The sequence below is a fragment of the Corythoichthys intestinalis genome, chromosome 7 (genome assembly GCF_030265065.1).
Source record: "Corythoichthys intestinalis isolate RoL2023-P3 chromosome 7, ASM3026506v1, whole genome shotgun sequence".
NCBI lineage: Eukaryota > Metazoa > Chordata > Actinopteri > Syngnathiformes > Syngnathidae > Corythoichthys > Corythoichthys intestinalis.
In genome coordinates, this window is record NC_080401.1 from 55702346 (window position 1) to 55774434 (window position 72089).

General features: G+C 38.3%; 1 protein-coding gene across 1 annotated transcript; it reads left to right on the plus strand.

Moving 5' to 3' along the window:
- The first annotated feature begins 14154 nt into the window (after positions 1-14154).
- On the plus strand, positions 14155-26007 carry LOC130919445 (heparan sulfate 2-O-sulfotransferase 1-like). Its single transcript, XM_057842175.1, has 7 exons — positions 14155-14741; positions 17095-17324; positions 17393-17478; positions 20323-20461; positions 20540-20637; positions 22416-22573; positions 22640-26007. Exons 1-7 carry the CDS (start codon positions 14618-14620, stop codon positions 22864-22866), a joined length of 1062 nt encoding a protein of 353 aa, XP_057698158.1. The 5' UTR covers positions 14155-14617; the 3' UTR covers positions 22867-26007.
- Positions 26008-72089: the final 46082 nt, after the last annotated feature.

The window sequence follows — 72089 nt, forward strand, 5'->3', positions numbered from 1 at the left end:
GCCAGCCTTGCCTGTCACAATGGATGGGACGTCTATCGCTGTCAATGGCAGCCTATAAAGATAAGGTGCGCAACTCTAACTAGCCCTGAATCACAAATGCCTAAACTTTAAGAAAACTTGTGAAAACAAACATATTGACTAATCCGAGGAGAGTTTTGTGTACATCGCCCTCTAGTGCTAGCACACCTATAGACCCTACCCACGTGACGTCACAACTCCGCTCTCCTGACTGGTGCCGCCCACTTGTCCGTCAACACATCGTGTTGACCTGTTACGGCTACGTACATTCCTCCTATTTACGGCGTGTTTTTCTGCTCGTTAACATTAATAATCAAAATGGTGAAGGCGTGTGTGGCGGTCGGTTGCAATAACAGAGAAGATAGACGGAGAGACTTGAAGTTCTACCGGATTCCGAGAGACACGGAGAGGAGAGAGCGAGATGGGCTGCTGCAATTCGACGAGAAAACTGGGCTCCAAACGATTACCACAGATTATGTAGTAGTCATTTTATATCTGGTAAGATGCATTTAATATATATTTAGAGGGTTTTGGGCTGACAACCACAATTAAGATCATTGCTAGGCTAATCGCCGACAACATACACGTATGTATGTAGTGAGAGTGCTATCGCTAATCCATATAAACATTAAAAGCCCTAGCTCCATTGACAAATGACATGAAATACATTAGACTTGACAGTGGATGTTAGCAAGAACAAAAGATTTTGAATTGAAAATTTCGTAACTCACCTTCCGAGCACAAGATTCCTGCCGAATTTTCGTGGACGAGGACCTGTTTCACCCAACCAGCAACGTAGCATTTATAAGCCTCCAAGCTCTTAAAGTTTTTCAAACTTTCGTGAGAATAGTCTGATTTTGGTGGACAAGATAGTTGTAAATATCAGGGTCAGGCAGAGACGGCGAAGGCAGCCGGTCAAAAATCATCGATTTAGGCATCAAATATGGATCTGGCGACTGTATAGAACGAAGCTTTTCCACATAACGCCTTTTATGCAACACATCCAGTGAGTTTACGGCATCAGAAAGCACCGGGTCTTCCATGAAATGCATTTTAAATTCCTCGATCAATTGAAACCAATGCTAATACAGAGACAAAATGACGGACAAGTGGGCGGAACCATACAGCGAGCACGTGGTTTTGTGACGTCGGTGGGTAGGGTATATAGCAGCCCAGCGTCAGTCAGTGTAAACAGCAACATTAGCTGCTGTTGGCTGTGTGCTGCTGTCGTCAAACTTCAGCAATGGCGGACGGATTACTTCCGGTTGTTTTGCTCGGATTAGTCAATACCTAAAAAAAAAAAAATGACGTGCAGATTTAATTTAAGTGACATTTTATTAAATCAACGTTATTTTATTTTTGACAAATCTAATCATAAAATAGTTTTTTTTTTCCATTAGAGAAGCACTCTGACGGAGCAGACATCCACCTAAGCGGGCAAATTCAAAGCATTACCAAATTGCTGACCGTTGTGACCTTTGACCAGACGCTTTGAAGGTGACGTGAATTGTCGGGAAACCAGCCTACCTGAATGCAGCCCCTCGAGAGATGCGGTGGAAGTGATTGTGATTGGCTGGGGGTTAGAGTCATGTGTCGTGGTAAGCCAATCAGAGCCGGTGATTTCACAAGCAAACCGGAACAGCCCGTGCGGCAAACACACAAGCAAAACAGATGCACAGGGTCGGGATGGCAGAGCATTCAGAAGAAAAATTGTCCTTTAAGAGGTGGAGATATAGACACTATTTCAAGTTTGTCGAAATTGAAGGAAAGAACCTGCATGTAATGTGTAATTTAAGTCCCGGGGCAAAGCTTTTGTCGACATGTGGTAAGCAATTCAAATCTGTTGCTAACTACCTGTCTGTTCTTCTCTATTCCACTGCGTCGAATACTGCTCAGAAAATTTCAAATTCGGTGACATACAACAAGTTCTTTTTAAAGTAACGGAAATAGTTACTTTCCCTGGTAACTAGTTACTTTTACTATAGAGTAATTCAGTTACTAACTCAGTTACTTTTTGGAAGAAGTAGTGAGTAATGTAACTAATTACTTTTTTAAGGTAACGTGCCCAACACTGTACGTACCGCTGGTTTGTCTCGTTTGAAAGTACGGAGGTTGAAGTCCACACCCGTTTTTACTTGAAGTCAATCGACCAAGTAAAACGGGAGAAAATGTCAAATGAGTTTTATAGTTTTATTGCCCTCATGAATTAACATTAAAACGCTGCATGGACCAATTGTTTGTGTATATACAGTATTTCATAGTTTGGTTATCAACAGGACATCAATATTACAAATTTTGACCCCAAAAAAAGTGATTTTCCTGTTTTTTTGGGTCCAAAATGTGTATTATAGTAATTATTCAATGAAGAAAACAACAGTTTGAACATGAAGGTTATGGTGTCTTAAAAAAAAGGACCCAACCAGGTCATTATGAACATTTTTTCATCGCAGTTTGGTCATGTCACTCATGTGTACACACATGAGTGACATGACCAAACTGCTATGATGCGTGCTAACTACACATACAATAAGAAAATGTCACACATTGTGAACTTGTGAGACAAACTATGGGGAATTTCGAACTCGTTCTCGTCAAATCAAAACTGGCATCCATCTCGTTATGTTTTAGTCTCCCAAGACAAGATTTTAGCCCGTCACTGTCACGTCGTCGTAGGGCTCGGCGATATGGCCTTAAGCACGTATCACGATAAATTGAGCAGATTTACCTCGATAACGATAAATGACGATAAATTCGTCCAATCAGACTGTAATATAATTTGAAAATCTGAATCAATGCATGAAATACAGATTAACCGTCTCTTGATGATTTATTTACCAGCTTTCAATTGAATATATTTAACAATTGTACATGCAGTCTAAATATCAAGTATACAATAATTTATTGTAAACAATAAGAATTCAAGTATAAACATTTAAAACAGCTTGTATGGCTTGAACAATGTACGTTGTCAAAATCAATATGCTTGTGCAAACATGTCATTGTAACACAAATTACTTACAGCTTGAACAGTACACTTCAAAATGACAACTTATTGTTAATGGCTGCTGTGACATAAATACTCAACACAAGTTTTTACTGCAAGGTTTCAGGTTTTTTTTTTTTTTTTCCCCAGTGCATTTTTTAATACATACACACACACACATTAAAGCTGCATTGATCTACTGACACAGAATTAAGCACATACAGAAAAATAGCTGGGGCCATTAAAAAGTTATATGATAATTTTCACTGTTAGATTGTACTTCATGCTGAATGCTTTACCATCACAAAAGCTATCAGAGAAATCACACACAGACAGAGATACACAATAACGTGATATACTAATTGCTAGATGCAGTCCGAGACCATTCCACTCATTAAGTTCAGCTGTTTCGACAAGTTTAGAGCCGCTATCTGACTCCATCACGTTCATTTGTAGCGTTAACCGCTAGCGTTAGCCACTAGCGTTAGCCTGTGGCTTGGCTACCAGTAGAAAGCATTAAAAGCATCCTCTTTGGAAATCGGGAGGACAAGGGAGGACAGCGGGTGAAAGCCCGTCTGGGTGCCGCCAAGAGTCTATTTAATGTCGGGTGAAAGTTTGGTGAACCTCCCTTAAGCAACACTCCATCACGTTTGCTTGTAGCGTTAGCTGCTAGCGTTAGCCTACCAGGCTCGTTTGTTTGGCTTCCTGATAACCACGTGACTCCATACGTAAGCACACTGTCTGCTTTCTTAAAGGGGAATGAACATAGCCGAACAACACAAGAGTCAAAGCGGGATGAAAAGACTATATTTTCTTGTTTTAGTAAATTACCGAATTTACCGTCATGGTCAAAATGACGTCGGTCATCGAAAAGAATTTCGGTACCGGTAAATTTTCGGTTTACCGCCCTGCTCTACGTCATCGTCATGAAAAAAATGGTTCGTTGACAAAATATTTTCGTTATCGTCATCTTTGACTAAAACAACATTGGCTCCCTACCTTCCCAGTTCAAATGGATCGGACGTCTTCTAGTGAAAATCATTCCAATTCACAGCAGAAGGATGAAAATAGCTTGTTTTTCTGTTTATTATTTGTTTTGTAGCATACCCTAAAACGATTTCATGATCCATGTATCGATAATTGTTGTATCGCCATATTGTGAGATCATAGTTATTGTGAGATAACCAGAGGTTCCCACCCCTATTATATTTACAAAAAAAATGTATGTCGAAAAACTTTGGCACTGAATTAGTTAATACAGTGGTGCAAATAAGTATTTAGTCAATCACTAATTGTGCAATTTTTCCCACTTGAAAATATTAGAGAGGCCTGTAATTGTCAGATTGTGGGAAAAAAAAAACATAAAAACACATTGTTTGATTTTTAAAGAATTTATTTGCAAATCACGGTGCAAAATAAGTATTTGGTCAATACCAAAAGTTCATCTCAATACTTTGTTATGTACCCTTTGTTGGCAATAACGGAGGCCAAACGTTTTCTGTAACTGTTCACAAGCTTTTCACACATTGTTGCTGGTATTTTGGCCCATTCCTCCATGCAGATCTCCTCTAGAGCAGTGATGTTTTGGGGCTTTCGTTGGGCAACACGGACTTTCAACTCCCACACAGATTTTCTATGGGGTTGAGATCTGGAGACTGGCTAGGCCACTCCAAGACCTTGAAATGCTTCCTACGAAGCCACTCCTTTGTTGCCCTGGCTGTGTGTTTGGGATCATTGTCATGCTGAAAGACCCACCCACGTCTCATCTTCAATGCCCTAGCTGATGGAACGAGATTTTCACTCAAAATCTCTCGATACATGGCCCCATTCATTCTTACCTTTACACAGAGCAGTCGTCCTGGTCCCTTTGCAGAAAAACCGCCCCAAAGCATGATGTTTCCACCCCCATGCTTCACAGTGGGTATGGTGTTCTTCGGATGCAATTCAGGATTCTTTCTCCTCCGTACACGAGAACCTGTGTTTCTACCAAAAAGTTCTATTTTGGTTTCATCTGACCATAACACATTCTCCCAGTCCTCTTCTGGATCATCCAGCTCTGGTGTCCTTCGACAGCTCTTTGGTCTTGGCCATAGTGGAGTTTGGAGTGTAACTGACTGACTGACATTGTGGACAGGTGTATTTTATACCGATAATGTGTTAAAACAGGTGCCATTGATACAGGTAACGAGTGGAGCCTCGTTAGACCTCGTTAGAAGTTGGACCTCTTTGACAGCCAGAAATCTTGCTTGTTTGTAAGTGACCAAATACTTATTTTCCATTCTAATTTGGAAATAAATTATTTAAAAATGGAACAATGTGATTTTCTGTTTTTTTTTCCACATTCTGTCTCTCATGGTTGAGGTTTACCCATGTTGACAATTACAGGCCTCTCTAATCTTTTCAAGTAGGAGAGCTTGCACAATTGGTGGTTGACTAAATACTTATTTGCCCCACTGTATGTGTAATTGCCTTTAAATATTAAATTATGAGAACAATGCAAGTGTTATGAAATTCAACCTCGCAGGCATTTCATTTCCTCCATTAAAAAAAAAAACTTTAAAAGAATTATCCCATCCATTCTAGCCACGCACTTATTACTTCCATTAATTGCGCCCATCAAGAAATGCGATTTCACGCGCCGCATTTTAAAGTCTTTAAAGTGTGTTCCCTGGGAAATAAAGACACCTCCCGGAGGGTCAGAAGGAAGCAACACTCTCGTCACACCGCGACAAAGCCTTTATTTAAAAAATAATGAAGTAAAAACGCGTGCTGGTTCAAATCGACGGCGCGATTACCTCACCGATGGTGTAACGCTGCGGGCCGGCAGATAACGTGGCGTGATGACCGCTGCGTTTATTAGCGATAACGCTAATAGGATCAACAACGCGTTACTTGTTTTGCTCCCTGATGTTTTGTTTTGATCATCTTTGCTGAGATAGCCTCCGACACGGTTGAAATTCATTTGCCGCTACAATTGTTTACCATGTAAACCTAAAAAAATGTGATAGTGTTAAAGGGTGATAGGGTTCGTTCATAACCCGCTTTCAGTCAAAATGGATTGGACATCTAATCACCGTCAGTGGCACTGAAGGATGCACATTCACAGCAAGTCCTTACAGTTTCAATGAATTCTAAATATTCTATATTCTATAGTTAAAATTGGGTATTCTAAAGGTTGACCGATATATTGTGGAGATAAATGCTGATTTTTCAAGATCGGCTATAGGCCTACTTAAAAGGAGAACTGGTATGTTCCCTGTTTGGGTGACGATTGTTCTCATGAATGTCTAACGATATATTGGCCGGCCGATAAATCGGATTTTTTTTTTTTCAAGATCGGCCGCTGATATCGCTGATATAATAGAATAAATTTGATGCTCACGAAACTTTAGGTGATGTTTGTTATTTGTGATTTTGCACCACCTAGTGGAAAAAAGAAACATAACTTTGACTACAGTATATCGGTAGTCCCTGGGGTGCGACGTACTAGACTCACGCAATATCGACTTTCGACACCGGAGTCTCGTCCGCCATTTGGTCTCCAGTTTTTGTTTTGTTTTGTTTTTTTAATCGCACAAACGATATCTTATTTTTTACTTTACTTTATAAACATGACTTGTTCTGTGCTCACTCAACGTAGTGTTGTTTAGCTTGACAGACAGCAAACAAAGCAATTGTGCTTTTTGAAGCTTTTTACTTCCTTCACTTTTGACCATTTTTTAAAGCTACAACACACATATGTACACATTGTAACGCGTGGCAGGGGAGGATGCATACATAAAAAGTAAAAAAGGAAGCAGACTTCCACTTATGCAGTTTTATTACACAAAAAAATAAATAAATCCACTCGTCATTTGGGAGTGCAACAGACCAGGCACATGCGGTCATACGCGAATATTAACAGGGGGGCCCAGGGGGCATGCCCCCCCCTCCCGGTGGCCGAAAATGTCATCGCATGTAATTGTAATTGAATTTCTATATATGAATTTAAAATTAAGACTTTGCCGGTAAAATGTTGTCTACGAAAGTTGAAAAGCAATAAAACAAATGACAAAAATGGGGAGAGAGCGAGAACCAAAAGTCGTACTTGCCATGTGGCAAAAGGGATTTTGCCATGTGGCTTTTTTTTTTTTTTTTTTTGCCATGTGGCAAATTGGACTTTGCCATGTGGCGTTTTTTTCCATGTGGCAGTTTTTATTGATATGTGGCAAAATGGATTTTGGCTTGTGGCATATTTTTTGTGGTATGTGGCATTTTTTGGGGGGGTGTATGGTAGGCCCTGAACGATATTGGAAAAAACTATCGTTGCGATTTGTTCGGGATTTGCGATATATTGTGATATTATATTGCGATATTAAAGATATGTACTCTCTCTCGCCATGTATATATATATATATATATATATATATATTTTTTTTTTTTTTAAATTTTTTTAAGAAATTTTCAATAGATGACTTGAATAGCCGTTTGGAAAGACTTTGGATGATTCACAGTGACCACAGTGTACAGTGATCCCTCATTTTTCTCGGTTCATGGACCAGAACCTGCCGCGATAAGTGAAAAACCGCAAAGTAGCACTACCACCCCCCGCCACTCCCCCAATTTTATTTTATTTATTTTTTGGTGTATGTTCAATATATTTATTCAAATTTAGCATTTGAAAGAGATATACTGTATATAAGACATTTTTTCACTTTTTCCCCCAAATTATGATTTAAAAATATTTATATATATATATATATATATATTTTTTTTTTTTAATTAATTAATTTATTTATTTATTTTGATAAATGGTTTTTAAGCACTTCAAATGTAAAAATTATGATTAGTTTTAAACATACCTGTTCCACCAAATCATTTTTAAACAAGACTAAAGTACTGTAGTAGAATAATGCTTGGCTTTATTAAATGCTTCTTTTTACCTACCTTGGCTGTAATTCTTGGAGTGACATGTAGAAATTACTCCTCAAGATAACTTCTGGTGTTTATTGTCACGACACAACATGTCCGGCTGCATCGAATGTCTCGACACACACACATTCATTCCAGCACGTGCTTTCTCGTGCAGTAACTATTTAACAAGTTAAACGATTGACGTATGCGGCGCATGTGAAGTCCGCTTGTCTGGCAAGATCAAAGACAACCATCTGTCAATATTGTTAACTTCAATACGGAATTGCCACAGTGACTAAGGAACAAAGAGCTGGGAGAGGTAGGGATGGAGGCTGTGTGGAGCGAATGTTGCAGATCAAAAGTTTGTGGATTAAAAAAACAACAACTATCGAATGTCCTTGCGATGAGACTAATGTGCATGCGCACATCGCGATGGCGATGTTTAAACGATATATCGTTCAGGCTTATTTTTGCAGGCCATGCACCTCCATGCCATTGACGGCTATGCTTGTCCAAATTTTCCATTCATTATAAATGGCAGAAAAACATGACTATACACGTACCATTAGAGCACATTGACATTAAACTTGCACCCAAGTAAGGCTATGCCTTTGACAGCTATGCACGTCCAAATTTTCCATTCATTTTGAATGGCCGAAAAACGTGTTGTTGTGATTTTTGACCATACACTTTACATTACAGTGCATCCATTTTGCCACATACTAAAAAAATGCCACATGTCCAAATCAATTTTGCCACATGGCAAAATCCATTTTGCCACACAGCAAAAAAAAAAAAAAATGCCACATGGCAAAATCCATTTTGCCACATGGCAAATACCACTTTTCGTTCTCGGCCCTGCTGCAAAAATGAATGAAATGAACAAAAAAATATAAATTGTATCATGGGTCAAAATTATTTTTCGAACAGATAATGTGACTAGCATCTTAGAGACGGTAATTTGCTTTGCTTAGCCAAAACCACCTGAGGGCAGAAGATGCAAGATGGATATTCGTTTTGTTTTTGTTTTTTTTTTCAAACCACAGCTTTCAAAAGTGATCACAACTACCGGGCAAGAACCAAAGATTGAAGATGTGGACCATGAAATGCCGGCGAGCACCGCCAAAATGGCGAGCAGAGTTTCAGTTTGCCCCACTGAAGATGTTAATTGTACAACAGAGCCACCACCGGGCGTATCATATTCAATGGACGATGATATTGTCCAAGGATAGCTGTCCTAAGCAGCCTGATTTAGAATTCTTCTCTAAAATGTTGGGAAACAAAAAAAAACACACACAGTTGGGATGTCTGTATGTACATGCATGGGCTAAGCTACTATCCGAGCATATATCTTGTAAGTTAATTTTATTGCTGACACTGCGTTTCGGGGTCATGAACATGTTTTGCACCCCTGCCACAAAAGTCAAACTGCTCCGATGAATGCGGTCACAATTGACTCCATCAAAAAGCAAGTTGCAACTGAAGAAGAAAACGAACTGAAAGAGGTGACACCGTGAGGTCGATGTCGTAAGGAACAGAAAAACCGAGGTTACCGTTACAACATCTGTTCAAAACGACACACATTTTAACAATAAAACATTCGACACAAAACGATTGGTGTTCAAACGTCCATCTAGTCTGATCAGTATGTAAATTTAAAAGATTAAATTAGCCTAATTTTCCTCACAAAAGTCCACTAGTTTAAATGCTACGAATGCTAACCAAGGGTGAAAATGGTTAGAATTTCTTGCCGGAACTCTCTGTCAAGAAGGCCGCCACGGAGCCAGAATTTTTTTTTGGGGGGGGGGGGGTTAAACCTCCTAAAACTACTGAAATGCAGATAAAACTGCTTTTGGCACAGTTATTCCTATAACACATACAAACGAAACATAATTTTCATTCAAAATAGTATTTTTTCAATTATTTGCAAAATAAGTCAACAAAAACAGAAGTAACCCCAACCTCCATCTAATTTTCCCCCCACATTTCCTAAATGCAAATCCTCAATTTTAACTAGTTAATAACATTGGATGTACATTAAAATTGAAGCTAATGTAAACGTTTACTTTTCATACTTTGTTTTTTAATAAAGATATAACTAACATACAGTACAGGCCAAAAGTTTGGACACACCTAATTCAATGCAACACAAATGAAGGTCCCTAAACCACTGATAAAGCAATAAATTCCACTAATCAACCCTGAAAAGGCATACCTGTGAAGTCAAATACCATTCTAGGTGACTCCCTCTTGAAGCTCATCTAGAGAATAGCAAGAGTGTACAAAAAGTAATTGGAGCAAAAGGAGGCTACTTTAAAGATGCAACAATATGATACATGTTTTTAGTTATTTCACCTGTTTTTACTAAGTAGGCTACATAGTTCCACACATGTTCATTCATACTTCTTTTACGTTCAGTGAGAATTTACAATGACACTTGACGAGTCTAAATAAATGATGGACAGTAGATCAAATAAACAAGCCTCCTCAACTCTTTCCTTTCTCGTAAAGAGCTGCTCAATTTTCTTTTGCATTGCTTTTTTATTGCATCAATTCACCAAGCGTTTTTTTTTTTTTTTTTTTTTTTTTTTTTTTTTTTTTTACATAGTGTCCTGTCTTCACTAAACGTGAATTTGTTTAGGTTGACAAACAGCAAAACGAGGCAATAGTGGATTTTTTAATTTGAAGCTTTTACTTCTTCACTTTTGACGAATCATAAAGCTGCAACACACGCATGCACTCATGTTCAAAATGACACACATAAAACAATAAACATTTTACACAAAACAATTGTGATCATACGTCCTCCAGTACAATCAATATGTAAATTTAGTAAATGAAATCAGCCCAGTCTGCATTATAAAGTACGCTAGCTTAGATGCTACGAATGCTAACGTATTCACATTTCTCACATAGCAAATCGCTAAACATAACCAAGCAAACAGTATCTCCAAACTTAAACACAAATGCCAACAACAACATACATCAACTGAAACAACTTACAGCTTCAAGTGGGCCGAACAAGAGTAAGTAGCTGTCCCTTAGCCGTGTCAGAAACATATGCTTCTCAGTCATAAAAGGAAAGGGTTCAGACACACCCAACTCCGCCACCAGAGGGCATCATTTGACAAAATACAATACTTTAAACAAACATTCACACATAGGATTTTGACAGTTGCCGTAATATTTTCGGGATCAAAGTACCGTCGGAACGTCGTTCCGGGTCGAAAACTCATGCCGGTACGGAGATTCGGCTCGTTCCGGTCAGTGTTGTTAATCTTACTGAAAAAAAGTAATTAATTATAGTTACAAATTACTTCTCCCAAAAAGTAATTGCGTTAGTAACTCAATTACCTGAATGTAAGAGTAATTAGTTACTTGGCAAAGTAATTGGTGATAATTACTTTTTTTTTTTTTTCCTCAAAAAAAAAAAAAAAAAAAAAAAACATTGGCCACATTATGTGACGTTTTTTGTGAAGGTATTTGGTAAAATTGGCATGAGCCCAATTCTTTACCCTAATTTACCCTTTACCCTGAATCAACTGTTAAAAGTTGTTAAAATTGCTCCCATTATTGCATTAGTTCCCCTCTCTCTACTTTCGACATATGAAAGTTTTAAAACTGTTTCATCATTTAAAGATAGATTCAAGTCAAGATTTTGCCGATTTAGAAGTATTTTAGATAAAAAGTTACTTGGGTTCGCTGGGAAGGTTCTCTACAACAGAGCCGTCCTAAAAAGTACTGCTTTAAGATGGCGCTGTCTACTAACGCATTTAGTGCCATGTCTGTCATTTTGCATCTAGTTATATCTATATACAGTACATGTGATATCTACCATGTCTACCATAGCTACCATAACATGCGGGCGTAGTTTGTAGGCTATCGGCTACAACATGTATTATTGGAGCTACCTAGCATCGCGTTTGCTCGGCGTCTCTACTTTCTAGCCTCCTCCCCACTCCTGCTCTGCTCTTGTCGTCTCGGTGAGTCCATCTCCCTCAGACTTTTCGACCAATATAGTAACGCATGCCTTTCCGTCCTCAGTAACGGTAACGGCGTTGCCAAGATGAGAAAAGTAATTAATTAGATTACCCACTACTGAAAAAAATAACGCCGTTAGTAACGCCGTTATATTGTAACGCCGTTATTAACAACACTGGTTCCGGTCCACTTTCACCCCTGTGCTAACGTATTTACAATTCTCATAGCAAATCGCTCACACGTAACTCCACAAACTGTAGGTCTAAACTTAAATACAAATGCATACACATTAGCTGAAGCAACTTACAGCTTTATGTGGGCCAAACCAGAGCACAGCTATCCTTTATCCATGTCAGACGTCTGAGTGCTCCCCTATTATCCTGTATCCCCATTATTGAACGACAGTCCATCCAGACCCAACGCTGCCACCAGAGGGCATTGTACACTCCACCATTAAACAAAATATAATACTTTTGGACTTTTTGCATAGTTATTTGAATTTTTAAAAGGTTCATTCCGCCGTAGGAACGGAACTCGTTCGTAACCCGGGGGCTACTTGTATACATTTAAAATTTTAAGTGTTACACTTGCCTTTCATAATCAGTGTGGTTTATAAAGAAAAAGTATATCGTCTTTAAAAAATCGGCTTTAGACATCTACAAACAGCTGAATTTTATTTATTTATTTTTTTTAAATCGGTATCAGCCTTACAATATATACTATTGGAGTTAAAGTATGTAAAATATGAAAATAAACTTAGTTTTGTATCATAAAATAGACTATATAGTCGAAGGAGATATTTTTTCTGAAAAAAATGTATCAAATGAAAAACATTTTGTGACCTTATGAGAATAAACATTTTTAAAAGGGAAATTTATCATAAAAATAAGGTCTAATCTTTTTTATTTATTCATTTCATATGTTTTGAGACTTTAACCCATTCAGTTGGATTAGAAAGAGTCTCAAAATTTTTGACCAAAGGTGTAGTAATGTAACTAAGTGCATTAGTGGTGTAATCGGCAGTCTGTTGTGTAACATGTGACAATGTAGCAATGCTCTTATTGGATAACGTGACCGAATAATAATAATAATAATCACAAGTCTCAGTGGATGACACAAAAACCACGTTCAATAGTCAAATGAATATTAAGTGTTGTATTTTTTGATAACGGAACTCTGACTCTCTCTAGTGGCAGACAATGTAATCGCAAGTAATTTCCAACATTACAACTCATACCCGGTGTAATGTTCATAATAAAAAAATGTGAAGTACTTATTCACTGATAATTACGTTTTTAAAAAAAAAAAATGTCATAATGGATTGGACGTGCGGCTAAAACCATAAAAACGAATCTTCAGTACAGGTAGTTCCCGGTTTACAACAGACACGATTTATGTGATTTCGACTGATTTTTTTCCCCTTTTTTTTCAGTCGAGTAACAGTGTCGCGTCCGCCGTTTTATCGCTAATCGCGCACTTTTAATTTATTTATATATTTTTTTACTTTATTTTATTAATAGGACGTAAAATACATGTTTTTGGATACTTTTTTTTTTTTTTACGAGGGTGTTTAGATGTACTTAAAAGGTCATTTTGAATTACACGGAAATCCGGGTTCCATCGCCAGCGCAGGAACGGAGATCGTTCGTAAACCGGGGACTAAGATTTTATTGTAAAAGCGTTGTAGTACTCTGCAGTACAGTACTTTGTTAGTTCCTACCACCGAATTTAAAAGTAGTCTATAATTCAATTTGAGAAACAAACTTTATTCTAAAGTAAAACCTACTTTTTCTTCAAACTTACATGTTTACAAACATCTGCTTCTAAAAACAATTGACAAAAATTCACAGACGTATGCAATGCTGGTTACATCATCATGACAAAATAAGTAATGAAAACAACACAGGTTAAAATGTAAAAATGGTATAGCTTTTTTTAACCAGAGGCTTTAAGGGGGAAAAAATTCATATATTTTTATCAGTTTACTACTTTTTTTTTTTTTTATATATTATTGCAAATTATTTATTTTAGTGTATAATTTTTTTCTGATTGGGGGAAAAAAAATGTCAATATATTATGTTTCTTAGCGAACTTTTGTTAAAAAAAAAAAACACAAAAAAACTAATATTAAAAAAATTATAAAATTTATTAAATATTCAAAACTCTTACCTATAAGTGTAGCAACAAATAATAACAAATAATGTCTTTTAAATACAAGTTATAACGGGACGTAGCTACACGCTCGTTTTGGCTCCAATGTGTGACGTACTGAGGCTAATTCGCCGGATTGTCTACCCCTATTTACCCACGAAGAAGAATCGCACTGCTGTGACGTCACGACAGCGACTTTCTGCAACAAGCTAACATCTGAGAATACAAATCAATAACAGTTATTTGCATTCACTTTTGGCCACATTTTCTTCACGTCCTCTTCAACTTCACGTTTAATGGACACGCCTTGGTGGACTTTAAACTTCCGGTTGTGTCCAAAATTTGCCGTTTGTGAACAGAAATGCGAGCGGACTCGTAAAATTGACGCTAGCATGAATAGCATAGACGCTAAATAAAGCCATAATCGAATTTGTATCAAGTCATGGTGCCAAGCGGAAGATTTTAACCTCTAATTCTGGGGGCGGAATCCTTTAATTTGTCTTACGTGGGTTGACGTCGCCTGGTCGGTGAGTAGTCAGCGGCAGCGGACCGGACAAGGGGCTCGGTGGCGATGTTCGTCTCGGTTGCTTGATGGGGCTTTCGAGGGTCATGATGCCGCAGAAGTTGCAGCTATTAGCCGTTCTGACGTTCGCCGTCACCATGCTTTTCATCGAGAACCAGATCCAAAGACTGGAAGAGTCCAGATCCAAGCTGGGTAAGATAGCAGTTTTTGGAAAATACCGCATAAATGGTACTCAATCTGTAAAACCTTCCTTTAAATGTTTCTAAGACCACAGTGTGTCCTAATGTTTTAAAAAATATAGTTATTACATTTACATTAAAGCTATGAGATACATCTTTAAATGATATTTTGTTGAGTATATCGTTGTAGTCTGTTTAATTAGTTTGTACCTTGGAACTGCATTCTCTATAAAGACTTTTTATACATTGTTGGTACATTACAACAACAACTCAACCCTTTTTCAGGTAAGTGACAGTTTTTGGTATTTGATTTAGTGCTGTAACGATTAATCGATTAACTCGAGTAATTCGATTAGAAAAAGCCTTCAAATTAAATTTTCCTGCAATGCGTATTTATTTAAAGTGGTGTTGTAATGGTTTGTTTTTGAAAGTGTTTGCGTTTAGTTTTTTTTTTTTTTTTTTTGAGTGGATTAACTGCCCTCTAGTGGCGACAATGAATATGACGTAACTCATTTCACATGGCCGAATCCAGCTGCTCCCTGTTAAGATCAACATAAGCTAAGTTTTTGTTTGCGCTGTTTTTTTTTAATGCATTCGTAATTTAGTTTATAGGTTTATTTAGACGTTTTTTTTGTTGTTGTTGGAATGTGTTTGAACCGTTTGTTTAGAGCATTGTTAAAAAAAAATAAAATAAAAAAAAGGCATTTTATAGCATTTAAGCTAGTGGACTTTAACCATTTGTTCTTTGTTTGCATTTAAAGCTTCATTTATTCATTTTTTTATACAGTTTGAGGCTCAGCTAAGGTATTTTATGTTTTTTATGTTCCGTTTCAGATGACTCGTTTATTCAAACTAACTAGTTCATCGATCAATCGACTACTAAAATAATCGATAGCTGCAGCCCTAATTTTATTGATTTTTTTTTTTTTTTTTTTAAATGAATAAAATTAGAAATGATTTGAACCTCAATGACAGGCAATTAAATTCAATACAAACAGAATTATGGACCCTAAATAGTCATATTGATCACTAGTAAACAAAATAACAAAACAAAAACATCTTTAAGCACTAAAATTTTTTGGGAAAAAACATATTTTAAATGGAGTTTAAATATAATAGCAGTTTTATCTTTTTGTTTTAAGCTATTTATAATAACAGAATTCACAGGTCCCCCCACCCCCTTTTTTTAATTAAAAAGATGCAAAAACAAAATATAAAAATGAAAAATTATGAAAGTAATTTGTCGCCCTTCCCCGTCAAGTTAAATTGAACGTCTAGCGCCGTTAATGGCAACCACTGAGTTGAGTAACAATTGTATATAACTTTTTTTTTTTTTTTTTTAAGTTTGTATGGTTTACATTTGTTTTTTCTTGATGTTTAGGAGTTAACAACATTTATGTTTTGCTGTTAGGTAGTGCTGCAACGATTACTCGATTTAAATCGAATCATTCGATTAGAAAAAAGCTTCGAAGTCAATCTTGCTGTGGTATTTAGTTTTATGGATTTGGGACGATACACTGCACTCCGGTGGAAACGGTGAGTATTACATAATTCCTGTCTAGCTGAAGAGCAGCTGCTCCCTGTTAAGGTTAACGTAAGGCTGTAAGTTTTTGTTTGAGCTAACATGTTTGTTTATGCATTCGTAATTTAGTTAAGGGGTCTATTTTGCAGTTTTTGGTGGAAATATGTCTTTGAACTATTTGTTGAGGTAATTGTTAAAAAGAAAAACCTCAACATTTTATAGCATTTAAGCTAGCGGGCATTTGCTATTCAAGTTAGGTTAATTTGATGTACTAAATTCACATATTAATTTGGCTAATTAGACATTTAAACTCCAAATGTTTTGTGTTAAATCTTACGTTGTCAAAATGTGTCTTTTTGCTCATAGTTTTCCATGTATTTGTGTTACAGCTTTATAAAAAATAAATAACGTCACATTTAGTGAGGACATAACAGGTGAATTTTAAATGACTGATAAGCATAAAAAGTAGCAAATCAATACATTGTTAATTTTTCGTTCATTGCCAGAGTTTTCATTTAAATACTTTTTTTGTACTCAGATCCTCATTTATTTTTTTAATGCCGTTTTACTGTTTCAGTGCCATTGAAGGCGCTAGACGTCCAATTCATTTCGACTGGGAGAGGCTGGCAATCGTTATAAATGGATTGGACGTTTTGCGCCGTCAATGGCAGCCAAAGTGTTTACTAATGGTTAATTAGACTTTGTCCAGGAACATGATCAAGTGCCCACTTATCAGGAAGTAAACACCCACGGATCAGGATTAAATTGTTGACAAGTAATCATTTAACGTGCTTATAGTGGCTGACATGTCACCCAATGACGTAAACGTACGTTGATCTCCCAGAGCGCGCCATGGCCAGACGCGAGCTGTCTGAAGTGGAGGCAGCGGAGCTTCCGCAGCGACACCGTGGCGAAGAAGACGACGACGACACGGTGATCATCTATAACCGGGTTCCCAAGACAGCCAGCACGTCCTTCACCAACATCGCGTACGATTTGTGCGCTAAGAATCGCTTCCACGTGCTGCACATCAACACCACCAAGAACAATCCCGTCATGTCCATACAGGACCAGGTGCGATGAGATGACGCTCGGGCAACAGTTCTCAAAAACTGAAGCGATTTTTGTCTTTTTGTACGCAGATGCGTTTCGTTCACAACGTCACCTCCTGGAGAGCGAGGAAGCCCGGTTTCTACCACGGCCACGTGGCCTACCTGGACTTTTCGAAGTGAGAATGGCCGCCTTCTGTCGCGAACGATAGTCGACTATTTTGATCGTCATCTAATTAATTACATTATTGTTGACCTAAAAATGGTCCAAATTTTATTTTTTGTAACTTAAAAAAACAGTAAAATGCACTTTTTATAAGAAATGTTATTTTTCTCATTTAAAAAAAGTTTTTAATAAGAAAAAATTGAAATATTTGTTTTATTAAATGTTTCATTTGTATTCATTTTTTGAATTAAAAAACTACATATTTCCATTCTCATTGAGAAAGTATTGTCATTTTAATTAAAAAAAAAAAAAGTTTAATTTTTACTTAATCTCTTTGTATTATATTTTTTTGTCATGAATTTAAAATATTTGTATTTTTAAATTCACTTGATCATTAAATTTAAATATTTTTCATTTCTAAATAAAAAATAGTAAATATTCCCTCATTAAAGCAATATATCTTTTTTTACTTTTTACAGAAAAAAATCAATTTTTTTTATTCTCTATGTTAGGTATTTAAAAATAAAGAAAGATGGGGGAAAAGTATTCTTTATTTTTAAATTTTTCATTTTCGTGAACCTATTTATAAATAAAACAAAATTATTAAGTACATTTACATATATATTAAAAATCTCATTTTAAAAAAATGTTATAAAAACAAAGTTAAATTATCTTGTTATATTTTAAAACATTTTAATATTAAAGTATTTACAGATATTTTATCTTAAGAAAACCAAAAGAGGGGAAAAAAATAGATTTCTTTTAATTTGTATTTTTTGTTTTATTAGATAACAAAAAAAAATTGGAATAAACAGTAAATATTTTCTGGTTGCTCCATCCATCCATTATCTTCCGCTTGCTCCGGGGTCGGGTTGCCTGACCCTGATATTTATAACTATCTTGTCCACACAAAATCAGCCTATTCTCACGAAAGTTTGAAAAACTTTAAGAGCTTGGAGGCTTATAAATGCTACGTTGCTGGTTGGGTGAAACAGGTCCTCGTACGCGAAAATTCGGCAGGAATCTTGTGCTCGGGAGGGTGAGTTACGAAATTTTCAATTCAAAATCTTTTGTTCTTGCTAACATCCACTGTCAACTCTGTCATTTGTCAATGGAGCTAGGGCTTTTAATGTTTATATGGTTTAGCGATAGCACTCTTACTACATACATATATAATATGTAATAAATATGAAGTGCGATAGCACTACTCCAGATTGTCCCTAGTTGAATTTATTTTTGGGCTTTTGACCTCAATAGTGAAATTGTAAATAATTGTATGACAACTGTCTTATTATCCACTTATAATTATATATTTTCAGGGAGTTAATTCACAATGTCTGAGTGTATGTTGTCGGCGATTAGCCTAGCAATGATCTTAATTGTGGTTGTCGGCCCAAAACCCTCTAAATATATATTAAATGCATCTTACCAGATATAAAATGACTACTACATAATCTGTGGTAGTCGTTTGGAGCCCAGTTTTCTCGTCGAATTGCAGCAGTCAATCTCGCTCTCCTCTCCGGGTCTCTCGGAATAAGGTAAAACTTCAAGTCTCCGTCTATCTTCTCTGTTTTTGCAACCGACCGCCACACACAACTTCACCATTTTGATTATTAATGTTAACGAGCAGAAAAACACACCATAATAGGAGGCATTTACGAAGCGCTAATGCATTAACATGACGAGTATACGGACAACATGGCGCAGGGGCGTGGCTGTGACGTCACGTGAGTAGGGTCTATACACAGTGTTAATGCACTGCTTTCCTCTCTTCGGACACCGGATGGTGGACCAGAATTTCCTCGAAGTCGTTTTCCACGGCCTCGCCAAATTCCACCTATGAAAAAAAAATAAAATTCTGGTTGCTGTTTTTTTATTTTTTATTTTTTATTTTTTATTTTTATTTTTTGGGTAAAATTCATTCTCAGTGAAAGCAGATGATTCTTTTTGTATTTTACTTAAGCCTGACAGGATTTAGACATATGCCTATTAGGCTACGTTCGTACTACAGGTCTTAATGCACGAATCCGATTTTTCGTGTTTTTCCGACTCGAGTGAGGCATTAACTTGACGGTCTGAACGTGACAAGTCGCATAGAGCTGGACCATTTCAAATCCGATCTGGGTCACTTTCGTATGTGGTTCAAATCCGATCTGGGCCACATTTTTCCAGACTGTCGCGGCGGTCTGTAGTGTCCAGTCTCTAAAGCCGGAATTCATGCAGCAATTACGTCATCAAAAAGCGAGAGAGACGCCACGGTAGCGGTGCAGCTGTGTGTTATTAGCGCCTAGCTTGCCTTGAACACAGCTTTTTAGGAAGGGTCGGACTTGACAACAGTCATAAAAAAAATAAAAATGGGTTGAGGATAAGCCTGAGAATGATCGGTTTTCTGTCTGCTCCATATAAGCAATATTTCAACATTGCTTACACGGCCGAGAGTCGGGGCAAACTGCGCGTATGTGTGTGCGACATGCACGGACAGTGCGTGCGTGCTATCGATCCATACACTTTGAATATAAACCTAAACTGGGATTATTTATGTCTGTTATTTGTGTCCTCTTTTTAAAAAGCAAAATATGATATCCCTTGAATGACGGATGATGTACAGTATGTCATTTGTTTTGATGCTTCTGCGCATGCGGGTCGTCTTGCTCAGCGCTGGTCTCAGTGGACAACGGCAGTCTGAACGGGCACGCCAAAAAAACAGATACACAAAAAATCTGATTCGTGCATTAAGACCTGTAGTATGAACGTAGCCTTAGTCAACTCATTGCAAAAATAATCAGTGTACTCATGTTTTGGCAGCCCTACTTTTTACACACTTAAATTCGTCATGATAGTCTGGTTCTGTGCTCAGGTACGGCATCACGGGCAAACCCCTGTACATCAATGTAGTGCGAGACCCTATAGAGCGACTGGTGTCCTACTACTACTTCCTGCGCTTCGGAGACGACTACCGGCCCGGGTTGCGGCGGAGGAAGCAAGGCGACAAAAAGGTGCGAATCAGCAAGCTGAAATGTTGCAATAGCCTCGTTGAAATCCTCTGGGTTTTTTTTTTTTTTTTTTTTTTCCAGACCTTCGATGAGTGCGTGTCGTCTGGTGGCTCTGACTGCGCTCCGGAGAAACTCTGGCTGCAGATTCCCTTCTTTTGTGGGCACCATTCGGAATGTTGGTGAGTACCAAACAGCTTTCAGATGATAAGATGTTTGTAGCTGTTAAGAAAATCCCGCAAAAAAGAAAGACACTTTTTCAAAAGCCTTACTAAAATCAAAGATGGTGACACTGACAATTGGGGGGCGGGCAGCACGTCACATGAGTGACACAACTACGATGCAGGCTAACTACACATACAAATGTTTGGCATTGTGAACATTAATTTCATTTGTCTTATCATTTTTTAGTCCCTCAAGACACATTTTAGCTCGTTATCGTCTTGAAAAAAAGTTTTCTTTGACAAAATATTTTTGTATCGTCGTCATTGACGAAAACAACACTGGTTGCCGCCAGCGGTGTGCCGATACATCGATTATTAGATTCGGGATTTGACACGTGATGATTCGATTGTGATTCATAAATGTTCAAAAACGATGATTTTCCCTAATAACTTAATGACAGCCGCTGCTAGATGAACGAAATTCAAGTCATGTCTGCTGCACGAACACCAAGACCACTGATCATCTCCCTCGATCTGGGGCTCCATGCAAGATCTCACCCCGTGGCATCAAAATGATAACAAGAACGGTGAGCAAAAATCCCAGAACCACACGGGGGGACCTAGTGAATGACCTACAGAGATCTGGGACCACAGTAACAAAGGCTACTATCAGTAACACAATGCGCTGCCAGGGACTCAAATCCTGCACTGCCAGACGTGTCCCCCTGCTGAAAAAAGTACACGTCCAGGCCCGTTTGCGGTTCGCTAGAGAGCATTTGAATGATCCAGAAGAGGACTGGGAGAATGTGTTATGGTCAGATGAAACCAAAATAGAACTTTTTGGTAGAAACACAGGTTCTCGTGTTTGGAGGAGAAAGAATACTGAATTGCATCTGAAGAACACCATACCCACTGTGAAGCACAGGCGTGGAAACATCATGCTTTGGGGCTGTTTTTCTGCAAAAGGACCAGAACGACTGATCTGTGTAAAAGAAAGAATGAATGGGGCCATGTATGGAGAGATTTTGAGTGAAAATCTCCTTCCATCAGCAAGGGCATTGAAGATGAGACGTGGCTGGGTCTTTCAGCATGACAATGATCCCAAACACACAGCCAGGGCAACAAAGGAGTGGCTTCGTAAGTGGCCTAACCAGTCTCCAGATCTCAATCCCATAGAAAATCTGTGGAGGGAGTTGAAAGTCCGTGTTGCTCAACGACAGCCCCAAAACATCACTGCTCGAAAGGAGATCTGCATGTAGGAATGGGCAAAAATACCAGCAACAGTGTGTGAAAAGCTTGTGAAGAGTTACAGAAAAAATTTGGCCTCCGTTATTGCCAACAAAGGGTACATAACAAAGTATTGAAATGAACTTTTGGTATTGATCAAATACTTATTTTCCAATATGATATGCAAATAAATTCTTTAAAAGTCAAACAATGTGATTTTCAGTTTTTTTTTTCCACATTCTGTCTCTCATGGTTGAGGTTTACCCATGTTGACATTTACAGGCCTCTCTAATATTTTCAAGTGGGAGAACTTGCACAATTAGTGGTTGACTAAATACTTATTTGCCCCACTATAAGTATAGTTTGCAAGCAGTCTATCATATCAACGGCTGCAGACTCTAAAAATAGCTCGCTAATTAAGAGGTTTTTGATTAATCCATTCTATCTGTGTAACACCTTTCAATGAAGCTATCCAATTTTAAGACATGAACACTTGCAGCATATATTTCTATTTTTTTTTCAGTATTTTTTAAATTTATGTCAATGAAACGTTTATGTAAAATGTACAGGAATGTGGGCAGTCAATGGGCGCTGGAGCAGGCCAAGTATAACCTGGTCAACGAATACCTGCTGGTGGGTGTAACCGAAGAGCTGGAGGACTTCATCATGATCCTGGAGGCCACGCTACCGCACTTCTTTAAGGGGGCCACTGACCTCTACAAGAATGGTACTGCGGCGCAAAAGAGATCTATCGCCGTCAACGAATGAATGAGTCAATGTTGTATCGCCGCAGGCAAGAAGTCCCACCTACGCAAAACCACCGAGAAGAAGCCCCCAACCCGGGAAACGGTGAGCAAACTGCAGCAGTCCAAGATCTGGAAGATCGAGAACGAGTTCTACGAGTTTGCACTGGAGCAGTTCCAGTTCGTTCGAGCCCACGCCGTCCGGGAGAAGGACGGCGAGCTGGTCGTTCTGGCGCAGAGCTTCTTCTACGAGAAGATCTACCCCAAAGCCAACTGAGGAACGCCGGCGGGAACCATTCACACATGCTGGATTTCATGATTGTTTACAGGTAACGGCCGTTTTTTTAAATGCCGGGACAAAACTGGACTGCAAAACAGAACGAAATGACTTTTAGAGCACCTTTGAAGTGACTGCTGATGAACTGACAAACTCACTGGTGAGTTATGGTGGTAATGGTCGTTAAACTCTGGACTAACACATTGAATATCAGAGTAGTAAGCTCACATAGAACCACACAAATATAGAAGATGTTGGCATAAGTCATGGGACACATCTCATTGGGTATGTTTACATAGACGACATTTCTTCAATCAGTGTTCGGATTGAAATTATAATTAGATGCAATGTGTTCATGGACACTAAAAAATATTGGTCTGGTTAGATCTTGCGTGTTCTGCTTAAGAATGTCAGTCGGAACAAATTATTTTGAAGTTTTTAAAGAAGATCGTCAATTTGGTTGGGAGGAGACTGAGATCACAGCAAAGACACCCATTTGGCTGTCAAGCGTAACCCCTCAGCTTTCAAAATCCGTTGTTTTTTTTGTTTTTTTTCGATAACACAAAACATTTAGGAGTTACGGCAGTTCAAAGTACGCATGCAGAAATATGTCACCGGCAACACATCCGTCTTTGAAGGGTTCAACAATATATGATCAAATTGATTTTATGTATAACACATACCACTACTGCTATAAATATTATGTTGTTGAATATTAATGGAAAGCGAGAGCAAGAGACAGAGCGAATGTGTATGACTTGTATCATTATTTACACATTATACACACACACCCTCTCTCAACACAGAAAGTTGCCAGAGAGAAATGACACAACAGGCTGTATTATCAAAATGTTATTTTGAACAGATGTTTACAAAGGCGGAAGACTTTACAAAAGTAGGCTAATTGTACAGAGGAAACTAGTTAGCCATCTTGGCATGCCAACTATCCACATTATCTGCCGAGTTAACAAGCTTACGTTATAGTACTTGTTTTACTATCACTAGACACAATCAACCAGCTGGGGTAAGCTCTTGTAGCTGGTGGGAAACACTTATGACTGCGTTGAATTACCTTGAATTTTGTGTAAAGTGACAGATGATGGTCACGAACATGTGAAATCACGTTGAAGGTCCTGCTGTCCTTCCTCCTCTAAGGCGCGGCCGTCTGTTTTCTGAGGGGGGGACAGAGCAACAAATGGAGGGGGAGGGGTGAGCGCTGCCATAAAAAAATGTCTAAAACCGGTAGAGCTGAAACGAATACTCGAGTAACTCGAGTTTAAAAACTGGTCTGAGTAATTTTATTCATCTCGAGTAATCGTTTATTTTGACAGCTCTAAACATCACGTTTTGCTCAGACTACTTTTAATGCGGGACAACGCGCTGATGTCACGTGCGTAGAGGAAGAAGCAAAAAAACAAAACAAAAAAACTTACTGCAACCGACAGCCGCTACAAACTACGCCGACGTTGCTAAATACTAGCCCGCACGATGCTACGTTGGTAGCAGGTAGCGTCTGATGAGTCTCATAGAGATCACATGTATGTTGAACTAGATGCGAAATGACAGACTCGGCCGCGTCTGGGCAGCGTTAGTAAACAGCCGCCATCTTAAAGCAGTAGAGCGCTAATAAAGAACACTAATAAATAAAGATTAACGTTACTGTGTCTGGCTCACGTAACGTTAGCCCTGCGGAGGGCTAGGTTTCTATTAATTATGACCACTGTCGATGTGTGGCTAACGTGTCTTACATACAGGCTTTAACATAACATAGCGTTGTGGAGTGATGAGGGTGTAAAATAAAAACTCAATAATGCTAACTATCAATTTTAGCTCAGTAGTCATTGCTGGATAAAACACCAAGTAGCTCTGGTCCCTAATGTGCTCCAATACAGCCTGTATCATACATTTATTTTGAACACTGCAAAAACTCAAAATCCTATCAGGACTTACAGTTTAGACTAACTTAAAACTTAACTAGAACTTAAAAATGGCTTGACACAAATAGAAATTCAATTGAAACACGTGGGAAAAAATCCTAACTTTGATGTGATGTGTGTTATCAAGCGTAACGGCATTTTTAGGTACATATATAATTTTTTTTAATAAGATCTAAAGGTTTTTTGAGTGAAAGCAGTGAATGTCTTTTTTTTTTTATTCTAGTAACATCTGAGATGCAATTGTGGGCTGTTTTCAACAATATACATCGAAAATAAAGACATTGATTGACTGAAAATGGTTCAAGATCAGATGAAATGTCTTGTTTTCTCATGTATATTTATAATTGCTCTAAACCTTAAAATATTTGTTTTATCCTATTACTCGATTAATCGATATAATTTTCAGTCGATTACTCGATTACTAAAATAGCTGCAGCCTTAAAAGCCGGACTATAGTATGACAGAAAATTTTTGTGTTTTTGAAACCATGGCGTTTTCATACCACAGTAAACCTTGGAACCGGTAACCGGCACATGCCTATTTGCGACTAGGGCCTCCTAGTTCAAGTGGCGTTCCGATAATTTTTTTCCTGGTCGGAGGTTAGAAAACTCCAACTTCCCACCTTCCTCAAATGCAGCATCAGTCTACGTTTTTTGACTGAAGAACTGCAACATTCTGAAATGTGCATGTGAAAACAAGGAAATTGGCAAATGAGAGTTTCCACAAATTCCCTGTAAAGGACGAGGAACAATACAAACTGTTAATACTTGCTGCTGGCTACGACACAAACACACCAGTGGAAAACATATCGCTCCGCTCTGCAGCCTGTTACCTACAGAGCTGCTGGATTACGAATGTTGCTGTTTATACTGCATTTATTGACTGTTATTGTTATTAAAGTTATTGAATAAAAGTGTCTATGTAAACATACCTATTACTGGCTTTTAGGATTACTCTGTCCTAATATTTTGTCTACATGTAATAAGATCATCGGCAGACATGGCGGTGTCCATCTCGTGTTGATTTTGATGGCGTAAGTACAGGGTTGTATAATGGATAGTGCCTTTTCATGAGCATTATGTGAAGAATACAATTGACATGTATTCATTCTGTCGGCACTCGAAAATAACACTTGTTTTTTTTTTTTTTTTGTATTTCAAAAGGTCCAATTTCAGTTCAGACATAAATGACTACCCTAAATGTTGTCTTGGATGTTTTTATTAAACTGCTAAAGCGTGGAAGGACACGAGGCAGATTTTTCAATGCATTTTTACATTTTGTACTATTACATAATCAAAAACAGGATTAGAAGATGCAGTTGGAATCATAAAGCCAAGGGGGAAAATAATAAAAGTACTTTAAGAAAACTGTTATCAAGATAAAAAAGTATGTTATTAATTAAAAATAGAATTATTAGCATTTAGTTAAAGGGAACCTCGGACTTAAAGACTTGTAGGCCTAATAAGCCACAATTGTTCTTTTTTACTCAAATATGTTAATAGAAACATATATTATTGCCATTGATTTGAAAATCTATGATATTTAGTACGGTACATGTTTTGACCTGCGGAGGGCGCCATGTTTTACGCTCGCAGTGCACGCTGGGGGTGATGACGCGGTTAGGCTGGACTGGGAGAAAAGCTGTAATAGCTAGCAAGCGAAGCTAGTATGACGACTGGCATGATTTTGTCACATTCTGCTGCTGGTTAGATTGTTTTGTTACAGAACTGTGGGATGAGTTCCCAACGTTGTACTTGCGTCCAATTACAGCTCATCAGCAGTGATTTTAGACCGATCCTAGGTGGCTTGCCAATATATTGACTTGCTGCCATTTAGCAGTTAGTATATCTCTTTGTTGCTAGTTGCATCAAAGTCTTGTTTTTTTTCCCGTTTGTCTTCCTCTCACCGTGGTTTTCCCTCAGGTTTTTTTTTTTTTTTTTAAATTGATCCCGACCTACTGTCACGGACCCTTTTTGTGTCTCCCGTTTCAGAATCGCTATGTTATTGTTGTCCGCTTGCTGTGAAGTGAGCCGCGTTTTCTAATTCCATGGTCAAGCTAGCCGCGCTTTCTTTTCAGTTGTGTTTCCCTTTCAGGTTTTACCGCACTGACAGGCAACACACGTTGGTTGCAATTGCTTTATAGGGAAAATCATGACTCTCATCATGTGGTGTAGTCCTGTGGTCCAAGCGCTCGTCTGTTGCGCGGCTTACACGTGTTCGAAACCTGGAGGACTTGATTTAATTGCTTTTGCTGCGCGTTTTGTGAAATATCGCCAGCGCTTTCCTGCTCATCAGTGTTCCGCTCTGGTTCAAATTGGAAGAGCAGAACCGACAACGTGTTTATGTAGCTAACGAGTGACACTGTGGAAGTACGTAAGTAAGTAAGTTTCTGTTGTGCAGTGTTTCCTGCCACACTTTTTCCTTCCCACTGAGGTGCCTTGATACAGCACTCTGGGAACAGCCTATTCGCTCAGAAATGTCTTTCTGTGTCTTAGCCTCTTGCTTGAGGGTGTCATTGATGGCCTTCTGGACAGCAATCAGGTCGGCAGTCTTGCCCATGATTGTGGTTTTGAGTAATGAACCAGGCTGGGAGTTTTTAAAAGCCTCAGGAATCTTTCGCAGGGGTTTTGAGTTAATTAGTTGATTCAGATGATTCGGTTAGTAGCTTCTTTACAGTACCTTTTCATGATATGCTAATTTTTTGAGATAGGGATTTTTGTTTTTTCTTTTTTGCCAAAATCATCAATGTTAAAACATAAAAGGCTTGAACTACTTCAGTTGTATGTAATGAATCTAAATATATGAAAGTCTAATGTCTATCAGTACATCACAGAAAATAATGAACTTTTTTACAATATGCTAATTTTTTGAGAAGGACTCGTACATATTTTTAAATAATGCGAAGTCCACTGTAATATGAGAATGGTGTAGTATTTAATAATTTCATTAAAATGTGTTTTATGATCGGGATATTGTGATGCTATGACAACTAACTTTGAAAGGATGCGATTTCCTTTTTTTTTTTTTTTTTTTTTACTCCGATCTGATTTTGTTTGCAATATCTTTTGCTGATACCAATATTTTTAGACATTTAAAAATAAGTCCAAATAGCTCTATTAGTATCATGAGTTTTTAAAAGAGCAGTAGTCTCACTCAGCGGACTTATTTGACTCGTAGTTTAATTTACAGCAGCCAAAAAAACACTATAGTACTGAAAACACGCGACTACTGGATCGGAGCCGATCTTGTGATATAATCCAATACTGTCCAACCAATACTCCCACTATAGCTGTATACGGATACTGAGTTTCTAATGGGGACATCCCTTTGTGTGTGTGTGTGTGTTTGTGTGCATCAGAGGTTGCGCTAGACTTTTTCGTTGTCTGTCATTTTGACTGACAGGGTCATAAAAATCCGGTCATAATCTATTTTTACCAGTCACTTAAATTTTTAAAATGATGATAATGACATTGTGGTGACCCTTTGGCATAATTCACCTTCCGTACTTGTGTGTCCATTTGGCCGAGCGCGTTACTGGCTACGACACCGTCACGTGACAGAGACATTTAAGAACCGCGCTCGTTCTGGCGTGAATGGAGAGTTCACAGAGAGCAGCAGAGCTACAGCGGTTGGACACAGCAATTCGAGCTAACAAGACTTAACATTGCATACCGCTTCAAGTAGTGATGGCCAAATGAAGCCTCATGAAGCAATGAAGCTTTGCAGCCAATCGGTTTGCAAATGTAGCAAAGCTTCATTGTGCTTCATTTACCCTATGGCGCCATCAAGTGGTCTACAACAGGGGTCCCCAACCTATTCCACTAAGGCCCACTGTGGGTGCAGGATTTCATTCTTACCAACCAAGATGACAACACTTTTTCCCCAATCTGGTGTTTTACAAGTGCAATCAGTTGATTGCAGTCAGGTGTGGCTTGTTTTAGCAGAAGCCTCATTGGTTCAACTGCCTCTGCTGGATCAGCTAGAACAAAAACCAGGACCCACAGTGGGCCTTGAGGACTGCATTGGAGACCCCTGGTCTACAAGCCCAAGTGGTCAACATTTTTAAGAATTCAATGGTTATGTGATTATGACAAAGATATGAATGTGCTTATGTTAGTAATTTAGTATGTGAACAAAATACAACAAGTGCTAAGAATAATTTGTTATTCATTTTTGTTGAGAAATAATAGCTTTCCCACAGTGGCTGGCTTTAAACGGTTTCTTTTTTTGGACAATATTTCACCAGCTTTAGAAAATATTCTTTCACAAGGCACAGATGAAGCTGGGGTGCAGATAAATGTGAGTGCCAGTTTATATCAATTTGGGTAGGTATTCTTTTGTGCCTCCCAGTACACTAATGGATTGTTCATTCTGTTGATGTTTGGTTCAGATAGGTACACACACTCACATTTATATTAATGTAGTTCTTCTCCCTTACCTTATTGAAAGCAATCAAATGAAAATGTTCCCATACAGGGGAGGGTCGCTTTTTTTGCGCAGTTTCCATCGCAAGCAAAGGACAAGGCTCGAAAAAAGATTACACTGGTTGCACTGTTGCGCACAGATCATGTAACAAGTACAGGAGCCCAAAATGCACAAAATGCGAGATAACAGGCGATCGCCATTGCGTTTTGCAACCAATTTATACCGTAGTCTGTAGCCTACTGTGTTTGCAATGCGCGCCGAACGTCGGATCACTTCCGAAGCGTTCAACACAGTCAGCCGGCCGGCGAGGCTTCTCACGACATCATTTCCGGGTTCTGCCGAAATGACACGCGCCTCGCTACAAGCTTCGTGGAAACACCCCTCCCATTACTCGACACAAGCTTCGGAACCCCGGCCCATTTCGTCCCATCACCAGTATTTAGTTTTCATTCAAATTAATATTCTGTCCGAACAAGCTTAACAGAGAATCCACACCGTGCCATCACACATCAAGCAGATGAATATGTAACTTTTTCTCCGCAGTGACAAAAACAGCTGACTGTGGCCCAGGTAGGTATGGAACAATGAAATTAATAGTTCACCTGCTGTGGCCTGAACGCAGTCTTCCTCATGGTGCGCATGGACTTGAATTGCGTGCCCGCTTGTGCAGTCCCTGTTTTTTCACCTCTTTTATCAACACCATAGTCGTTTTGGGGCTTTTTGAAGAAACTTCGGACACTCAGTTGCCCTGACATTTTTCAGAGTAAAGCCAACGACGTCATGCATCAAGAGAGACAATAGCTAATTAATATGCTCACTCGCCACCCTGTGGTCTGGGGTGTGAATTGCAACCTGTCAAAATGACTGATGGACTTCAGTTTTTTCCGTCACCGTTTTAAAAAATCGGTCAACGACGGAAAATATTCGGTTAACGCGACCCCTGGTGTGCATATACTATATATATATATTTATATATTTTAGGGCTGTCAAACGATTAAAATTTTTAATCGAGTTAATTACAGCTTTAAAATTAATTAATCGTAATTAATCGCAATCCAAACCATCACTAAAATATGCCATATTTTTCTGTAAATTATTGTTTAAATGGAAAAATAAGACACACGACGGATATATACATACAACATACTGTACATAAGTACTGTATTTGTTTATTGTAACAATAAATCCACAAATGGCATTAACATTCTTTCTGTTAAAGTGATCCAAGGATCGAAAGACTTGTAGTTCTTAAACGATAAATGTTATAATTATAAGTTATAGTAATTTTATATTAAAACCCCTCTTCATGTTTTTGTTTTAATAAAATTTGTAAAATTTTCAATCAAAAGTAGAGTTAATATAATAATAAGAGGGAAAAAAAATAAAATAATAAAAATAGAGTGACCAAAGTCTTAAGTTTTACGTGTATTTTGCATAGCTATTTTGATATGGAATGCCAGTTCATTTTTCATTGTTGTTTAACTGTGTGTCAGAATAGGGCCTCATTACTATAGACTGAAGTGCTTTTCTTTTTGTGAACATTATTTTTTTGGGGAGAGATAGAAATATTATTTTTGTTGTGCTTTCACTAAACGATACTTACAGTGGGGAGAACAAGTATTTGATACACTGGCAGTGTATCAAATACTTGTTCTCCCCACTGTATGTTTGTTGTGAAGGAGTTGCCAATAAACCGCGCGGTCCAAAGAATGCCTGTGTCCACTCGCCTCTACTGTATAACATGTATTTGTACATATCTTACCCAAAATACAACAACAGACACATAATTGCCACTAAAAGAAAGAAAATTTACCGAAATATGTGTGGAGTACAAGTAGCAATTTGCATTGCATTGTGAATACAGCATAAACGTCTCACAACTACTAATTCTCCCACGTTTAGAAGAAATAACATGAGTATGGAACGGCGCTGCCCCCAAGCGGCCGGTGGCATTCTCTTCACTCTTAATGTCCATAAACGGCCTCATATGATGTAATATGCAATATGCGAGATGGTCATTTACCAAGCGCCAGCAGAGGGCGGCAAAACTCCATAACAACAAGTGAGCGTTTCAGTGTACTATCATTTAAATCTGTCTGAGCGGGACATCTGCGTTAATTGCGTCAAATATTTTAACGTGATTAATTAAAAAAAAATTAATTAACGCCTGCTAACGCGATAATTTTGACAGCCCTAATATATATATATATATATATATATATATATATATATATATATATATATATGCATATATATGCATGCATTTTTCCCCCAGGGCAATTGTGTATGTCAAGTTGTCAACTCATTAATTATTCAGATTTTACAACAACAACAACAAAAATACCGCACGGTTTTGGGTGTGAACAAAAAACAAAAACATAGTCCAAAAAAAAAACGTCACGTTACCTGATATTCTACCCTTTTGTCTAAATGGTCAGGATTGAATCAGGATATGTAATACAAGTGTATTTACACAAGATGGCGACAGATTTCTAAGTATAAAAACACTGCTTTAAAATATATTGACTTTATTCTTGTAATATTTTTACTTAATTAAAAAAAAAAAAAAACTTACATATGTGTGTGTATATATTAGGGGTGTGACAATTTATCATCGTCATCACGGCTCTTGCCTGGTTTCCCGTCCCATTGCGTTAAGCTGACCTGGTAAGCTATGCTCCTCCAGTACAACCCCTAGAAAAAAGTATGGAATCACCAGTCTCGGACGAGCACTCATTTTATCATGTAGAACAAACTCAGATAAAAAGCTTGAAAAAAACAATTATTTAGTTCAAAAGTGCAACTCTTTAGCATTCAGAAACACTAAAAGAAATGAATAAAAAACATTGTGGTGTTCAGTAAATGTTACTTTTATAGAGCAAGTGCAGGGAAAAATATATGGAATCACTCCATTTCTGAGGGGGAAAAAATATGGAATCAGGAGAAACAAACAAAGAAATAACAATCAAAACACAGCTCTAGTATTTAGTAGCACCACCTCTGGCTCTTATGACAGGTTGCAGTCTCTGAGGCATGGATTTGAGTATTCTTCAATTTGGTGCCAACTCTCTGATTGCAGTTGCCAGATCATCCTTGCAGGTCAGCACCTTGCTGTGTTTGTGGACCTTTTTTTTTTTCCCAATTTCCACCACAGGTTTTCAAAAGGGTTGAGATCTGGGCTTTTTGCAGGCCATGACATTGACTGGATGAGTCTTTCTCCAAGGAATGCTTTAAGTTTTAGCTCTGTGGCATGTCATCTTGGAAATTGACAAACATATTTTCAATTGAAGGGATAAGAAATCTTTCTAAATTTTCAATGTAAACTTGTGGATTTATTGAAGATTTAACCACAGCCATCTCCCCAGTGCCCTTGTCTGACATGCAGCCCCATATCATCAAGGACTGAGGGAATTTTGATGTTTTCTTCAGGCAGTCATCTTTGTAAATCTCACTGGAACAGCACCAAACAAAAGTTCCAGCATCATCACCTTGTCCAATGCAGATTCTTGACTCTTGACAAGTTGGAGATTTGCTTTGTTTTTCTCATGGAACCTGCAGATGCATATTGCATATGTTGACTTGCATCCATCATTTTTTTTTTCAAAAAGAATTGTCAACATTCTGAATTAGTCTCAAAATCATGAAATTTTAGGTGTATCAAATGTGATACGTTTGGCAATAAAGGGATATACAGTGGGGCAAATAAGTATTTAGTCAGCCACTAATTGTGCAAGTTCTCCCACTTGAAAATATTAGAGAGGCCTGTAATTGTCAACATGGATAAACCTTAACCATGAGAGACAGAATGTGGGGAAAAAAAACAGAAAATCACAGTTTGATTTTTAAAGAATTTATTTGCAAATCATGGTGGAAAATAAGTATTTGGTCAATACCAAAAGTTCATCTCAATATTTTGTTATGTACCCTTTGTTGGCAATGACGGAGGCCAAACGTTTTCTGTAACTCTTCACAAGCTTTTCACACACTGTTGCTGGTATTTTGGCCCATTCCTACATGCAGATCTCCTCTAGAGCAGTGATGTTTTGGGGCTGTCGTTGGGCAACACGGACTTTCAACTCCCTCCACAGATTTTCAATGGGGTTGAGATCTGGAGACTGACTAGGCCACTCCAGGACCTTGAAATGCCTCTTAAAAAGCCACTCCTTTGTTGCCCTGGCTGTGAGTTTGGGAGTTTGGGTCATGCTGCAAGACCCAGCCATGTCTCATCTTCAATGCCCTTGCTGATGGAAGGAGATTTTCACTCAAAATCTCTTGATACATGGCCCCATTCATTCTTTCCTTTACACAGTAAAGTCGTGCTGGTCCCTTTGCAGAAAAACAGCCCCAAAGCATGATGTTTCCACCCCCATGCTTCACAGTGGGTATGGTGCAATTCAGTATTCTTTTTCCTCCAAACACGAGAATCTGTGTTTCTACCAAAAAGTTCTATTTTTGTTTCATCTGACCATAACACATTCTCCCAGTCCTCTTCTGGATCATCCAAATGCTCTCTAGCGAACCACAGACGGGCCTGAACGTGTACTTTCTTCAGCAGGTGGACACATCTGGCAGTGCAGGATTTGAGTCCCTGGCGGCGCATTGTGTTACTAATAGTAGCCTGTGTTACTGTGGTCCCAGCTCTCTGTAGGTCATTTACTAGGTCCCCCCGTGTGGTTTTGGGATTTTTGCCCACCGTTCTTGTTATCATTTTGACGCCACGGGGTGAGATCTTGCATGGAGCCCCAGATTGAGGGAGATTATCAGTGGTCTTGTATGTCTTCCATTTCCTAATAATTGCTCCCACAGTTGATTTCTTTACACCAAGCGTTTTACCTATTGCAGATTCAGTTTTCCCAGCCTGGTGCAGGTCTACAATTTTGTCTCTGGTGTCCTTCGACAGCTCTTTGGTCTTGGTCATAGTGGAGTTTGGAGTGTGACTGATTGAGATTGTGGACAGGTGTTTTTATTTCGATAATGAGTTAAAACAGGTGCCATTAATACAGGTAACGAGTGGAGCCTCGTTAAAAGAAGTTAGACCTCTTTGACAGCCAGAAATCTTGCTTGTTTGTAGGTGACCAAATACTTATTTTCCACTCTAACTTGGAAATAAATTCTTTATAAATCAAACTGTGAGTTTCTGTTTTTATTTTCCACATTGTCTCTCATGGTTGAGCTTTACCCATGTTGACAATTACAGGCCTCTCTAATATTTTCAAGTAGGAGAACTTGCACAAGTGGTGGTTGACTAAATATTTATATGCCCCACTGTATATGTTTGTATAATCCCCACATCATGTTATAATTTCTGCCCCACCTCATGGCTTAACCACGACCATCTGAATATCAACAGTCATCAGGGTGCACTTACTTAACCAGCTCCAAACCTCCAAACACCTCTCACAGGACCATCCCCAAAAGTCTGCGAGCGCCACGTCCGATCGCCGAGTTTCACGCTCCATCGGTCCGTGGCGCTCATTTGCCGCTTTGAGTCTGCGGACACAAAAAAAAAGGAACGTCTGGGAGGGGGAAAAAATGGAACTCAATTAAGCTTTTTTTGCTGCGGGCGTATTGGAACGTTGTTTCATGAAGCAGATGAATACGCTCTGATAATGACTCCGTCTCAATTAGCGGGGGAAAAACTCCATTGATTGTGGCTGATGAGCTTGAAGGTTAATTGGGAACACAGCAAATTCAATCGTTTTGTTTTTTTAAACCTCTTCAGTCAACAAGTTTTCATGAAAAGAAAACCATAGCACTCCTTTTCAACACTTTCATGCACATCATAGGGTAAGGCCAATCAAAAGTAATCATTAATAATCTCTTACATCTCACTTTTTGTTAAATACATATGTAGATATACAGTATATTCTCTGCCACTAGAGGTCGCCATGACGCCAACCTTAAAATGCCATTCTTAACTCTGGTCTGAAAAGGTTCACCGAGTTCCCCCGAACGCACCTGAGCTCAGCCCAATGGAACACACTAATAGTGCATCAGAGCTACAAATGATGCCATTAAGCGCACTTGGACATAAATACCCTCACTTGGTCGCGGACAATTTGTTCCATCGCTTTTGCGTGTAATGACGCCGACACCGCCGCTGTAGGACTGAGAGAATGTTCTGTGACCAGACACTTTAAGAAATTGATATAAAATAAAGGTGAGATGCTTGCACTTGCGCTCAGTGCTTCCATTAGGCTTGATCTCGCTTTAAGGATCTTCTTTGTCAACACGAAGACTATCTGGAGCATATTAAACTGTGACTGAAGTTACCTAGGACATTTTGTGATATTTTTTTCCCTGTGTTATTGAGTACAGGTACAATTTTCCAGGTGGTATCAAAAAGCACACTGCGTCAAAATGGATTTTATGTCGATCAATGTCAATGGTGCCAATGACAGCTAAGCAAAATGGCATGTTAGTTCGATGTGGTTAATTTTAGTGCTGCAACGATTAATCGATTAAGTCGAGTAATTCGATTAAAAAAAATTTCGATTTAAATTTTGCTGCTTGGAGTATTCGTTTAATGCCGTACTGGACGCATGCTATTTTTAGACCGTGACGTCGCATTGTAAAGCGGAAGTAAAGTCGAAGTAGGACATTACAGACCCGCCCTCGCATAGACACAACGTAATTTGTAGAAATGCCGATCGATCGGGGTCCGATCACGTCATTTTCAAAGTATCGGAATCGGCAAAAAAATATCAGCCATGCCTTTTTTTTTAATATATATATATATTTTTTTATTAAATTGTTTTCTAATTGTATTTAATGTTACAGACATAATATGTTACACTCATCCAGAGTCTTTAGTTTAGGCTTAAGGTAGGGTTATCAACTTTATCCCGATAACGGTGGTAATTAATTTTTTAAAAAATGTATCATGTTAAAATTAGGGCTGTCAAAATTATCGCGTTAACGCGCAGTAATTAATTTTTTTAATTAATCACAAAATATTTGACGCAATTAACGCACATGTCCCGCTCAGAAAGTATTCTGCCTTTTGGTAAGTTTTAAAGCAAGGCTTTTTTTGCTGTCCAACAGCGAACTCTTGTGGTCGCTTTGCGACATGGTTTATTATTTTCTTCTTTTCTTTCTTCATTATAGCTGCACGACGTCTCGGGCTGATAATGTTGTGCTTATATGATCCTTGGACAAGATTTGTGCGTAAGTATGGTTGTTGTAAAGAATGTACATATTATGTTAGTAAGCGAAATGTTATATTTTTTGTATGAGACGCTTTTTTTTTTATGTTTAGTGAACCTGTATAGCGTGCTAAGCTAACGTTGTTGCTAATGCAATGCTTGTGTACTTTTATTTTGTAGTTTTACGACGGTCTAAAGAGGACAATGGTTTGAGGCCATTTTATTGATAAATCAGATGAAAAAGGAAGAAGTCTAATTATTAAGGCATCGTTCACTAGCTGTCTAGCTTTGGAAAAAGTAGACGCTTCGGAGTGAGGACAGCATAGACAGATTTAAATGACAGTGGAGTGAAATGCCCAGTACAGTCCTTATGTACCGTATGTTGAATGTATATATCCATCTTGTGTTTTATCTTTCCATTCCAACAATTTATTTTACAGAATATATATATAATTTACAGAAAAATATGGCATATTTTATAAATGTTTGAATTGCGATTAATTACGATTAATTAATTTTTAAGCTGTAATTAACTCGATTAAAAATTTTAATCGTTTGACAGCCCTAGTTAAAATATTTAACACAATTAATACATGCGCTGCACGACCCACTCGCGCATTGTCGCGCTCAATCTGTAATGGCGCCGTTTTACCTATATAGATAGATAAAAGGCAGCGTAAAATGAGTAGAGTGAATTTTGGCAGCCTTTGGAGCCTTTTTTTCATTGGCTGAAGCCTTACAATCCCTCTCCCTATGATTAGAAATATCTTGGGAAGCAATGTGGGGAAGCAAGGTAGCAATTGATCTTTTTCTTAACACCTTATGTTATTTCCCAATGCAGAGAAGATATATAAATTGGTAGCACTACGCACAGTCGTGGTTCCACTTCCCATCATGCATTTGGGCATGGCTACAGTATCATTTACTGAAAGCTCAACAAATACACTAGATGGCAATATTTAATCACAATATACAAAGTCAAAAGTCTTTCTATCCATGGATCCCTCTCACAGAAAGAATGTTAATAATGTAAATGCCATCTTAAGGATTTGTCATAATAAACAAATACAGTACTTATGTACTGTATGTTGAATGTATATATTCGTCCGAGTTTTATTCATTTTTTTTCTTAATGCATTGCCAAAATGTATATGATCGGGAAAAATGATCGGGAATGATTGGGATTGAATCGGGAGCAAAAAATAGCAATCGGATCGGGAAATATCGGGATCGGCAGATACTCAAACTAAAACGATCGGATCGGGACCAAAAAAACATGATCGGAACAACCCTAGTAATTTGTGCTACTTTTCTCTGTTAATCTTTCAAAAACGAACATGCCGATCACGCATTGCTTTTTTGGAACTTGTAGAAACGACTCTTGACATTACGACACATGAAGGATGTTTTCTTCATACGTTTTCGGAAACAAAAAACTCGGGAGGAAAAAATGTGAAGACCGAATCAAGTTGCGCGGACTTTAACACCAGCTCGGTGAATCCACATTTCATATGAAGTAAACATTTTGTTGGGTTGGCATTGCCTTTCAGAGGACAAGGAGGTAAGCCATTTTTATATTTTTAACTTATTTTTTAGCGTAACGTTGTGCCGTACTGCTTCTGTCTGAGGATGAATGACCTGAAAAGAATTACAATGGTATCTGACTGCCACTGTTACAGTTTCTTTAGTAAGGGGGAAGTGTAAATAAATTATACATGGTGGAAAATAAGGAAAATAAGTATTTGGTCAATACCAAAAGTTCATCTCAGTACTTTTTTATGTACCCTTTGTTGGCAATAATGGAGGCTAAACGTTTTCTGTAACTCTTCACAAGCTTTTCACACACTGCTTCTGGTATTTTGGCCCATTCCTCCATGCAGATCTCCTCTAGAGCAGTGATGTTTTAGGACTGTCGTTGGGCAACACGGACAACTCCCTCCACAGATTTTCTATGGGGTTGAGATCATCTGGAGACTGGCTAAGCCACTCCAGGACCTTGAAATGCTTCTTACGAAGCAACTCCTTTGTTGCCCTGCCTGTGTGTTTGGGATCATTGTCATGCTGAAAGACTCAGCCTCGTCTCATCTTCAATGCCCTTGCCGACGGAGGGAGATTTTTCATTCAAAATCTCTCGATACATGGCCCCATTCATTCTTTCCTTTACACAGATCAGTCATCCTGGTCCTTTTGCAGAAAAACAGCCCCAAAGCATGATGTTTCCACCCCCATTCTTCACAGTGGGTATGGTGTTCTTCGGATACAATTCAGGATTCTTTCTCCTCCAAACCCAAGAACTCTACCAAAAAGTTCTATTTTGGTTTCATCAGACCATAACACATTCTCCCAGTCCTCTTCTGGATCATCCAAATGCTCTCTAGCGAACCGCAGACGGGCCTGGACGTGTACTTTTTTCAGCAGGGGGACACGCCTGGCAGTGCAGGATTTGAGTCCCTGGCGGCGCATTGTGTTACTGATAGTAGCCTTTGTTACTGTGGTCCCAGCTCTCTGTAGGTCATTCACTAGGTCCCTCCGCGTGGTTCTGGGATTTTTGCTCACCGTTCTTGTTATCATTTTGACGCCACGGGGTGAGATCTTGCATGGAGCCCCAGATCGAGGGAGATTATCAGTGGTCTTGTATGTCTTCCATTTTCTAATAATTGCTCCCACAGTTGATTTCTTTACACCAAGCGTTTTACCTATTGCAGATTCAGTCTTTTCAGCCTGCTGCAGGTCTACAATTTTGTCTCTGGTGTCCTTCGACAGCTCTTGGTCATAGTGGAGTTTGGCGTGTGACTGACTGAAGTTGTGGACAGGTGTCTTTTATACAGATAATGAGTTAAAACAGGTGCCATTAATACAGGTAACGAATGGAGCCTCGTTAGACCTTGTTAGAAGAAGTTAGAGATCTTTGACAGTCAGAAATCTTGCTTGTTTGTAGGTGACCAAACACTTATTTTCCACTCTAATTTGGAAATTCATTAAAAATCAAACAATGTGAGTTTCAGTTTTTATTTTCCACATTCTGTCTCTCATGGTTGTGGTTAACCCATGTTGACAATTACAGGCCTCTCTAATATTTTCAAGTAGGAGAACTTGCACAAGTGGTGGTTGACTAAATACGTATTTGCCCCACTGTATATGTTTGTATAATACGCACACAAACCTTCTTGAGATCATGTTATAATTTCTCTTCCCAGCCTGTTGCAGGTCTACAATTTTTTCTCCTTTGACAGCTCTTTGGTCTTGGCCCTTGTGGAGTTTGGAGTGTGACTGACTGAGGTTGTGGACAGGTGTCTTTTATACCGATAATAAGTTAAAACAGGTGCCATTAATACAGGTAACGAGTGGAGCCTCGTTAGAAGAAGTTAGACCTCTTTGACAGCCAGAAATCTTGCTTGTTTGTAGGTGACCAAATACTTATTTTCCACTCTAATTTGGAAATAAATTCTTTAAAAATCAAACAATCTGAGTTTCAGTTTTTATTTTCCACATTCTGTCTCTCATGGTTGAGGTTTACCCATGTTGACAATTACAGGCCTCTCTAATCTTTTCAAGTAGGAGAACTTGCACAATTGGTGCTTGACTAAATACATATTTGCCCCATGATATGAACCCCAGTAAATTACAGATAAGTTATTGAAAAATCATACAATGTGAATTCTGGATTTTTGTTTCGAATATGTCTCTCTCAGTGGAAATGCATCTATGATTGAAATTTCTACCTATTTTCTAAGTGGTATAACTTGCAAAATCACAAGGAGTGCAAATACTTCTGCTCTTCACTGTAGATTAATTTATAGAAATACATGTGCAGCACTTTGGTCAGAAGAATACAGTAGAGCAGTATTAACATCCCAGCAAATTATCATTTCTTCCTAGCATGAGACAGATTTGTTTTTAATGAGTTGACACTGTCATCCACAAAACGAAGGACAGCAGCGAATGTCTCTTTTTAACGCGTAACATAACTACGGCGGCACCATTTTACATCACCACATTGCGACGTAAACAACAATGGCGACTTAGGTTGACAAAGTTTTTAATGTTATACGAAGCTGCTAATTATTTTCAAAGCTTTTTTATTATAGATGAGTTGTTAACATTAAAATAAGGCATACAGAAACAACATGTCATTTTAATCCGGGTCCCCTTGAAAATGTAAAACATTTTAAAAACCCATTCAACTTTACTCTGTTCTGTTTCACAAATGAAAGTGGAATGATTGCAAGTTCGGCCTTCGGAGAAGAGATTTTCAACACCCCTGTTTTAGAGGGTACATCACATAAACTAATGGACCCGCGTCCACTGTAGCGACCGATGCGCGACGTCAGCATCGAGATTAAATAGCTTTTGAAACCTAAAATTACAAGCGTAAAGATGTGTGAGTATGATCCAATCCTCCTTCAAAAATATTTCATGGAATTTAATGCCTCATTTAAAGCGGGAAAAAAAAATCTCAATCTATTTTTTTTTTTTTTTTGGTCCTCTGAGTGCACACTTCCCACTGTCATCTCCTCGTGCTCCATAAAGCAAACAGAGCAGATCGGAGACAGCTTGTCAGGCCCCCGCATGGCCAAAGGGGACCGCCGAGCGGTCGCCGGACGGGTCGCCGGGTGGCGTGTACAATTCGTGTTTTATGCAAATGCGCCGAACGGGAGGCAAAATGGAAGCCGGCGTGTCGGAGGCAACGGGCCAAGAAAGCCTTGGTGCAGATGATGGATGGAGCTGAAAAAAAAAAAAAAAGATGATGGACGCCATCATAAAGCTGCGCCAAATTCATCCCTTAATGGATACTTGCCTTCTGGTCTGATGCACATTAAAGGCCCCCCCAATAGGATTAATGGCTGGTTATGCTAAGGCTGCACTTAGGCGGCACAAAGCTAAATGCTAGCATCAGTAGGCTAATCATTTGATGATCTGATGACATCATAGTTCAAATTTTCATAGCTTTTTATCGTTGATGTTATTGTTTTTGTCAGAAAGTGAGACTTACTGTGTTAGAATACAGAAATTAGTTTTTTTTATTTTTTTTTATTGTAAACCATTACCAGTAAACAACAGGGTCCCCCCAGGATTGATAAATCTAAATTCAAGACGTTTAAGACCTTTTTTAACGCCATTTCAACTGAAAATTAATACTTTTCTCGCACCCATTATTTAGATAATATTGAATCATATTTTAAAAAAGATATAAAGCACTGAACATCAAATTTAATCTCAGTTACTAAGTGTGTTTGACAAAAGAATGCACATTTACTGAAGATACAATTAAAACACATTTAAATATAAGGTCTTTCAGATTTTTTTTCCCCCAGGATAAAATGGATTTTACACTATTTTTGTAAAGCAACTTCAGAAATTACATTTGCAATACAACAGGTTTCCCTTTTAAGAGGACCTAGTCAAGGTGGTAGGTTGGTGATTGTCAAGTTGGTCACCTGAACTGTAAAGTGCTTGGTAAAATCTTGCATTTGGCAGTGAAAGTTAAAAAAAAAAACAGCCACTAAATCGCAGTAGTTTACCATTAATTACCACAAAATAAAAAAGCTACACATGACCATTTTCCTTGGTAATTGTTTTTTTCTAATCACATTACAAGAAGTATACAAAACACATGTTAATCCTTTGTTAGCTATGGAAGATATTTCTTTTAATCAGATAGAGAAAATCCATACTCTTATTCAATCAAGAAAAACATTTAAATATACCAGGAGGTGTTTTACTATCACCTACATTATAATTTGCCTATCACCATGCCATGTTATTCAGATCAACGTTGCCCCGCACTCGTTCCAATAATAGTGTCAACCATGTTGTGCATCTGAGGTTGATGGTGGATCTACGACTCCGGTTTATCCATGCTAAGGCTAGTGCACCTGCCAATAACCCATTGAACATGGCTAACTCTTGAGTTAAAACTACGAAATTCACATTCATTCGAAAGGCAAACCATGCAGAAATACATTATTGCATCTTTAATTGGAGAAATTGGCAACTTTGAAATGTTAAGCAGGTCCACTGCCTTCGCATGACCCATAAACTGCGACCCAAAGTATCTGGATGCGACTTGGTCGCCGATCCAATACCTCACATGCTGGTCCAACTGTTTGGACTTGGTTGTCTTGTTGGGGCTTTTGTCGAACATAACAACTAAGGCATCTGAGCAGTTCCTTATGTTAGCACACAGTACTATGCGATTGCCTGCTGTTGTGATGTTGAGGCTAATGATGCTAACAGCGCGAACGCACGAGGTGCATTATGATTTGTAGTGCAGTGCATCGTAAAAATTCTATGCGTCGTCTTCGTTATGGATTAAAAAAAACAAAAAACTTTGTCACGGATATAATTTAGGTTTGCCCTGAGATGTTCTTCAAAATTAAAACCACGGTGAAAAAATTCCAAAATTACGACAGCTAATTTAATACTTTTAATACCTTTAATAATGGAAAACTAAATTCAATGCTTTTTTAATACTTTTAATAACCCGCGGGTACCCTGAAACAAACTCCAACATAAGATATATTTTTATATTGGCTAAAATAAAACATAAAGGGCAAATAGCTCCAAAACTGAACAAACATCTGAATTTGAAATGCAGTGATCCCTCACGGCTTTGCGGTTCTTGTTTCGCAGATTCAGTGGTTCGCAGGGTTTTAAAAAGTTTTCATTAAAATTTTTTAAAAAAATATGCGTTTTTTTTTTTTTTCATTCCGAAGTGCAAGAGACATTGTTGTGCAGCGAGGCAAGCATGACTTGGGGGGGGGGGGGGGGGGTTGTACATTTTACATGATGTACGTGATTGGTTCCTGCTGAGAGATTGACACACGAGAGCACCAATCAGCTCTATTTCAGCCTCTCCCATTATGATCAACTGATGAGACCGTCAATAAGAGTGACTTCGTCCCACGAACTGATTGGCTGTGTGTAACCGGTGTATCAGCCCCGCCCCACGTTCCGCTCCCACCTCTGACCAGGCCGGAACGCGAATCCGCACGCGTCAACGCTTCCACTCGGCAGGTAGGAACGTTAACCACTGCGCCAATAAAGCTCGAGCCGACGGCGCAGCTGTCAGCGTCCCTACATGAAGGAATCGGATGGGAGGTGTCCACGCTCCGCTACGGACCTACGTGTAGCTGTTACACTCACCCCCCCGAAACCTTCGCTGCCGATCCGGGTCACGGCACCATTGTAAGTAAGTAAGTATCGATTGCTTGTATGTTCCATGATTGATTGCAGTAAGAGACATTTTAGTGATTGATAACTATAGACATGTTTAGCTCTTGATAAAACTGCCTTGTCATTTTGGGTAATATTATAAATGTGTACTTAAGGATTCGTATTTGCACTTGACATCTGGTTCGGATGCCTCCCTGGAGAGGTGTTCCGGGCATGTTCTACCTGCGGGAGACTCCGGGGATGACCCAGGACACCCTGGAGAGATGTCTTTCGGCTGGCCTGGGCATGCCTTGGGATCCTGCCGGAGGAGCTGGTTGAAGGGGCTGGGGAGAGGGAAGTCTGGGTTTCCCTGCTAAAGTTACTGCCCATGTGACCTAATCCCAGATTAAGCGGTAGGTAATGGATGGATGGACGTATCATATCGTGACGCAGGCATATCGAGGTGTATTGTATCGTGAGTTTAACACTGGAAGTTCCGTTTTTTTTTTTTTTTTTTGCTATAAAGAAAGACCAGAAAGGTGTCAAATGACCACGACACCTAACTGACTACTTGGCTTTGTCAAACAATAGACCACTCAAACAAGCATTTAAGCATACAACCCCCCTACACATTCCTGTATAGTGGCTGCCTAGGTGTGAAGAGGGGGTTCACTCTGGATAGCTGCAATTAGCATCTTCAATATTTGCAAATCCAGGGCTCCCTTTGCTTTGTCACATACGGATGAACACGGAGATGACCAGTCGCCGTGTTCTACAATATGATTGACATGGCAGCACTGAATGCATATGTGTCGTATCAGGCATGCACCGGAATGCAAGAGAGACGGGTGAACTTCTTGGTGGGTCTTGCAAAGGAATTGGCTCACTCTCATGTGGGCACAAAGAAGGCGCAGGAGGAAAAATTGCTTCGGCAACAAACTCCAATACCTAGCCCCGAAAAAAGGGCGTAGTGTCATATGTCACCACATAAAAAAAGTTTTGTTTTTTCATCACGCCATCCCTTGTACGTAGGCAAACTGCAGCTTTTGGAAGATGTAAAAAGGTTGTCCGCCCGATTGCCTGCCTGAGCGGTCCACTGTCCGACAAGCAACAACTGTTTTGTCCAACTGGACAAGCCTATTTGGAAGGGGGAGAGAAAATGACCTCTAAATGTGTTCAAGGTGTTCATTGCCTCAGACAACAATCCACTGGCACCTTTCTGTCTCCATACAGTTTACACACACATACAGTATCTATGAGGCATACTGTAAGTCTGACCCCAGTATGGTTCCATGCATGAAGTTAAAAAAAAAACAACCTGACTAGTATGTTCTATTTGGTTTACAAAGAGGATAAAACTGGAAGAGTTGAAGGCACACGTAAACACCTAAAAAGAAAAGTCACATCCTGTCAGTAGTTTTGCTTATTTTATGGTGGCTTTTTCATCAGAACCTTTCTTCTGGGGTCAAAATTGACAACAGGCCAGCTAGAATAAGTGTATCGTCCCATCCCTACTATCCACCAAACTTGTCAACGTCTCATTACCGACGTCTAAACATCGATGTATGCACACCGAACAACTTGACAGCAACACTTTTATCAATCAAATTGACGGCGTGAAAAAAAACGGGTGCATTTAATAAGCATCTGTCATTCACTGACAGGCGGGACATGATGTAATAGCTAATGGACAATACTAGCTTGTGACCCCGCGCGGGAAACTCTTAATTAGATTGCTCTATTGTCGTTTGACCTTGGCGGAAGAAGACACCCAACACCGCTGCTTCTAACCCCCACTCCACTCCACTTTTTTTTTTTTTTTTTTTTTCCATCTTGCTGGAGGCTGGCGGGGAATCAGCAATTGAATCCATTGTGTGTCGGCGCTGATGAGCTTTGCAGAGTAGATAATGGATTAAATTATTTATCTGCTATCCCCCCCGCCGTCCCCTCTCCTCCATCCCGCCTCATTGTTGGCCGCTCTTTGTGCCGTCGCAGCGCCACACAAGCGCGGGCTGAAGGCCTTGATCACTCGCTGCCTTTCATAGATCTAATTTTTCTAATTAGCGGCTGAATGCAGAATGGACTCTCCCGCTAGACGCCGCTTCTGCTACTCCGAGTGAGATACATTCCGTGACACCGCGCGGCGTCTGTGTCCTTCCTCTGCGGCGACCTTAAATGATTCTGCTAATCATCTAATCGGGAAGTCGACGCAATGGCGAGAAAATGGTGAACAGGACGGAGTGAGCGGCTTTGAATTACAGCTGCCACAATGAATCGACTAATCGACAAATAATCGGTTATAACTTGATTTTTAATTGTTTTTTTAATCACTCAAAATAGGAAAAGTTTCTTTTTTTTTTAATGTTACAATTAATTAAATGAAAAGTGTATGACTAGTCCTATTTAATGGTAGTAATACTAATTCTTGAAAACAATAAATAAATAAAAGGAAAAATCTCAAAGTTTTTCTTAAATTTATATCATGATTTTTCATATTTTGAAATAAAAACAGGACATGTCCTTTGGTGTTCATATGGAGTAATTGATTAAATAATTTGATTAGAAAATTTAGTAAGAGTATTTTTTAATTTTTTTATTTTTTTTATTTTTTTTTACAATAAAAATTTGTCAAAAAAGTACAAAAAAGTCTGAATATTCTTTTTAATTTGTTCATAAATGTAAAAAAAATAATAAAACAAATCTGTAAATTTTAAATTTTTTTATTTAAATTTTGATCAAAATTCATTTTTATTTTTAAATGAAAAGGGAAATATCCTTTGATTTAGTTTTTTTTTTTTTTTTAGATTTTGAAACTATATTTTACAATTAAAATTTTAGACAAAAATTAGGGGGGAAAAACCTGTAGATATTCTCGTTTTAATTTGTAAAAACATATTTTAAAAAAAAAGGAAAAAAATATATTTCAATCAAAATTAATTTTTATCTGGAAATAAAAACAGGAAATATCCTTAGATTTATTTATTTATTTTATTTATTTTTTTATTTCATTTATTTTTAGATTTTTAAATTATGTTTTACAATTAAAATTTTACAAATTTGAGGCAAAAAAAGTAGAAAAAAGCCTGAATATTCTTTTCAATTTAATATATGTTAAAAAACAAAAACGAAATCAGTAAATTTCCTTTTTTTATTATTAGTTTCGATAAAAATTCATATTATTTTGAAATGAAAACAGAAAATATCCTTTCATTTATGGAGTACTTCGTGAAATGATTTGATTAGAAAATATAGTAAAACACCTTTTTAGATTTACATTTTAGATTTATTTACGATGTCTTTTAAAATTATTTTATACGATTAAAATACATTTGAAGTGTGACCCCCCAAAAAGTTCCCTGTAAATAGTATTTTTAAATTTGTAACATATACATAAATACATATACAGTAAAGACCGTGAGTATTTGAACACTCAGCTATTTTGCAAGTTATCCCGCTTACAAATCATAGATGAGTGAAATTTTCATCGTAGGTGCATGTCCAATGTGACACAGATAATCTAAAAAGAAAAATCCAAAAATCACATTGTATAATTTTTTTATACAATGGGGTTTAGGTCTGGAGACTGGCTAGGCCATGCTTGAACCTTGTTATGCTTCTTACGGAGCCACTCCTTGGTTTTCCTTGCTGTGTGCTTTGGGTCATTGTTATGTTGGAAGACCCAGGCACAACCCATCTTCAATGCTCTGCCTGAAGGATGGAGGTTGTTCCCTATAATCTTACAATACAGAGCCCCAGTCATCCTCTCTTTAATACAATGCACTCGTCCTGTCCCATGCATAATGCTACCACCCCCATGCTTCACAGTAGGGATGCTGTTCTTGACATAGTACCCGTTTTCTAATGATTGCTCCAACAGCGGATCTTTTTTCACCAAGTTGGAAATTGCGCCGTAGTCCTTTCCAGCCTTGTGGAGGTGAAAAATTTTCTCTCTGGTGTCTTTGGACAGCTCTTTGGTCTTGACCATGTTACAAGTTTGAGTCTTACTGATTGTATGGGGTGGACAGGTGTCTTTATGCTGCCATCGACCTCAAACAAGTGCATCTGATTCAGGATGTTACATGGAGTAAAGGTGGACTTTTAATAGGCGGACTAACTGATCTTTCAGGGTCAGAATTTTAGCTGATACACAGGTGTTCAAATATTTATTGCAGCTGTATCAAACAAATAAATTGTTAAAGAATCATGCATTATGATTTCTGGATTTTTCTTTTTAGATGATCTCTCTCACAGTGGACATCCACCTACGATGAAAATTTCAGACTCCTCCATGATTTCCAAGTGGGAGAACTTGCAAAATAGCAGGGTGTTCAAATACTTGTTTTCTTCACTGGAAGTAGAAATCAGTAAAGATTAGGGCTGTCAAAATTATCGCGTGAACGGGCGGTAATTAAATTTAAAAAAAGTTAATCAGGTTAAAATATTTGACGCAATTAACGCACATGCCCCGCTCAAACAGATTAAAATGACAGCACAGTGCTATGCCAACTTGTTACTTGTGTGTTGTGGGTGCGACTGATTTTATGGGCTTAAGCACCCATGAGCATTGTGTAATTATTGACGTCAACAATGGCGGGCTACTACTTTATTTTTTGATTGGAAATTTTACAAATTTTATTAAAACGAAAACATTATGAGAGGTTTTAATATAACATTTCTATAACTTGTACTAACATTTATCTTTGAAGAACTACAAGTCTTTTTATCCATGGATCGCTTTAACAGAATGTTAATAATGTTAATGCCATCTTGTTGATTTATTGTTATAATAAACAAATACAGTACTTATGTACCGTATGTTGAATGTATATATCCATCTTGTGTCTTATCTTTCCATTCCAACAATAATTTACAGAAAAATATGGCATATTTTAGAGATGGTTTGAATTGCGATTAATTACGATTAATTAATTTTTAAGGTGTAATTAACTCGATCAAAAATTGTAATCGTTTGACACCCCTAGTACCAAAAAAATAAAAACAGAAAAAGCTTACTAACGGCTTTTTAAATTTAAAAAAAAAAAAAAAAAAGTTCTATCTCATAATCATAACAAATCATTTAAATTTTAAAAAAAAAACATAAAAAGACAATCAGTAAATATTCTATGGTGTGAAGTAGGGTTGTTCCGATCATGTTTTTTTGCTCCCGATCCGATCCCGATCGTTTTAGTTTGAGTATCTGCCGATCCCGATAGTTCTCGATCCGATTGCTTTTTTTTTTTTGTGCTCCCGATTCAATTCCAATCATTCCCGATCATTTTTCCCGTTCATATAAATTTTGGCAATGCATTAAGAAAAAAAATGAATAAAACTCGGACGAATATATACATTCAACATACAGTACATAAGTACTGTATTTGTTTATTATGACAATAAATCCTCAAGATGGCATTTACATTATTAACATTCTTTCTGTGAGAGGGATCCACGGATAGAAAGACTTGTACTTCTTAAAGGATAAATGTGACTTTGTATATTGTGACTAAATATTGCCATCCAGAGTATTTGTTAAGCTTTCAGTAAATGATACTGTAGCCATTTAACTTCTGCCCAAATGCATGATGGGAAGTGCAACCATGACTGTGCGTAGTGCTATCAATTGATATATCTTCTCTGCGTTGGGAAATAACGTAGGGTGTTAAGAAAAAGATCAATTGCTACCTTGCTTCCCCACATTGCTTCCCACGATATTTTTAATTGTTGAGAGAGAGATTGTAAGACTTTAGCCAATTAAAAAAGGCTTCAAAGGCTGCCAAAATTCTCTCTTCTCATTTTACGTTCCCTTTTAGCTCTATGTATACGTAAAACGTTGCCATTATAGATTGAACGCGACAATGCGTGAGTGGGTCGTGCTGCGCATGCGTTAATTGCGTTAAATATTTTAATGTTATTACCGCCGTTAACGCGATAAATTTGATAGCCCTACTTAAAGCCAAAACTAAAGACTCTGAATGAGTGTAAGACATTTTGTCTGTAACGTTAAATACAATTAGAAAACGATTTAATTAATATATATATATATATATATATATATATATATATATATATATATATATATATATATATATTAAAAAAGGCATGTCCGATATTTTTTTGCCGATTGCAATACTTTGAAAATGAAGTGATCGGACCCGATCGATCGTGATGCTGATCGATCGGGTCCGACATCTTTAGTGTTTAGTTGTCCTTACTGGAATAAAGTGATGAAAGTTTGAATAAAAAACATTATTTTCTGTTTTTAAGTTTGCCTTTTTAAACAAAAATTCTAACAAAGTGTTTTTAAGTCTTCAATGAAGGCAAACGATGATTTTTGCAATTAATGTAATTTGATAGTAAAATGTTAAGCCCATAGTATCACAACGTTAAATAACGTGATTTACAGTATCTATGAACAGATTAGTCAATCAATAACCAAAATAATCAATAGCTGACTATCAAAATAATCCCTTATTGCCTAAATCTGCTGTGAATTGAAATTAGCTTGCCACCCTCCCACTTCAAACGGATTGGACATCTAGTACCATCAATGGCAGCCAATGTGTTAAATGATCATTTGGACCTCTCAAGTCCTGCCTGTACTGTAAGTGCGCTTCCACATGTCTTGCTTGCGTTTCCTCTCATTGCGCCCCCTCCCTCCTGACAACTGGCAACAAAGGGCCCATTGAGGAGCGGCCGTGACGGCAGCGGCGGGGGTCTTTGATGGCTAATCTGCATGCGTTTGTTCAGGGAAACCGGAGCCGGCTTCAAGGAAACAGGTGGAACTCATTACGATATCCCCACTCTGGATTTCCTCCTACGTTCCCTTATTTTATCAGGATTTTTTTCTTTGACCCCCTCCCAGAAATTCCCTGGTGGGTCCCTGTGTGAACACGCACAAAAACATGGCAACATTTGCTTCATCCTCGCACTGTCACGAAGAAAAGTTGTAATGTTTTTTGTCATCACTGAGGTTTTCCGAACGCAACACGAGTGAAAAGTTTGCCAAAGTTGACGTATTGTAAAAACATTCCATATATTCCAAGTAAATTCATATAATCGAAACGAATCCTGAGGAAAGTTTTAAATCTTTATTTTTCTTCTGTATTTTCATTTAAAATTTTTAACCTTTTATAGGGCACTCATTTAAATACTGCGAATGTAAAATGAAAATACTTCACAGTACTATTAGGGAGTCTAAACTTTTCACATTTTAAATTTTTTTCCAATGTCTTTCACCAAATATTTTATTAGATTAAAAATGTATTTCTGAAAAAAAAACAATAATTAATAATAATAATAATTGAAAATATGCTTGCCGTATTTCTGACCTATGTGACCTTTAACATTTGATCCTTTCTCTTCATATCATCTGCCTTGCAAATTTTAGTTAAATAGGCTAATACAAGTTATCACAAAATTCCTTTTCTGACCTCTGCGACCTTTGACCTCATGACCCCAAAAGTGAATCACCTCTTCCGTTTCATATTATGACATCCTGCAAGTGTGATAATTATCCTTTTGTTTATTAGTAAAAATAATAATCATTAAAAAATATGATTGCCATAATTCTGACCTATGTGACCTTTGATCCTTTCTCTTTATATCAGCTGCCCTGCGAATTTTAGTCAAATAGGCTAATACGTGATCAAGTTATCACAAAATTCCTTTTCTGACCTCTGTGACCTTTGACCTCATGACCCCAAAATTGACCACCTCTTCCATTTTATATTATGACATCTTGCAAGTGTGATGATCATCCTTTTATGCATGAAATAATAACAATCATTAAAAATATAATCGCCATAATTCTGACCTATGTGACCTTTAACATTTGATCCTTTCTCTTATATCATCTGCCTTGCAAATTTTAGTTAAGTAGGCTAATACGTGATCATGTTATCACAAAATTCCTTTTCAGACCTCTGTGACCTTTGACCTCATGACCCCAAAATTTACCACCTCCTCTGTTTGATATTATGACATCTTGCAAGTGTGATGATCATCCTTTTATGTATGAAATAATAACAATCATTAAAAACATGATCGCCATAATTCTGACCTATGTGACCTTTAACATTTGATCCTTTCTCTTCATATCATCTGCCCTGCAAATTTTAGTTAAATAGACTAGTACATGATCAGGTTATAACAAAATTATTTTCTGACCTCTGTGACCTTTGACCTCATGACCCCAAAATTTACCACCTCTTCCGTTTTATATTATGACATCCTACAAGTGTTATTATCCTTTCATTTATGAAATAATAACAATCATTAGAAATATGATTGCCATATTTCTGACCTATAAGACCTTTAATCTTTGATCCCTTCTCTTATCTTGGTATCACGTGCCCTGCAAATATTAGTTAACTTGATCATGTATTAGCCTATTTGTCACAAAAAAAAACCAATACTGACCTCTGTCACCTTTGACCTCATGACCCCAAAAGTTAATCACCTCTTCCGTTTCATATTGTGACATCCTGCAAGTGTGATAATTATCCTTTTGTTTAGGAATAATAATAATAATCATTAAAGATATGTTTGCCATACTTCTGACCTATATGACCTTTAATTTCATATCACCTGCTGTGCAAATTTTAGTTAAATAAGTTAATATGTGCGCAAGTTATCACAAAATTCCTTTTCTGACCTCTGTAACCTTTGACCTCATGACCCCAAAAATGAATCACCTCCACCACCGTTTCATATTATGACATCCTGCAAGTGTGATAATCCTTTTATTTAAGAATAATAGCAATCATTTAAAATATGACTGTCATACTTCTGACCTATGTGACCTTTAACCTTTGATCCTTTATTTTCATATCACCTGCTGTGACAATTTTGGTTAAATAAGCTAATACGTGCGCGAGTTATCACAAAATTATTTTTCTGGTCTCTGTTACCTTTGACCTCATGACCCCAAAAATGAATCACCTCCACCACCGTTTCATATTATGACATCCTGCAAATGTGATAATCCTTTTATTTAAGAATAATAACAATTATTTAAAATATGATTGCCATACTTCTGACCGATGTGACCTTTACCCTTTGATCCTTTATTTTCATCTCACCTGCTGTGCAAATTTTTGTTAAATAAGCTAATACGTGCGCAAGTTATCACAAAATTCATTTTCTGACCTCTGAAACCTTTGACCTCATGACCCCAAAAGTGAATCACCTCCTGTTTCATATTATGTTATCCTGAAAGTGTGATAACCCTTTTATTTATGAATAATAAAAATCATTTAAAATATGATTGCCATACATCTGACCTATGTTACCTTTAACCTTTGATCATTTACTTTCTTATCACCTACTGTGCAAATTTTAGTTAAATAAGCTAATACGTGTGCAAGTTATCACAAAATTCCTTTTCTGACCTCTGCAACCTTTGACCTCAGGACCCAAAAAGTGAATCACCTCTTCCATTTCATATTATGACATCATGCAAGTGTGATAATTCTTTTATTTAGGAATAATAACAATTATTTAAAATATGATTGCCATACTTTTGATCTATGTGACCTTTAACCTTTGATCCTTTATTTTCATATCACCTGCTGTGCAAATTTGAGTTAAATAAGCTAATACGTGCGCAAGTTATCACAAAATTCCTTTTCTGACCTCTGAAACCTTTGACCTCATGACTCCAAAAGTGAATCACCTATTCCATTTCATATTATAACATCTTGCAAGTGTGATAATTATCATTTTATCCATTCTTTGGTTATTTTGAACAGGCATACAAAACTAAATCCATAACTTAGTTTCACCTACTAGCTTTGTTCCGGTAATATATACAGTAACTTATACAATACATAACCTTTTTCATGAAAAGAAAATACGATCTTATTCTTAGGGAACCGCGAGTAACTGACACTGCAATTTCTGGATATTGATAAATTTAGAGCATCATTTATAATGCTTCCCTTCAGGTTTGATGCCAGCCAATCCTTGGAGAAAAATCCCCAAAATAAGCCGCTCAATACAAAATACATGATAAGAGTAAGCAGATTTTTTTTTTTTTTGCTAAGGAGGCTGATCGTGGATTTGGATCATTTATGATTTCAATGCTTCCGTTTCAGCAGTTTCAATAATTTCAAATAATTGTGCCGCTTTACATAACATAACATCCAATGACTGTATGGATAGTGATTTAAAACACACCAAAAAATACAAAACTATTAGTCTGGACGAAGTAGCTAGGCTATTTTTTGGCCGCAGACTGTGCTTGAATTTGGCCGTGAAAAATATGTAAGAACCCTGACAAACAAAAATGAAGTTCTTCTCTATACGGCAAGCAAATCTGACATCAAAACGGTTTTGTCGACAAGGTAAACGGTCGGAAAGAAAAGCATGAGGATGTGTGCGTGGGCAAGGCAACCTCCCGTAATTAAAAGCAAAGCAAAACGAGGCCGCGGCTTTTGATTGTTTAATTCAATAACGCGGGAGAAACATTAGCCGCGCGCCTCAAAGGCCACGCCGTGTTTGCAATGCATTAGCGTTCCGAGACGTGCACTTTAGCGAGCCGGCTCGTCCCACCTGGCCGGCGGATGACTTGCAGATGTGCCTGCCTAAAGTCATGAGCGCGCCTCAACGCTTTTGTTAGCGCGCCGCTCCTTGTTTTGCTTCGGACAACGCTAATCTGCGCCTGAAACGGACACTTTGGAATGTCTTGTTTTTTCTGGTCGCCCGGGCCCAGCGTCGCACGGAACCTGAAATTCTTCCTCATCCGACCGCATTGAAGTTAGAAGTAGAAATATGAGATTAGTCGTAATTTTCATTGGGAAAAAAATATCGAGAAAACTCGTAGACGTCTATTATCGGCGACGCCACTGAAAGAGTTAATATAAGGTTAATGCTTCCGTGTGAAATTGTCCCTGTCGTTTATCCATCGGTGTGAGCGCCGCTCGCCAGCGTTCCCAGGATTCTCAGACAGATTTTGGCCGCGTCGCAGAACGTCGGGACGTCCAAATTGGCCTGTTGTCATCGAGCCCTGCTCTGATCTGCTGTGATCCCCCATTTTCGTCCGTCAGCGCGCCATGATCAAAAACGTGAGCGCGTCCCTCACTTCCTGTCGACCAGGATGCGGCTAACAAAGACCTGCCTCTTTCTGCGCCCGAAATGTTCACCGCTTCTCGTGTTTCCCTTTTAATGAAAGAAAGTCTTGTTTTCAAATGAGTCGCTACTCTCTTGTCCAAAAATTGGAAGAAGATACGTAAATTCTACTAATATAGTTTGTATGTCTTGTTGTAGATTTACAGAGTGGACATACATGGTTAGAATACCAAAATATTTTGGTATTATTTGACATATCATCCATCTCGGTAGACGCATCACGTAGGGCTGTTCAATTTTGCCTAACAAGAAAATCTCGATTATTTTCTCTCAAACCTGATTTTCCGATATCGATTACGATTTCTTGGAGGATAAAATAATGACAAAGTATTCGGAATGGCTTCTACAGTGGGTACAGTTTAGTAAAACTGTGGGTACAGATTAGCTATGATTTTTTATTTTTTTCTATCCTGGCCCCCCGGGTAATGTGGGTACAGATTAGTAAACTCTCGTGCAGTTTAGTAAACTGTGGGTACAGTTTAGTAATCTGTGGGTACAGTTTAGTAAACTGTGGGTACAGTTTACTAATCTGTGGGTACAGATTAGTAAACAGTGGGTACAGTTTAGTAAACTGTCGGAACAGATTAGCTATGATTTTTTATTTTTTCTATCCTGGCCCCCCGGGTAATGTGGGTACAGATTAGTAAACTCTGGTACAGTTTATTAAACTGTGGGTACAGTTTACTCATCTGTGGGTACAGATGAGTAAACTGTGGCTACAGTTTATTAAACTGTGGGTACAGTTTAGTAATCTGTGGGTACAGATTAGTAAACTGTGGCTACAGTTTATTAAACTGTGAGTACAGTTTAATAAACTGTGGGTACAGATTAAATATGATGCTTTATTTTTTCTATCCTGGCCCCACGGGTATTGTGGGTACAGATTAGTAAACTGTGGGTACAGTTTAGTAAACTGTGGTTACAGATTAGATATGATGTTTTATTTTTTCTATCCTGGCCCCCCGGGTAATGTGGGTACAGATTAGTAAACTGTGGGTACAGTTTACTAATCTGTGGGCACAGATTAGTAAACTGTGGGTTCAGATTAGCTATGATTTTTTATTTTTTCTATCCTGGCACCCGGGGGGCTCCGTAAGAGGGGAATTAATATCAAAATATTATAAGTCGCAGTAACATTTATCTTTTAAGAACTACATGTCTTTCTATCCTTGGTACCTTTTAAGAGAAAAAAGGACAAATTGAACAATCAGTACTAATAAATTGTTTTCTAGTATTTTAAAGAAAACGCTAGATAAATGTGGGCCCTATTATTATATTATTATTATTATTTTTGGCTAGTGCTTGGCCTGCAAAGTCCTCCTCGAGCAACCGCTTTGCGCTCATTTGTTCTGACTTAAGACGACGGCCGTTAAGGTTTTTTTCCATCCGCGGCCCAACGTCAACATCCACCGGGAGCGTCGGGCCCATCTGTGTTTTCCCGGACCGCCCGTGCTTCGCGGTTTTCGGGGGGATCACGAGGGGGCGACGGCCTGGAGGTGCAGAGGAAATGAAAGGATGGCTTGTCTTTACTTTGGCTCCCAGCTTGTTTTGAAGGTCGGGGCACCAGGGGGGTACGGCATCAAGGTGCCGCCGACGGCGCGTTGACTTTGGCCGCTAATTGTGTCGTCAACGGCGCGTCTCTGGAGGATTTCCAGTTTGTTTTACAACCGCCGCCTCCAATATCGCCGTCATCAAATCCAAATGAATTTTCAGTTCTAACGGAGTGCGTCTTCCAGGCTTAACCGGTAACACATTTCTACGGCGGTAGAGTTCCTCATGTTTTCGGAAACTGAGTCTTGCATAACATTCAATTAAGTAACCGATGAACATAACGTATGGTTTATTGTAAATATTAGTCTCAGATGAACATAACGTGTTTTCGTAAAAATGTTGAACACAATTAAGAGTATCTGATGTTTTCAGAAACTGAGAGTTGCATTACATACCAGTTTTCGTAATCCTAAAAGACCATATTGAGTAACCGATAAACATATCGTATGGTTTATCGTGAATATTAAAGTTTATGTACCAGATGAACAGAAAGGTTTTTCGGAAACTGAGAAACTGAGTATCCGATAAATATATTGTATGCTTTATCGTAAATTTCAAAAGTTTGCGTCTCAGATGAACAAAACGTGTTTTCGTAAAAATGTTGAACACAATTTAGAGTATCTGATGTTTTCGAAAACTGAGAGTTACGTTACGTACACGTTTTCGTAAACCTAAATAACTGAGTATCCGATGAATATATTGTATGGTTTATCGTAAATATTAAAAGTTTAAGTCTTAGATGAACATAAAGTGTTTTTGTAAAAATATTGAACACAGCTTACAGTATCTGACGTTTTCGAAAACTGAGAGTTACGTTATGTATGTTATGTTTTCGTAAACCTAAAAGACTATACTGAGTAACCGATGACTTAAGCGTATGGTTTATCGTAAAAATAAGTTTACATCCCATATGAACAAAAAGTGTTTTCGGAAACTGAGATTTGTGTTATGTAAAAGTTTTCGTAAACCTAAAAGATAGTATGAAGTAAACGATGAACATAACGTGTTTTCGTAAAAATGTTGAACACAATTTAGAGTATCTGATGTTTTCGAAAACTGACAGTTGTGTAACGTACAACTTTTCGTAAACCTAAAAGAGTCTATTAAGTATCCGATGAACATAATGTTTTTTTGTAAAAATATAGAACACAATTTTTAGTATCCAATGTTTTCCAAAACTGAGAGTTGCATTACGTAAAAGTTTTCTTCTTTAGTCTTTATCAAGTATCCGATAAACATATTGTATGGTTTATCATAAATATTAAAAGTTTGATTCTCAGATGAACATAATGTGTTCTCGTAAAAATAGTGAACACAGTTTAGAGTGTCTGATGTTTTCAGAAACTGAGAGTTGCGTTACTAACAAGTTTTCGCAAAGCTAAAAGACTGTATTGAGTAACCGATGAACGTAAATTATGGTTTATAGTTAATATTAGAGTCTCAGATAAACATAACAAGCTTTCAAAATAATATTGAACACAATTTAGAGTATCCAATGTTTTCAGAAACTGAGATTTGCATAATGTATAGTTTTCGCAAACGATGAACATAACGTATGGTTTATCGTAAATTTAGACTTGCGTTACGTATACAGTAAGTTGTCATAAACTTAAAACGTAGTTTTGGGAAACAATTGAACATAAAGTATTTTCGTAAAAAATAATGAACACAATTTAGAGTGACTTTGCATTACTTATAGTTTTCGTAAACAAAAAAGCTGATTATTCGATGTATTGTATGATTTATCGTAAATATTAAAAGTATAAGTCCCAAATGAATATAAAGTGTTTTCGGAAACTGAGATTTGCGTTAAGTTTTCGTAAACGTAAAAGACTGATTATCCGAGAAACATATTGTATGGTTTATTATAAATATTAAAAATTTGGGTCTCAGATGAACGTGTTTTCTAGAAATATTGAAAACAATACAAAGTATTGAAAAATTTTAGTTTTAGTCAAATTAGAGTGCCCAATGAAAATAGCGTACGCTTTTGCATAAACAACAACAATTTTGATTTTCAGATGAATAAATAATGTATATATTTTCATTAGGGCTGTCAAAATTATCGCGTTAACGGGCGTTAATTAATTTTTAAAATTAATTACGTTAAAATATTTGACGCAATTAACGCAGATGCCCCGCTCAGACAGATTTAAATGACAGTACAGTGAAACGCTTACTTGTCGTGTTTTATGGAGTTTTGCCGCCCTCTGCTGGTGCTTGGGTGCGACTGATTTTATAGGCTTCAGCACCCATGAGCATTGTGTAAGTAATTATTGACATCAACAATGGCGGGCTACTAGTTTATTTTTTTATTGAAAATTTTACAAATTTTATTAAAATGAAAACATTAAGAGGGGTTTTAATATAAAATTTCTATAACTTGTACTAACATTTTTCTTTGAAGAACTACAAGTCTTTCTATCCATGGATCGCTTTAACAGAATGTTAATAATGTTAATGCCATCTTGTTGATTTATTGTTATGATAAACAAATACAGTCCTTATGTACCGTATGTTGAATGTATATATCCATCTTGTGTCTTATCTTTCCATTCCAACAATAATTTACAGAAAAATATGGCATATTTTATAGATGTTTGAATTGCGATTAATTACGATTAATGAATTTTTAAGCTGTAATCAACTCAATTAAAAATTTTAATCGTTTGACAGCCCTAATTTTCATATTTTTTAAAGTATCCAAAAGTTTTTTTGTTTTTGTTTTTTTTTAACGAATGTAGATCTTTTGAATTTTCAGGAAGTGTTTAGTCTTTTGGATCCTTGCTAACTCTTAACGGGAGCTCCTGGACACAGCCCCCCTTACCTCCATTCCCCCCTTCCCTGCCTGCCTCCCTGCTCGCCCATTGTGGAGCTTTGTAATTGGCTGTGTGTTCACGACAAAAGAGTCTCACGGAGAGACTCTGATGAGAAAGTGCCTCAATCCAGCCCCTTTGTTTCTGAATGGCCTTAATTAGAATGGCTGTAAAGAGCCCCACAGCCAAACAGAGAGCCTATTACGTTTTGCTCCCGTCTTTTGTTGTACTCACGTCCCCCTGCTTTTTTTCGACGACTACTAAAGAACATCTAGATTGAGCACCGAGAGGGCGCCCCCTATAATGTCGTTGAAGAAGGCGACTGAGAACTTGGCAAGGACCAAAACAAGTTTGTCAAATTCTAGACTCTAGACCAGAGGTGTTGAACTTGTCTTTGTCGTGCTACATCGTAGTTGTGGTTTCCTTCGGAGGGTTATGATGTCTGCCAATTACAGCTGCCACAATTCATTGACCAATCGTTTGGCAATCGACAGCTCTTTTGAGAGGTAATAAGTTGTTTAGACTAGCGGAGTGACAAAATATCGAAGTGGTGTTACAGTTGTGGTCAAAAGTTTACATACACTTGTGAAGAACATAATAGTGTTGTATCGGTCGCGAACGATTCGGTCTTTTTGAACGAATTGTTTGGGTGAACCAGACCGATCTAATTACCATCTGCACTGATTCGTTCTATAAAGTTGGTGCTTGTTCGCTGCGTGGAAGGGCGTTGAGCAAGCGGCAGCGTCTTCTGACATTGCACACGACCAATCAGACGCCAGCCTCATCGCGGGCAGGGAAGGGAGCGGAAACAGAATCAGGGCGTCTGTCACTCACTTCCACATGTGGCCAATAAGCAGCCAGCGTGCAGGCAGGGGGCAAGACTGAGTTTTGTCACTTCCCGTTCAGTGACTCGGTCCTCCGGTTCCTGACCTAGCTTGCTGCTAACTTGACTTTCCAGTAATGACTATGCGGTGAACGAATCAAAAAATGAAAGGAAATGACTTTGTCACATATTTGTTAACGTGGAGCCTATCAAATGCTGCTCAAACAGACAAAACACCACACAAATCTAGCGAGCATGTTTTAGTGTACTACTTTTCTCAACAGACTCGGGACTACCTATGACGACATATTATCAAATTTACAGTAGTTTAAAACACGGGTAGCTACGAGGCAAGCAAAAGCTGAGCTGCGGTCGCGTGACGGCAGTGAAGGGGGCAGAGAACTGTCACTATATGGAGGCTTCATGGCAGCGTTATTTACCTAATATGTGCACAGAAAAAAAAAGAATATTTAGTATGATCACCATAATACTGATTTGCAATGAAACTGTATATACATGTCATTTTTTTCCGAGTGTTTTATTTTTTTTCGTGTCAGAGCGTGTCGGGTTTTGGTTGGATTGACAAATTATGTCAATCCGTCCATCATGTGCTACTCAAGCGCCCAAAAACAACGCACGCGGACACGGGAGATGTCGCAATATGCCTACATTTTTCTTAACAGAATAATGAGAGTAGAAAGGCGACATCGTAAAGAGCAAACAATTATTTCTCGTCAGCATTTGACGATCTGAGATGCGGGGACGACAGGGGAGCTGACCGGATTATTTTATTTATACCAGTGCAAAAATTCTATACGATCATCTTAATACTGATTAGCAATTAAACTGTCAAATATCAAAATGTAGTATTGTTTTTATTTCAGAGCAGCACATTTTACAATGAGCTATTTACACTTTAGTTTTAACGATAGTGACCAAAAATAATAGTGATGAGCATAAAAACAAAAATACAACAGAGCGAGAGTTTAATATGATGTGTTGGTCGTTCCATATTTAGAAATTAAACTTTTGATTTATTTTTATTTTCGTGACAGCAAGCATGCTGCGTTGGCTGGTAGCAGCAGCATTGTATATGTGATCAAGAATATGCTAAAGAAAGTCCGTGCGCCCCCGACCCCAAACCCCCACTCCCCCCACAAAAGGGAAAATGTTTAACCGTGTCCTAAATCGAAATGCAAGCACGAGCCATGACTTTGAGCCCATAGAACTAGGACAGACGACGCGGAAGTTCTCCCTCGCTTTTGCAGCAGCGGGAGGGAGACGAGGCTGTCTGTGAAAGCAGAATGATATCGCCTCATTTCTGAAACTACGACGAGCGGTCAATGAGGAGCCTGTGTGCAAGAGAGGGAGGGACCAAGCCATGTCACTTCCCGTTCAGTTATACTGCGAAGCGGTCTTTAGTGATTCGTTCGGCAACGTCACTTCCCGTTCAGTAACCGAACGATTCGTTTGGGCGGGGAGGGAGATGAGGGGGGCGAACGATTCGTTGAACGATTTGTTTGAACGAATCTTTTTACTGAACGAACCGGAATGGATTTGTTTCCTCAAGTGAACGACAGATGCCGTCACTAGAACATAATGTCATGGCTTTCTTGAGTTTCCAGTTATTTCTACAACTCTGATTTTTCTCTGATAGAGAGATTGGAACAGATACTTCTTTGTCACAAAAAGCATTCATGAAGTTTGGTTCTTTTATGACTTTATTATGGGTGAACAGAAAAAAGTGATCAAATCTGCTGGGTCAAAAATACATACATACAGCAGCGCTAATATTTGGTAACATGTCCCTTGGCCATTTTCACTTCAATTAGGCGCTTTTGGTAGCCATCCACAAGCTTCTAGCAAGCTTCTGGTTGAATCTTTGACCACTCCTCTTGACAGAATTGGTGCAGTTCAGTTAAATTTGATGGCTTTCTGACAGGGACTTGTTTCTTCAGCACTGACCACAAGTTGTCAATATGGTTTTGGGAAGGCCATTCGAAAACCTTAAATCTAGCCTGATTTAGCCATTCCATTACCACTTTTTATGTGTGTTTGGGGTCATTGTCCTGTTGGAACACCCAACTGCGCCCAAGACCCAATCTTGGGGCTGATGACTTTAGGTTATTTTGAACAATTTGAAGGTAATCCTCCTTCTTCATTATCCCATTTACTCTCTGTAAAGCACCAGTTCCATTGGCAGCAAAACAGCCCCACAGCATAATACTACCACCCCCGTGCTTGACGGTAGACATGGTGTACTTGGGGTTAAAGGCCTCACCTTTTCTCCTCCAAACATATTGCTGGGCATTGTGGCCAAACAGTTCGATTTTTGTTTTTTCTGACCACAGAACTTTCCTCCAGAAGGTCTTATCTTTGTCCATGTGATCAGCAGCAAACTTCAGTCGAGCCTTAAGGTGCCGCTTTTGGAGCAAGGGCTTCCTTCTTGCACGGCAGCCTCTCAGTCCATGGAGATGCAAAACACGCTTGACTGTGGACACTGACACCTGTGTTCCAGCAGCTTCTAATTCTTGGCAGATCTGCTTTTTGGTGATTCTCGGTTGAATCTTCACCCTCCTGACCATTTTTCTCTCAGCAGCAGGTGATAGCTTGCGTTTTCTTCCTGATCGTGGCAGTGACAAAACAGTGCCATGCACTTTATACTTACAAACAATCTTTTGCACTGTTGCTCTTGGGACCTGCAGCTGCTCTGAAATGGCTCCAAGTGACTTTCCTGACTTGTTCAAGTCAATGATTCGCTTTTTCAGATCCATGCTAAGCTCCTTTGACTTTTCCATTGTAGTGTTTGTGGGCATTTGCATCCAATGAGCCCTATTTAAATGGCCTCAGAGAAGTCAAAATTGCTAATTCGTGTTGCTGTACGTATATTTTTGACCCAGCAGATTTGATCACTTTTTCTGTTAACCCATAATAAAGTCATAAAAGAACCAAACTTCATGAATGTTTTTTGTGACAAAGAGGTATCTGTTCCAATCACTCTATCGGAGAAAAATCAGAGTTGTAGTAATAACTGGAAACTCCAGAGAGCCATGACATTATGTTCTTCACAAGTGTATGTAAATTTTTGACCACAACTGTATATTGGGATCAGAGGTTGCGCTAGACTTTTTTGTTGTCTGTCATTTTGACTGACAGTGTCATAAAATTCCGGTCATAATCTATTTTTACCGTCACTTACATTTTTAAAATGATAATAATGACATATTCAATAGTATTTAGTTTTCATTCATTTTTAATTAATGTTCTGTCCGAACAAGCTTAACAAGAGGCAAACAGACAGCGGAGTGCACCAATCAGCGACGGGCAGACGTGCCGTTAGCAAAGCGACGGGGGCAGGACGAGGGACATGCGCGCGGAAGTAAACATACGAGGAGAACGGAGTTTATTCAACATGGCTAGCGCGAGACAGACTGTTGTCAATGTCTCGTGTCGATGTGTTTTAGCTCATTTAAAACTGAATTTACCGCGGATTGGAACATATTCTCGGCTCTCCCGTTTGCCATCCGTGTTGTTGTAGAGACGACTTTCGGCACGCAAGAGTGACGTTGCTCGTGAAGAATTCGTCACGCAAATAAACAAATCTGATTTGTCGATTGATTTTGTACCTACTCGAGAGGCTGTGTCCCAGACTTTTCTCTCAGTGTTTGAAAAATACAGGGAGAACAGTCTGCCCGTGCCGGGCAAACACTCAGTTGCCTTGACATTTTTGCGAGTAAGGCCAACGACGTCATGCATCAAGAGAGACAATAGCTAATTAATATGCTCACTCGCCACCCTGTGGTCTGGGGTGTGAATTGCAACCTGTCAAAATGACGGACGGACTTCAGTTTTTTCCATCACTGTTTTAAAAAAAACGGTCAACGACGGAAAAATTCGGTTAACGCGACCCCTGATTGGGATACTTTGCATCCCAAAAGGTTATCGATTCACTCATACCAAGAATCGAGATATCGTTTTAAAAAGGTGTCAATGTTTAAAATGAATAAATAAATAAAGGCCCAACTAGAGGTGCGCTGCCCTCACGATTCGATACGTTTACGATTCGGAGGGCCACGATTCGATTCGATTCGATTTAGAGGGTCACGATTCGATTCGCTTCGATTTGGCAATGTATCGCGATGCATTAAAGCCTGGGATTAGGGTTGTTCCGATCATGTTTTTTTGCTCCCGATCCAATCCCGATCGTTTTAATTTGAGTATCTGCCGATCCTGATATTTCCCGATCCGATTGCTTTTTTTTTTGCTCCCGATTCAATTACAGTCATTCCCGATAATTTTTCCCGATCATATACATTTTGGCAATGCATTAAGAAAAAAATGAATAAAACTCGGACGAATATATACATTCAACATACAGTACATGAGTACTGTATTTGTTTATTATGACAATAATTCCTCAAGATGGCATTTACATTATTAACATTCTTTCTGTGAGAGGGATCCACGGATAGAAAGACTTGTGACTTTGTATCTTGTGACTAAATATTGCCATCTAGTGTATTTGTTGAGCTTTCATGTAAATGATACTGTAGCCATCTGTTCTGCCCAAATGCATGATGGGACGTGCACCCATGACTGTGCGTAGTGCTACCAATTGATATATCTTCTCGGCGTTGGGAAATAACATATGGGGTTAAGAAAAAGATCAATTGCTCCCTTGCTTCTCCACATTGCTTCCCATGATATTTCTAATCGTAGGGAGAGGGATTGTTAGGCTTTAGCCAATTAAAAAAAGGCTCCAAAGGCTGCCAAAATTCACTCTACTCATTATACACTGCCTTTTATCTCTCTATATAGGTAAAACAGCGCCATTACAGATTGAGAGCGACAATGCGTGAGTGGGTCGTGCAGCGCGTGCATTAATTGCGTTATATATTTTAACATGATACAATAACCGCCGTTATCGGGATAAATTTGATAACCCTACCTTAAGCCTAAACTAAAGACTCTGGATGAGTGTAACATATTATGTCTGTAACGTTAAATACAATTTAAAAAAAAAATATATATATATATATATATATATATTAAAAAAAGGCATGGCCGATATTTTTTTGCCAATTCCGATACTTTGAAAATGATGTGATCGGACCCGCATCTCTACCTGGGATGCATTAAAATTCTAAAGCAAAGCATTGTTTTTGTGAATCATGAGGCAACACAGGCGGTCAGACATTAAACAACTTTTTATTGGCTCTTGTGTCACTCACTTGAAGTCAAATGAAAATACTTTCAGATATATATATTAAAAAAAATAAAACATCACAGCATTTAATTAGTGCTTTGAATGAGACCAGGGCTTTCTCTTTTTTTTTTTTTTTTACACACAGTAGCAGCCTTTCACACAGTGCAACATCTGAACTCCTGTACAAAATCAGTAATAACAGTCACTGTATTTTAGTCATAACGACCCATCAATAAAAATATTCAAGTAAATATTAAAGAAAACGACAAAGAAAATATTGTAGTGCAGCGGCATCTTTATCGCAATATCAATCCAGGGATCAGTTCAGTTGCAAACAAAACATCAACTAAATTGCAATGTAGAACAAAAGTAAAATGTAGTTTGTACCACAACTAGTACTAACATTTATCTTTTAAGAACTACAAATCTTTCTATCCATGGATCACTTTAAGAGAATGTTGATTATGTTAATTCCATCTTGTTGATTTATTGTTATAATAAACAAATACAGTACTTATGTACCATATGTTGAATGTATATATCCGTCTTGTGTCTTATCTTTCCATTCCAACAATAATTTACTGAAAAATATGGCATATTTCATAGATGGTTTGAATTGCGATTAATTACGATTGATTAATTTTTAAGCTGTAATTAACTCGATTAAAATTTTTAATAATTTGACAGCCCTAGAATTTGATTTTGTGGTTTTGAGTTTAGTTCTTGATTTGCCGTTGTATATTATTACACTTCTGGGCTATCGTACATATCGATTTTAAGATTTTTTTCCCCATCGAACAGTGCTATTTAGAAGTTTCTTTTCAGTTTCTGAAAACACCTATATCAGCAAATATTCCAGATAAAATAATGACAGTGAGTCGCTTTTCCCCATTTTCAACACAGGCCAATCAGACAATCTCGCAGAAGGAGGGGCGTCGTCACGCTAACGCTCTTGACGAGGTTCTGCCAAAACAGCACGGATAATCACTTGACACCATTGGCCCCTGAGCGTAATAATCTACCTGCCGGCTTTTTGCACATAAGTCAATCAGCAGCCAACATGGCGGCCGCCGTATGAGGGTGATGGGAGTAATCAGGAGGAGGGGCGGGGGGTCCGGGACGGGGGGGTGCTTCTCGCTGGGAACTTCCAGGGAAACGGAGCGCACCCACATTTTCCGACTGGGTTTGTCTCGTTAATGCTCCCCTCTGATTAGCTGATTGCGCTGGATGACTGTGGAGAAATGTGATTGCGTCAAATTATACACGGCAAACTTTTGATTGAGGATCTGGCGAGCCGGCCGCCATTGACGCCATTGACGGCCTTTGTCAAATTTGGCCCGGCTGATTTCAAATCAGCTAAGTGTCATATCCTGTAATTGTAATCACGACTTAATTTGTACCTTTTTTTTTTTTTTGGGTTCATTCTGCCTCTGCACAGAATTCCAGACTAACTTTCCAAATGGATTTTGAACCTCTGTTGTTTAAAAACAATCGTCTCCCAAGTACACAAAAACACGCATGTTGTTGTCATTGTTACTACCTTACTTACTTTAAGTGATCCTCTAATTTAAATGCATGTAGGCTCTAATAAACCACAATTGTTCTCTTGTACTAGAATATGTTGTTAGAAACACATAAAATGTTAAATCAATGGCAATATTTTATAATATTTGGTCCATATTTTGACCGTTAGTTGGCGCCATGGTTTGCGGGCTCGCAGTGATGACGTCACTGGTATCTTTCCAAATGTGTAGCGTGTTAAACAATTGCTTATTGCTGCCTAAACTCGCAAAGTAAAATGCCACGATGCTTTTGGATGCAATTTCCAGTCAAATGGAAACAAGGGGAGTGAAGTGAGTGGTCAAGGTGGAATTATTATTTTTAGTGAATAAATGTGCATAAGTGGAAGCTTCTCCCCCTTTTTGGTCCCTGTATGCACGTACCCTACCCACCACGCGTTACAACTGGCGCCCGAACATTTTTCCTGGATCCTCAGTCAAGTAAGGGATCCGTCTATTTTCTGGAACCGACGGTCCCACCGCGCCTGCAATATTGGTTTCGGATCTGTCCATTTGTTTGATTAGTCGGTCCCACAGCGGCTTTTCGGATCAGTCTATTTTGTGGAATCGTCGGCCTGATCGCGACTGCGATATTGCCATGGGATCGGTCTAATTCCTGGATCTTCGAGTGAATAAAAAACGCAGATTTGGATTACTATTGCTATCTTTTATGTTGACTATTCTTCGTGGGAGTTTTCCCCAAATCATACTAAATAATTAAAGCACTATGGCACGCTACAGTGACGACAGTGACTCTGACGTGGACCTCACAACAATGTTTGGAGTTTGTCAGGGAACGCGTGTTTGCGTACTGCTGAGCTCCCGAGTGAAGAGTGGTCAAGGTGGAAATATTGTTTTTTGTGAATAAAATTTGCATAGTGGAAGCTTCTCCCCTTTTTGGTACTTTTATACACATATCCTAGCTACCACACGTTACAATGTACAAGACATGGATTACACAAGGTGTGCTCTTTGGCCTGTACTGTATGTAAAGCACACGACAGCTCTGGATGCTATCAATCTACATAATTATATTGGGATAAGTTTGAAAACGCAATATGCTTACCTTGAATATCTACTAATAAAACCCGAGTTCCCAACAGCATACACTCTCGCTCCCAACCAGAGTCCCAACAGCATACGCTCTCTCGCTCTGTTATTATTGAGACTTTTGCCCAACTTTTGTCTTATCGGGTATTTGCTGCACGCATTTTCCCCTGAAGCTCGTCTTGTGAACGACTGACAGTGCTGTCCTGCTCTTCACTTTTCAGATGTGGTTCAAATAGGAAGGGTAGAACTGACGACATGTTGGGAAAGCTAACGAGTGACACGCTGGAATTTCGGCAACGGGATCAGTGACATCACGCACTGCGACGTAACAAGAGTGGCGACCTATCACTTAAAATAATTTTACAAACTTTATTCAAACAAAAACATTAAGAGGGGGTTTAATTATTATAACTCATACTAACATGTATCTTTTAAGAATTACTTGTCTTAAAAATAGAGGATCCCTTTAAAGGATGCTGTTGCATTCAAAGCAGTGTTGTTTTTGGCAGCCCTCGTAATTTTCATCGTAGTCTTGTGGACGGAATTTCTTATCCGTCTTCGTCATATCTTAGCCATTTTAAAATGTCTTCGTCTATTTTTCGTTGATGAAAGTCTAGTTCTAGTCGACAATTACTCAAAAGTGTTTTCGTCTGTAAAATTCCAAAGTTTAAGTCCAAATATAAATAAAGATTTCTAACAGTTTCAATAGGACCGGGGCGTCACAAGACCTAATAAAATACTGGGCCACTGGCAAGGGATCCAAATTTTTTTTAGCACTTATCTATCGTAAAAAGTCAAGTGACAAGGTAGTTTAGTGTTATTTTTCATGTTGGAAAGGCAAGGAACAGACTCGGAAAAGCTGCTCGGTTCGGGTTAGCATGTAGCTTAGCTCTCAACCATACAGTTTCATCTACACTCTTTCCGCCGTCTCTGAGGCAGGGAAATGACAAGAGCCGGACTAATTCCGGTGGACTAAAATACCGTTCATGAGGTTTAAGAAGTCAACAGTGTTGACCATTATGCAGTAATTTATCCCTGTCATACTTAATAAATGCATTTTTAATAGAGATGTCCCGATCGATCGGCATCGATCGGGTCCGATCACGTCATTTTCAAACTATCAGAATCGGCAAAAAAATATCGGCCATGCCTTTTTTTAACATATATATATATTTTTTAATTAAACCGTTTTCTAAATGTATTTAACTTTACAGACAAAATATGTTGCACTCATCCAGAGTCTTTAGTTTAGGCTTAAGGTAGGGTTATCAAAATTATCCCGATAACAGCGGTAATCAATTTTTTTGAAAATGTACCACGTTAAAATATTTAACGCAATTAATGCATGCGCTGCACGACCCACTCACGCATTGTGGCGCTCAATCTGTAATGGCGCCGTTTTACCTATATAGAATGCTAAAAGGCAGCGTAAAATGAGTAGTGAATTTTGGCATCCGTTTGAGCCTTTTTTTAATTGGTAAAGCCTTACAATCCCTCTCCCTACGATTAGAAATATCATGGGAATCAATGTGGGGAAGCAAGGTAGCAATTGATCTTTTTCTTAACACCTTACGTTATTTCCCAATGCAGAGAAGATATATCAATTGGAAGCACTACGCACAGTCATGGTTCCACTTCCCATCATGCATTTGGGCATGGCTACAGTATCATTTACTGAAAGCTCAACAAATACACTAGATTGCAATATTTAGTCACAAGATACAAAGTCACAAGTCTTTCTATCCGTGGATCCCTCTCACAGAGAGAATGTTAATAATGTAAATGCCATCTTGAGGATTTATTGTCATAATAAACAAATACAGTACTTATGTACTGTATGTTGAATGTATATATTCTTCCGAGTTTTATTCATTTTTTTCTTAATGCATTGCCAAAATGTATATGATCGGGAAAAATTATCGGGAATGATTGGAATTGAATCGGGAGCAAAAAAAAGCAATCGGATCGGGAAATATCGGGATTGGCAGATACTCAATCTAAAACGATCGGGATCGGATCGGAACAACCCTAATTTTTAATATTCCATTTAGCACAAGACTGTTATTTGTCATGTCAATGCAATTTATAAAGCAGTCGGGGAATCAATACTTATACAAAGAATATTCTGTGATAATATTGGAGTTTAGAGATTTGAACATTTGAGAACATTTATGACATTCCGTGCTGCCCATGCAGGCTGCTCTAGTCATCAGCCTCCTGTTTGTTGTCTCTGTCGCCTTTTTTCGTTCTGAATCTTCCTCTTCCTCCAAATACGACTCAATACAGTGGGGCAAATAAGTATTTAGTCAACCACTAATTGTGCAAGTTCTCCTACTTGAAAATATTAGAGAGGCCTGTAATTGTCAACATGGGTAAACTTCAACCATGAGAGACAGAATGTGGAAAAAAAAAACAGAAAATCACATTGTTTGATTTTTAAAGAATTTATTTGAAAATCATGGTGGAAAATAAGTATTTGGTCAGTACCAAAAATTCATCTCAATACTTTGTTATGTACCCTTTGTTGGCAATAACGGAGGCCAAACGTTTTCTGTAACTCTTCACAAGCTTTTCACACACTGTTGCTGGTATTTTGGCCCATTCTTCCATGCAGATCTCCTCTAGAGCAGTGATGTTTTGGGGCTGTCGTTGGGCAACATGGACTTTCAACTCCCTCCACAGATTCTCTATGGGGTTGAGATCTGAAAACTGGCTAGGCCACTCCAGGAGCTTGAAATGCTTCTTACGAAGCCACTCCTTTGGCTCCCTGGCTGTGTGTTTGGGATCATTGTCATGCTGAAAGACCCAGCCACGTCTCATCTTCAATGCCCCTGCTGATGGAAGGAGATTTTCACTCAAAATCTCTCGATACATGGCCCCATTCATTCTTTCCTTTACACAGATTAGTAGTCCTGGTCCCTTTGCAGAAAAACAGCCCCAAAGCATGATGTTTCCACCCCCGTGCTTCATAGTGGGTATGGTGTTCTTCAAATGTAATTCAGTATTGTTTCTCCTCCAAACACGAGAACCTGTGTTTCTACAAAAAAGTTCTATTTTGGTTTCATCTGACCATAACACATTCTCCCAGTCCTCCTCTGGATCATCCAAATGCTCTCTAGCAAACCGCAGACGGGCCTGGATGTTTACTGGCTTCAGCAGGGGGACATGTCTGGCAGTGCAGGATTTGAGTCCCTGGCGGCGCATTGTGTTCCTGATAGTATCCTTTGTTACTGTGGTCCCAGCTCTCTGTACGTCATTCACTAGGTCCCTCCGTGATATTCTGTGATTTTTGCTCACCGTTCTGGTTATCAATTTGACGCCACGGGGTGAGATCTTGCATGGAGCCCCAGATCGAGGGAGATTATCAGTGGTCTTGTATGTCTTCCATTTTCTAATGATTGCTCCCACAGTTGATTTTTTTACACCAAGCGTTTTACCTATTGCATATTCAGTCTTCCCAGCCTGGTGCAGGTCGACAATTTTGTCTCTGGTGTCCTTCGACAGCTCTTTGGTCTTGGCCATAGTGGTGTTCAGAGTGTGACTGACTGAGGTTGTGGACAGGTGTCTTTTATACCGATATTGAGTTAAAACAGGTGCCATTAATACAGGTAACGAGTGGAGCCTCGTTAGAAGACAGCCAGAAATTTTGCTTGTTTGTAGGTGACCAAATACTTATTTTCCACTCTAATTTGGAAATAAATTCTTTAAAAATCAAACAATGTGATTTTCTGGGTTTTTTTTCCACATTCTGTCTCTCATGGTTGAGGTTTACCCATGTTGACAATTACAGGCCTCTCTAATCTTTTCAAGTGGGAGAACTTGCACAATTGGTGGTTGACTAAATACTTACTATTTGTCCCACTGTAAATACTTAAGCTGGTGACATCATGACCAAGATGGAGGCGCCGGAGCGCTATGATGACAGGATGAGCTAAACAGCAGATTTAAAGACGCATTTTTCCACATTTGCTCTTTGCCAAATTATTTGATGTAGTTGAATAGTCTCAATATTTGATTTTAATTTCAATAATAATGCTGTTTAAGATTTTAAACGGGTCCGTGTCATCTTGACGAGTTCGTGTTCTTAAAAAAAATAGACGTTAGTTTTATCAACTACTTAAATTTGTCTTTGACGTTCACAACCGACAACTAAAGGTTCATTAGTGACTTTAAACCGATGTTTACGCAAAGCACATATGTGAGGTGCAAAAATCTTGTTTTATATACAACTCCACTGGTTTCATTTTTCAAGGTGAATCAACGTTGCAGTGTTTGTTTTTTTTCTTCTCGTTGATGTCGCTCAACGATTGAAGCAAAAAAAAACAAAACAAAAAAAAGCCGGCATTTGCAAATCCATACTCCAGCGCAGTCCTCATTAATTAACTGGCTATTGATTAGTGACCTTGCCACTTGCACTTATTTCCATTTGGCA

What these genes read in the sequence shown, in the direction of transcription:
- LOC130919445 (XM_057842175.1), top strand. Translation starts at nt 14,618, where the DNA reads ATGGGGCTTTCGAGGGTCATGATGCCGCAGAAGTTGCAGCTATTAGCC. An exon ending in GCCTACCTGGACTTTTCGAA is followed by an intron (nt 17,479 to 20,322) that starts GTGAGAATGGCC and finishes TTCTGTGCTCAG; the next exon opens with GTACGGCATCACGGGCAAAC. An exon ending in GGGCACCATTCGGAATGTTG is followed by an intron (nt 20,638 to 22,415) that starts GTGAGTACCAAA and finishes TAAAATGTACAG; the next exon opens with GAATGTGGGCAGTCAATGGG.